At 40.4% G+C, this 58,197-nt stretch overlaps 3 protein-coding genes across 3 annotated transcripts in view; 1 reads left to right on the forward strand and 2 right to left on the reverse strand.

Annotated features, from left to right (window-relative positions):
- Nucleotides 1-4,163: 4,163 nt before the first annotated feature.
- On the reverse strand, nucleotides 4,164-12,457 carry LOC104163055 (cytochrome P450 2C3-like; the record flags this gene model as incomplete). The annotated part of the gene is given in 8 exon segments (XM_009701933.1): nucleotides 4,164-4,295; nucleotides 5,422-5,563; nucleotides 6,226-6,402; nucleotides 8,303-8,463; nucleotides 9,558-9,623; nucleotides 9,626-9,697; nucleotides 10,852-11,020; nucleotides 12,290-12,457. Coding segments are annotated over 8 exon segments (1,087 nt in total), but the record flags the coding sequence as incomplete, so codon positions are not given.
- Nucleotides 12,458-28,314: 15,857 nt separating this feature from the next.
- On the reverse strand, nucleotides 28,315-42,667 carry LOC104163051 (cytochrome P450 2J6-like). The gene is made up of 9 exons (XM_009701930.1): nucleotides 42,497-42,667; nucleotides 41,099-41,261; nucleotides 39,836-39,985; nucleotides 37,830-37,990; nucleotides 35,206-35,382; nucleotides 32,137-32,278; nucleotides 30,000-30,187; nucleotides 29,162-29,303; nucleotides 28,315-28,493 (listed from the first exon to the last, which is right to left on the reverse strand). Exons 1-9 carry the CDS (start codon nucleotides 42,665-42,667, stop codon nucleotides 28,315-28,317), a joined length of 1,473 nt encoding a protein of 490 aa, XP_009700232.1.
- A 9,629-nt stretch (nucleotides 42,668-52,296) lies between these two features.
- The window catches only part of LOC104163052 (cytochrome P450 2J2-like), a 9,511-nt gene continuing 3,610 nt past the window's right edge, over nucleotides 52,297-58,197 (forward strand). Inside the window, exons 1-6 of the mRNA XM_009701931.1 lie at nucleotides 52,297-52,491; nucleotides 53,539-53,701; nucleotides 54,235-54,384; nucleotides 55,821-55,981; nucleotides 57,461-57,634; nucleotides 57,867-58,008. Coding sequence (XP_009700233.1) covers nucleotides 52,321-52,491; nucleotides 53,539-53,701; nucleotides 54,235-54,384; nucleotides 55,821-55,981; nucleotides 57,461-57,634; nucleotides 57,867-58,008 — 961 coding nt within the window. The 5' untranslated portion in view covers nucleotides 52,297-52,320. The remainder of the gene's footprint in view (nucleotides 52,492-53,538; nucleotides 53,702-54,234; nucleotides 54,385-55,820; nucleotides 55,982-57,460; nucleotides 57,635-57,866; nucleotides 58,009-58,197) is intronic.

Below are 58,197 nucleotides of genomic sequence, written 5' to 3' on the forward strand. Positions count from 1 at the left end.
TATACAATTGCTTTCTGAACAGAAATAAATGTTTAGTACAAGTCCTGTGATGAGGCATAGCTTACCAACATGGCACGTGCAGTGCAAACCCCTCTGGTACTTTTGAGCGATCTCCCTTTTTGTTGCATTTGACACCTGCCAGCCCTTCCATTGGAGAGACAGTGAACGTTTCCTTACATTTCCTTTTCTGTTGCCTCCTGTCTTTCAGGGTTTTTTAGACCTCCTCAAAAGTACAGAAATAGTTTCCTCAAAAGTGCTATGCTGGTACAATGGACAATATTTTTTCAAAATTTAATCCCATAAACATCAGGTTCCCCCACTACACGGCATTGATTCTCTGTTTCATACACTGGAGCATCGACAGGGACAATTTAGCCCAAACCTTTGACACAAACCAGTTTCCCAAACAACTTGTTTGAACAGAAGGGGAAAAACGTCAACTCTTGCTTTTAACCTTTGGATGGATGCAAAATGCACCAAACTTTTGCACAAGGCTCTCTTTGTCTCTAGTTTCTGCTTTTTCCTTTTGCCATGGTAAATAGTTTCCCTGGAGTTTGGCACATGGCTTGCCATATGGTTGTGGCATTAATATTGCTACCCAGGAAAGCCCTACCATGAAACAGAAAGAAAAGCACAAGAGAAAAATTAGCAGAGGATTCTGGTATCAGACAACTTGACAATATTGTCCTTAACTGTAACCTTAGCAGAGTTGAACAGCATATAATGCTAGGCAGCGCTCTCCTCTCACATCCATCAACATTAAACATTTGAGGCTTTCTGGATTCACACGCTTCTGCTATCCCACAAATATGAAACAAAGCAGCCACCTCTGCAGTTCTGTGATGTGAACTCACTTTCCCCTGAAGGAATTGCAATGCTTTAAAAAGTAATACATCCAGTTCTGTATCTTTCCCTGGAATAAACACCTGCAACCTGGTTTCAAACCCTTCCAAACCATATTATTAAGGATGACAGTTCACCACAACTCAGAGACCTGAGGCTGTCGTTGATAGTGGTTATAAAAAAAAGAAAAAAAAAAAGATGGGGTGGAGGGTTAGTCACTCCACTTTAATGTTACATCACCCCGGTCATTAGCACCAGGGTGTACACCTTTTAATCTGGCAGCTCTGTGATGGCGTAATGCAGACACGTGCCTGGGGGCTACAACCAGTGGGCGGCTGAGTGATGACAAGATGATGGTCAGGAGAGAAAGCAGCACTTGGCGGGGCAGGAGGGGAACGGGAAGGGCTGTGGGCAAGGGACTAGGGAAGTCAGTTGAGCCAGCCAGAGGTGACTGTGCTGTCATCCCTCACCAGCACTTGGCCTGGGATCACTTCAGCTCTTTCCCCATAACCTGCAAAGGCTGCCAGAGGTCAGCCAGTCCAGGAGCTGGAAGTCTGTAACCCTGGACAAGTACTGGGAGAACCATCTCTGGGAAGGGAAACAGAGTTGTTCCCCATCCCAGAAGCACTCCCAAGCTTCCCAAGGGACCGGAGGAGGAGCAAAGTTAATTTTATCAGATTTCCTGAGTTTCTTTTGCCTTCCACCAGCAACTCTCTTCAAATCTGTATGGGAATACATAGGTGTAAATTGGTGCTATAGGTTTCCAGACCTAAGGCACTAACCCAGAAAACAGGCTCTGGCTGCTTGACCCGCAGGGACTAATCCATACAGGAGGCTACACACACCACATTGGCTCCACTGCTCGGGAACAGCAAAACTGCTACAGAATCACAGAATCACTGAATATTGTGCAAGACTGTCTGGAAACTCAGTCTCCCGAAGAGAGAGCAGGGCTCTTCAGCCAAGTTTTTAGTAGACTCTTTGAAATCAAATGTGCTTCTTTGTATTGCCTGGTAGGGGTCTGAAGGACAGGGTCCCTGAGGGGCTGAAATGGGCAGTAAATTACTAGTTCTTTCCACCTTGTGCCGCTCCTGAGTCCTGCCCAGTCACGGGGAAGCTATCTACCAACAGTTCTGAGTACAGCTGCAGTCTGAATGGACATAATGTCCCAGCCCTTGAGCACAACCAGTTTTACACACATCTTATCACTAAGTTTCTTCAGTGAGTGGCAAGATGACAAGAGGAGCGGGCAAAGGCAGTGAGAGGCATCATCTCCAGCAGGGTTAGCGGAGAGGAGCAGGTGTGGGAGGGTGGTGTGGAGGACAAGCACAGATAAAGCTGGAAAGGAGGCTGAGCAGAAATGTGTAGACCCTGGAACAGTATTTGATATGCTGTGTAGTGTGACAGGCTGGATTATTTATGACAGCTATTGCTTTTGTAAACCCCCTTACTGTCCTGATTTCCCTTCCAGCCCAGCAAGCCTGCATATACCGTGTTGTGCTGGAGCAGACCACTGCTAGAGCTACAAGGCATGCCAGGATTTGGTCCAGCTCAGCCTGATTCTCAGTAGTTCTCACTTCTTTTTAGTAACATTCTCCTCCATTTTAAATTCAGGAAGTTCAGATGTACCGCAATGATTTAATTACAAACAGTTTATATTCCAACATAAAAGCACTTTTAGTCCTCATACAAATTCAACCCTAAGTTTACGGCAGTGTTTACAGACAGCTCTACTCAATTCCAACATCTGAATCCTTTCCAAAAGTGATTTGCATTCAAGAATACTACAGCACTTTGCTTTAACAAAGCTACAGCTGAACTTGGCTGTCGCCTCCAGCTGTATGCTTAAACTGTCTCAGTCTTGAGTTGAATTGGTGCCAGTGAACAGCTACATTAAGTAATAGATATTTTAGAATTCCTGCATCACGGCATCATTTATGTCTTTTCTTACACTGCTACCTCCAGTGAACCCTCCATAGTTACTGTGTTACTCTTTTCATGGTCTGGAGCCTGGAAGAACAAATAAATCTGATTTTCTAAGCTCCCTCCTGAAAACTCTCTGGTCATTGGTTTCAGCTCAGCACTGATTCCTCTACTAATACTTGTGCAGAAAAGAGTAGAAGGAGACAGAAGCTTGATATGATGAAAGGATTTAAGTGGTGGGAAACCAAAAGGAAAGGTAAATCCTGAAACAGAATTTAAATGGATAAAGGGTAGGTGGGAGTAGGAACTGAAACTGGGGAAAGGGGATTGGAAAGAGATTGAATGGAGACCAGGAAGTATGGTATGGGTTGTAAAGAAAGAAAAAAGGGGCCCAGAGAAAATGGGGAACATCAGAGTGTTCAAATAGCCCCTTGACACTGCCTTCCAAAGTCTCTACATTCCTCTGCTGCAAAGTTAGCAGTGAAACCCACAGGCAAAGTGAGCATCTCATCCAACATTTATGTCTCATCCAAGCAGGATTGATAATGGGCATGATTCTACATCATAGGAACCTAATTTAAAAAAAAAAACAAAAAACAAAACAACAACACGAAAAACAACTAACCAACAAACCCCTTGGCAATACATTAAAACAATGATCAGGCTGCCAAGCCACACATTCACATCGCTGGTAAACACCAAATTTAAGTTTCCTTCTTCAACTTTAGATTGACTCTCTGTCTTCTACATAGGATATACCTACATCAAATTCAGACATTAATGCACCCACATTCTAATATGTTCGCTGGCTTTGGGGGGTTTTTTGGTGGGTTTTTGTGGTTTTGGGGTTTTTTTTGGCAACCTGTCAACAAATTAAAATGTCTAATTTCAGGTCAGTAAAAACAAAGTAGGGCTTTAAGACTGCATTTTCGTGAGCCAAATTACTTGAGGTCATCAAACCACTCATAGAAATGACACCTACTTGGCTCTTGCTGAGATCCTCTGTTGAATTTTACTGAGGTTTCCTCAGGAAGGAGCATCATGATGATTCTGCTTGGCTAGGACAAGGAGGCAGAGCATGTTGGCTTCAGCCAGGAACCATAGCATCTTGCTTCAAGTGCTCTCCAAGAGGAGAAAATGGTTAAGATCCTTGCAAGAATATCTAGGACTTTCACAAAGACCATATCAGAAGTACTAGTAGTCTGGATCTTGGCTTGCATCCGCTTTCTGAATAGCCCTGGGATACACTAATATCAATATCCTGGCTAGTAGAAGAAGTTTTATACATTTGAGAGGAAACTCACAGAGGTAAAGGTGACTGTCTCATGCTGGTCTGTGATGTGCTGCAGCCTAGCGTGGAATGGCACAAACCCTGTACGGGTGGGGCTGCAGCGTACCCCCCAAAACAGGCTCTGTGTTGACCTTTGTCACCCCCTTAGGGAGCCGGAAGGTGAACACCCGCAGCAGGTTGGCAAAGAAAATAAAGAGCTCGGTCCTCGCTAGGTGCTGCCCCAAACACACACGGTGCCCTGCAGAAGGAAGAGGGAAGGACAGTGAGTATCTAGGAATTTTTCAGTTTCGTAATCATTTTGCTCATTCTTACTATAAGCAGAGGAGTTTTTGTTGTTGTTGTTCAAGGCCAGGATCGTGAAAGCCACAGAATTAAAACTTTGTGAATTCTTTCTCAGAAAGATCCCATCCAATGTCATAGGTTAGGAGACACCAAATTAAAATCTCAGTGAAAACCCCTGAGGTACCACTGTCATTTCTTTCTTGACCTTGCTTGACCAGGCAGAAGATTATTTTCCTTTAACAGGAGATGTTGAGCTTCAGGGCCATACATAAAGAATCCACCAGCTGTTTGCACATACTTTCTTAGTGAGGTAAAGTCAGTGGGTCAAAATTACTTAGCAGTGGCATTTGCAGTTGAACAAAGGCTTGGTCACTCTACAGGCACAGCAAGAGGCCTGCTGTTGATTTCCAGGTGTTCCTCATTGGAACCAATGACATGAGCAGAACAGGTGAATAATACATTCACATTTCCAGATCAGCAGAGAAATAAAAGGAAAGAAAAAGCCATTTGCATTAGGAAACCATACCTGGATGGACATGTAAGTGACTAGTGTGCTATATCAACAAAGAAACTAAACCAAAAAACAACAGTAGGAACTTTACTGCTAAGTATGATCTCTTAACTGTGCACGGTTATCTTATTTCCTTCTTTTGCAACTGGATTTTCAGTTCTGTAAGCAAGAACTTAATCTTTTGTTTACTAGGATGCATTCTGCTTTTCTTTCAGCTTGTTCCTTTAACAGGAATTGCAAGTAGCTCCAGTACACACAAGACATGTTGCTTCTCAGGAAAAAAAAGTACATATAAAGAACACTACAGACAAAACCTGTGGATGACTGCAGCATGCAAGAAGCCTAGGAGGTTCAGGAGTTTGACTGGGATTCCCACTGCAGTGTCCTGAGAACAGTTTGGGGTCTGACAGCACAGAAGCATCTCCCTTGGCAGAAACAAGCCAGTACTGTTCTTTAAAAGCAGCGAACAGCAGACATAGAAGATGGTGTTATCTTAAGAAATACCATAGTCTCACACTTGTGTATTCTTCATCTAATCTGTTGGATTGGTTCAAACTGCCAGTGCATTTACCTGCTGGGAATGGTAAAATGGCTTCTCGAGGTATAAAGTTTCCTTCTTTATCCAGAAAATGGCCAGGGTTGAACTGTCGAGGTATCTCCCATTGCTCAGGGTCATACAGAACAGATGCTATATTTGGTATAATGATAATGCCCTGCCAGGAAGAAATTGTTGATTCAGTTCCAACTACTAGCCTCCCACCCATCAGTTTCTCCTCCTTGTTGCCATTTCTTTGTCATGAGCAGGTATAATGTGGTTAGAAGACCATTTTCCTAGAAAATTGGAGTTTGTGATCCTTTTCTGAGTTGGAAATTATTGGTTCTCAGCCCTGCAGCCTTGTCAGTGGGTGTTAACAGCATTAGTGATGTTGGTACAACTGCGTTGTGACCGCTTTTACTACTAAATAACACTTCTAGTAGGACTCTTTTGTTGATATTTGGGTCCCAGCATTGGAAACCTCCTTTCAGGCTTGAGAGACACAAATGCATCCCAGAAGCAGAAACTCTGGTGCTCTTAGCAGAGCCTCTCTGGCTCATGAGTCGCTTCCTGCTATAGAAAATAATAGCCTAGGCAGAGAAGAAGGTTAACAGCTTATTATGGCATTGTTTACTTTGTAGTAATTCATTCATATAATCAAAACATAAAACTGGATGCCTTTCTGGGAGACATGAGTTAATAAGTCCCAAGCTACTGTATTCACATTAAGAAGCCTATGAAACATAAGAAACTATGATAGAAGGGGTCAGACTAGATGATTTAATGGTCTGATTGGCCTTATACTCCATAAATGTGTGATCAGGCACAACAAACACACACTTTCTCTATCTCAGCCAGGTAAAAGTCAATGAAATCCTGCGGTTCGTCTGGTATCCCTCTCTCTACGTGTCTTCTGATCTCCTTCCTTGCAAAAGAGCTCAGGACATCATAGCAAGGTAATACTTTCTTATGAGGACCCAGGAGATGGCACATCAACCAGGGGATGATTTTGTGCAGCTGCGGGAGTGACATACAAGAGGTAGTGTGAATTACCTGTCAGTAACAAAGCTGCTTTTAGAAACACCAAAAGGCTGAATTGTCCTGTCTGGAAATGTTGACAGTGGAATAAACAAATTAGCATTGCTTTGAGTAGATGTTTACCATCATGTGGGAAAAATTTATGAGTAATTTTGACACAGTTCTGGGGGTCAAGGCAGTACTGAGGACACTCTGCTCATGCCAGTAAGTTTACTTAACTAATGCAGATCACTAGAAGACCTTACTCTTGCAGAGTTGGAGACCCTAGCTCCCACACGCTCAAAATGTAAGGACATCCTTTCTGGATACTGTGTGGCTACTAAGATTAACAAGTCTGCAGCCTCAAGTAACTGGTGGAATTTGTGGAGCTCACAGGAGGAAAACGTAGACTGGGTATCACTCCAAGAGCTAATTTATTTTTCCCTGTCAGAGTCCTCATGACTGCTACAGGACCAATAATTGTTCTGATGGTTAGAAATATTACATCTTCAGTCTGCTGAGTGTATTTATACACATATTTGTCAGCTCAAAGTACTGTCATCTAGCTTGGATAATTCTCTCTTTGCAGCATCTGCCATTCCACTGTGCCAAGCAAACAGCATTTCTGTTTCCTCTCTTTGTTCTTTTGGATGTAACAAGAGAAGTTTCACTCCAGACTCATAACATAAGGTGTCCAAGGTCCTAAAATAGGTCACACAGATTATTACACACCAGAATCTACTTTAACACTTCTCTGGATCTAAAGGGAAAATAGTGCTGTAAACACTCTAAGATTCTGTTTGCCTTTTTCATTCTGTTATCTGCTAGTTTACACCAGTTCCCTTCCTCTTAACCTTTGCACTGAAATGTTCTAAGCTCATAGCAGATATGAATCTCATTAATTCCTAATATGTTTCATAATTTAATTTTGTACTGTTACAGTTTGTTCCATTCTTATAACTCAAATCCAGAGTGCTTAAGAGCTCTTGCAGCAGGATATCCTGAACTTCCTCTGTATTGTTAAGGTCTCCTGGCTTTGATCATCCACAAATTTCATCTATTTTTCTATTTTTTACTATGGGAAAATTGTATAGTGCTACCCTCAGATGATAGATTTGTTGAAAAGGTTTACTACCACATCAGCATTTTAGTTTTCTTTTTCCTATAAAAGTCAAATGTCAATGGAATTTGCTATGCCATCTACAGTCCTCATTACACCCAGCTTGTCCGTTTTTAAGGGTCTGAACCACAAAGTCTAATTCATGGGGAAAACTTCAAGTGCACTTCAAGACACTTCAAGTGCAAAGTTGGCCTTTATGGTATGTTGTGGGGGGTAGCTACCAAACAATCTCTGACAGAACTTGAATTGTGAGACTGTCAGAGACTGTATGTATTGTTTTTGTAATGTACGAATTGGGAGCTATAATGAAGTAATAGAAAGATTCATAATGAATAGTTTATTATTTGTGAGGGAGAAAAAAAATAGAAAGTTATCAGCATACAATTTGCAGAGTAGTAAAAAGCAGAACAGTGAATTCAATGATACTCATTTTTGGAGGAGAGACTTAAATAGAGGTGGGAGGAGCAGCCCTGCAGAGTTCAAATTTATTACAAACTCCAGTCTCAAATTAAGATTAAAGGTTTCTGTTTACAGTCTCAGAAATGCTGAAAGACTTAAAACCCGGAGTCAACAGAGACATGTTCCCTAAACTTGCAAAGAAACAAGAGTTCTTAAACATGGCCTCAAAAACAAGGAGGCAGTAATAAGGTCCCCAAGGACACTTCTTAGCGTCCGGTTTGCATTTGCCAGTTGCTCTGTATTTAATGAAGACCCATTTTCGTATCCATGCTTTCATTTTCTATCTATCTCAGAAAAAAAAATAGTATATTATTTACTCACCCGCTGAACAAAGCTGCCTGCAAAGCTGAATAAATTCTCCGTGGCACTGATCAGTTCCCGGAAGGTTTTGTCCCCATCAGAGAAGTGATATCCAAAAACCAGAGTACAAATTACATTTGAAACAGAATGGAAAAGAGGGAAAGAAGGATCCACAGGTCTTCCTGCAAACACAGTAACTGGTATTCACTCTCAATGTTTTCTTCAGGTGTTCCTTATACAAATAGGACAAGATGTTATTAGAGATTACATAAAATGTTCTCCATATCCAGCTGGGGCATGAATGGGGATAGATGTGGCATTAATATGTATTCATGAAAATAAAACATAGTCTTAGAGCAAAGTACACTGTTAAACTGTTTCCTCATAGCTCTAAAATGATCTCATAGCCCTTCCTGTGAAACATCGTTGTACAACTAAGATCCATTAGAGGATATTGTATCAAATCTGCTGTCCTCAGTTGTATGGAAGAAAACAAGTCAGAATATGAGAAGGAAGAAGGTCGCTGGAGATGAACTAAGAGAAGACAGTGACAGATTTGTTCAAAAATGTAAAAAACTACTTAGGAGGAAGGACTGAAGGAACTTGGGAAGGTTTAAGAGGCAGAATAGATGGATAGGAACTGCAAAGTATATATAATAAAATTATTACAGTCTCAGCTGTGAACAGCAGATCATCATACCCCTGTCTGATGATTTTTTTTAAATTATGAGGCAGACATCCATCAAAAATGATTTGGATAGAAATGATCCTGGCTTGGACTCTAGGATGAACCTGATAATCCACTGAAGTTCACTCCCACCTCCTGCTTTCTTTGGTTCTCTTGCCAGTAGTTACTTAGCCAGACAGATGCTAAAATATCCAGTTTACCTCCTGGCACCTAATGTCATTGAAATTTCGAGGTTTAGAGAAATGACTAAGCTCTGCAATACTCTTTAGTTACCTATTGTAGGCTGTGTGAGAATCACTTGGCTGTGCAGGTCAGTGAGGTTGTATCATTGTACAATCATATCATAGACAAATAATAAGCCCATGGAGATGGAATTTCAGAAGTTCCCAGTGTCATTAGGTTAATGAACAGCTTTTTAAGAAAGAAATTCCCACTTGTGATACTATGCTTTATCTGCTTTTTGGGCTTTGGTAAGTTTGGTTACACCACCCTGGACCTACCCTGACCCTAGAAAGGGGTAGGTAAGTTTGTACACTGAAGATATGGATCCAGGACTGAAAAGTGTCTGATTTCTTAGTGGGCAGATACCTTTTAGGTTCATAAACAACTCCACCAGGTGAGAGGCCTTCTCTTGCACTCGAAACTTCTTTCCCTCATTCCCAGACTGTGTAGAGTCATTATACCAAAGCATCTCTGCTGTTCCCAGGCGCGACCACTTGTCAGTATACCTGCGGGTATTCCCTGGCATATTAATATTTGCCATAGACATGAACGGTTCATTTAAAAATATATTATAAAATATGTGTAGTAAATCAGGGAATACACCGTGATACAAGTATCTTTAGGCAAAATTATCAGTAACCAGAAATCATAACCAAATATACCCAAACTATAACTAGACCACATGTTCTTAATATTGGCTGTAGTTAATCTTTGAAAAGAGCAATCTAAGGATTTGCTGACTGCTCTATTTCTTGATGTCTTAAACAAACTTTAAGATGCCTTTTTAGAAGATCTGTTTTAGCCATACTCAAGTGATCATGCTCAAGACAAGAATAAGTGGATGAATTTCTACAGAGTGGTGTACAGGGACATAGTATGTTTATGGAGATACAGATCAATTAATGTGATGCTTGTAGGTTGAGGTGATGAAGGTGAAGGATAAGTGACATTCAGGCCCTGTTTCTCCTCTGGAAGGGAGGTCACTCCACTGATGATTGCTAAATCGTACTAGTGGTTACCTGAAGAGCTTGAACTGCTGCTGTGATGGTGATGCTTTACCTAGCTTTAAACATTCTGTGTTTGCTTTGGTAGGCAAATGCAGGGGAGGAAAAAGAAAAGACTGCAAACTGCTGAAATACACTAGAGAGAAGTGGGTTTTCCTGTGTCGGAGGTGCTTTCACAATCAGGGTATTCACCAAACGTTTAAGAGTGGCTGCAAACACAGCAATGAGACTTCTGAAGGAGGGTGTTATAGGTCTCTTGCTCATGATGGAAGGTGTTTGGCAACCATAATATATAGCATTACCAAACACATAAACAAGCTTTGCATTCATGTAATGTACAGCAAAATCACGTGCAGCAAGTTAGATTATTCTGTGAGGAGGGCAAGATTGCCAAGTTCTGAGCTGGGATTACACACATCTTGAACACAGCAAAAAGGTCACCTAGAAACAACCCAATCTGGAGTATTTCCCAGGTTTGGGAAAGCTCAGTACAAAAGGCACCACAGTAAATAATAAGTTATCCTCAAGAGCTAAAGGAGGACTTGGACAGTATCTGATGGAAGAGCATTCTGGGCAGGAGGGTAGAGGGTCTAACAAGGCAAAGCACGTTGCCAAGTCAACGTTCCTGTGTGCTATTTATGGCAGGAAAATCTCACCTTTTCCTTTGGCCATTGCTCTGAAGAAAGGTGCCACCATCCGCCCAGAAACATCTTCAGGGTGCGTAGTCATGCCATCCTTCACTGCTTGAAATCCATTCAGTATGATCACTGGGGCCCAGCTGAAGCACAAAGTATATACGTTACCGTAAGTTTTTGCGAGTTGTAAGTGGAAAAGGTGCCAGAAAACAACAGATGAAATCCCATATATCTCAAACAGACACTGCACCTGCTGTTCAGCAGCCCAATGGCCAGTTTTATGCTGAGAACGTTATCCCCATGAATATAACTATAGCTAGAAGCAGAAAGAGACTGTTGTTTTAATGAGAACAAAGCTTTCAGCAGCCAATTTTATTTACCTAGGAAGTGGTTTTCTTTTCAAAGCATGGGTTGCAGCAACACTGCAGCAAAAGAAAGAAAACTTTGTATTTTACATTACACCACATCCAACCTCAACATTTGTACCTTGTTAATTGAACAGCCACACTCTGCACCTCTCTGGGGCTCTATGCCTCCAGCTAGCCCTTCCTTTGCAAAACAAAACAAACTGATTAAACCTGCTCCATCTGTGTGCTCCGGGAGACAAGGTGGAGCCAGAAACTTCTCAGAGCAGAGCTATTCCAGCAGGGACATGTGTATGACAGAGAATATTCATTTAATTGTGGAAAAAACTTTGTCCAAGAATGGGACCCTGCTCCAACACACCCACGATGATACAAAAGAGGTGGCAGTGTCTAAGGTGCCACCAGAATTACATCCAATTGATCACATTAGTCACTCGCTTCTCCTTATAATCTTTAAGATACTGGCTTTCCTCTCCCTGTTACAGCATCACTGCCTGTCTGAGTCTGCACTGACTCAATGATCTGTGCATACGGTCTCAAGCACAGATCTGAACCAGAGGTCATCTGCAAACCATTGGAAGAACTGCTGCCAGGGTACAGGGAGGGACTGAGATGGCCTGGGGAGGAGCAGCTGCCTCTAAAAACAAGTGGCAAACAAATAGTTTTAAGGAGGCGTTGGAAGACGGGGAGTGTAGGCCCTTTCCGTATTACAACCATACATACACATGCACCATATTGCCCAATTCATGATCAAATTTGACAATACCAGTGTGTCAGAATTTTAAAAAGTAACACATATGGACTTATAAGCAATGAAGCATCTTTTGGATTATTGGTATTCTCCGGCTTCAATAACAAGTCAGAAACCCTGTCTGCAAGTTTGATTCTTAAGAACATTAAGTTTTTCATGAAGATGACATATTCCATATAAGAATGTGACCTGAAGGTAGGAATCAAGTGGATCTTTATATGTCCATACCTTGTCTGTAACTTTCTAAGACTTAAAAACTTCACTTTGCTATTAACATGTCAGTTTTGTTTAAGCTGGGACTAAAATGAACCAATTAAGAGCATCTTAAAAGAAATACCTCCATCAGAAGGTCCCGATGAGACTGAAAGTTCAGATGCAGCAAGTTTCCAAGCAGTGAGAGAGGAGTTGGTCCAGGAGGGAATTGCTTGCCTGCCTTTTGCAGTTTGAAAAACTCAACAGTTGTTAACAAAAAAATGGTCAGGACTACAAAAGCTTGACTTACTGTCAGCATTTCAGAGCTGAATTATCAGCTTGTCTCTATAAAAAAGAAAGATACTGGAGCTTGGAAAAGGTGGTCTTCCTTCTTGTTCCATCAGTTGTCTCTGCAGATAGAATTCTGTAAAGTCTCGGTTCCTTTCCCTCCCTCTGTCCCTCCCTCTTTACCACTGCATGCCCCTTTCCAGCACCCCATACATTTCCCATACTGGGATTCATCAAGCTGATCCCTGACCAAAAGCATACCTAGCTGGTTACAGCAAGCCACAGCATGAGAGTGTGGAATCCCTTGTATTCGTCCTGAAGTGTGTGTTAGGGAACTGCTGGTGTGTCTTGGGAGATCTGGACGGGAATGCCACCAGGTGAGAGCCCTTGTTGACCACTGGATATGAGATGAGTCAAACTCAGTTTCATCTGCCTTGGAAACTTTAAAAACATACATAGTCATTCATCTCAGAATCACTGAATTCAGATTACGAGTTTTGCATGTCAGTTACAATAGGTTAGATTTTCCAGGTGCTTTAGTCACAAACATTATTTAACTTACCTTTAAATGTGGTTGTAAATTCAGATTTGCCAGCCAATACACACAGTTCACACAGGCAAAAACAACAGTAGCTGCAGACTAAGCATGCAATTAAAAGACAAAATTGTTACATGTAATTTCTGAAAAATTGGCCTTGAATGCTCAAACTTTTTTTTTCCCCAGTAAATAGAAAAAATAACAGTTTCATCAAGTGAGGATTAACGACATGGAGATAATGCTTAAAAACTCACATTACAATTAAATAATAAAAAAGCCCAGGATATTAAAATTTGCTATATTTAAAAATGAATTAAATATAAAATTCCAATTGTCATTATTTTGTATTTTTTTAGCATGTAACCCAATTGAAGGCTTCATTTGCCTTGGTTTATTTTCTACATTTTTTTATCAGTTTCAGAATCCTGGCTGTTATTACTAGTTATCAATAAGTTTACAGGACACATCGAAAACCTGTCCTCTGATAATGAATGGATTCACACCCACTTTGAAACACAGAGGAGGGAAAGAATGTGTGTCAATTACCAGAGGATCCTATCTTGCACTACAAAGAGAAAGCGTCTTCACTAAAAATGAAGTACAAGTCTGAACAAGAAATTGCCCAGCCCTCCAACGTGTACATAAATGCAGTATTTTGCAAACCTGGCAACATTAAGAAAGTAATGTGACTCAGTGATGTCAATCCATCTCCTTCATCTGGCAAAACATCGCAGCTGTTGTAGATGCCTACACGCTTGCAGTCTACAGTGAAGAGAGCGTGGAAAAGTAGGGGTTTATGGCCTTACCTGTGCAAAACTAGCAAGGCATTATGGGCAGCATGTGTGGGAAGCAGGCTGAGGCAGGCTCCACGGCTTTGCTAAAACCAGTGCAAGTCAGGTAAAACTGCCCACTATGAGGCTGAAATCAGCAAAATATAAAATCAGAAAAATTTGTTTCTTCAAATCAAAATATTAAATTTAAAATTTTGGAAAAAATGGAAGAAAATTAGTTTTGTGCAGACAGCTGAAGTCAGAAGAAGTGCTGAATTACATAAATTTTTGGTTTGGTCAATATTCCATTGCTTAGTTTTAGACATTTAGTACTTGGTGTAGTATTGGGCACCAGTAAATGAATTCACCTCTTGCAGAACATGGGTCAGATTTAACTGGAATCAAATCACCAGTGCCAGAAGCAGGATGAAGCCAAATGAGCCAGCCAGCAGTTTATCCTAACAGAAGTTACCATCACCTTTCCTTTTTCAGTGCTATCAGAATTTTCCAACTGTCTGAAACCCCGCTGCGTGAAGTGCCTGTGCCTGAAGACACCAGTGCCTGATGTCACTGGACAAGCTGTACTGGAAGCAAAACCAGGCTGAGGGATCTTGTGTTGGCATGGATCTGTTCCTGTCTGATGCCTCCTCTTCTGGACACACTATCAGCAACATTTGCTGGGTTTATATTTTTGGCAGAAAATTCAGCTTTCCTAAAAGATAGTAACCCAAGTAAAGAGCAGTCCAAAGAAGTGGACTCAGAGGGCAAGAAAAGCAAGTTTTAATGAAAGCTATCAGGAAGCCTTTCCTTGTCCTTTGGCTTTTTCCTCGTCCTGTTGGCTTTTCCCTATTCCTATGTCAATAAAAATCATTTTTACCTGTGGTCAGTACAAGCTTTCAACATTTTCCCAGCCATTCACTCTTTAATTGCAACTCTCCTGGAGCTCTGCGCTGAGAGCTGCAGAAGCCTTGGCACCAAACCTGCCTCAGCCACACACAGGCCAAGGACTAAGAAGTGCCATAGCCGATCTCATTGAGTCAAGGAGAAAAAGAGGGTTTGGAGGACACATACCTTGGTGTGCCTGACCAAGAGATCATAGGAGTGTCCAGACACACCAGAGACAGACAAACTCTGAAGCAGAACAATGGGCACCCTCCAGGACAAAGAGCTTGACCTCAAAATAGCCCCAAATATGAGAGGCTGGCTCTGAGGATGGTATTCCCCTCCTGCTCAGGTCCCAGCAGTCTGAAATGACCTCGTCAATCTGTCTTTGTGTTCAGAATAGACATATTGCAGAGAGCATCATTCTCAACTGAAAGCACCAGCTCCAGGGAGTCACTTGACACAGCTGCATCTTTTCAGCACAAAAAATGACAATAATATTTGAGATAGATCTTGACTTAGGGTGGTTAGATCCAATTTGCCCATCAGGGAACGCTGCAGATGAGCATTTCACTCTTGGCATGTCCTTCACCAGGTTGACTGCAGACAGTAAGCTTGGCAGATATGTGCCCAGAACAACACAGGCAGGAAGGTGGCCCTCTGACCCAAACAACAAAGCAATACAAAACTCACAGCTTCCAGAAAAGCCATATGCAAGGGAAAGCTCGAAGGGAGCAAGCACATGGAGAAGAAACACAGTTTTAAAGGGATGTGGGTGTATGTACCAGTGGCTGCAAAATGAGAGGCAGCTTTTAAAATAGGAGAAGACTTGGAGACAAAGGAAGGCTGAGAAGACTGCAGTGATGTACAACAGTGAACAAACAAGCTGATGAATAAAGACTGCAAGACTAAAAGATTGCAAGACCAATATCACCCCCACCCTGTCTGTGTCTTTAAACAATTCATACGTTCAAAACAAGGACATCGAGGAGTTTACAATGTGTATTCTTCTAAACCAGCATTAAAAAAAATCAAACCAAAACAAAACCCTCAAGGTCTAAGCACTGACTTGTAACTCCAATGTACTTTGCACCATACTAAAAGTAGGCAATGATTTCTCTTCTTCAGTTCACTGTCAAGTATCTCAGGTCACTTTATCATTATTTAACTACATTTTAGATCTTTCGAGGCAAAGATATCTATTCCTACATACAAAGGCAAGGAATTACACAGCACTACAGGATTATTTATATTTAAAATGTGTAACAGAGCAGACTTCCTAATCAGGCAAGTATTAATACCCCTAAAATTGCATGGTAGGAATTTAAATGCAAAACATGAAAGGCAGAATCAGCACAATCAATAATGTATTCTAATTACTACACTCAACTTATAGCAATACATTATCCCAGATTAGTGTAAGTGGAGGTGTACCAACCCCATTACCTATCTTTGCCTTACACTTCCCATTGTAAATCCTTTGCAGTCAGGTATTTACAACTCCCCAAAGTCTTTAATTACGGTGTGACAAACAAATCAAGCGACAGGAGGTAGAAACCAAGGGAAGACTGAGATAGAAGCAGCCACATGGGCATTACAGCAGGTCAGGATGGTTGGTAACCGTGAGAACTCTGACCAAACCTGAAATTGTGACTGGCAGTTTAGAGTCTTCAATTACCCCATCATTCCTCACAGGCTTTTTCTCAAGCAGGGCTATTTTCTATAACATTTCAGGTTTGAGAGGTTGACTTAGCAACCTAAATAAGCCTCCAAAAATACTTTGGAGAAAGATTTAGGTGACATTTCTCTATTTGATTTTATATATCTTAAGGGGAGAGAAAAAAAAAATCAAGCAGTAATACAGAAGCTTAATAACCCTCCATCACACACACACTCCTAAATTTCCAGCACAGTGGCAGGGACAGCAACCTTTTGAAGTATTGCACTAATTGCATTAAGCTGCTAACAGAGGACATCTGTTTTGCTAAAGTAGCAATGTGACAATTAGCCATGTATAAAGTGCAGTGGCCAGAAGCCTGACTCATGCCTTTCTTCCCTGTTCAGGGAAGCTTTATCTTCTTGCTTCCAAGGAGAGCTGAATGCTGGGGACTTGCACTGCAAGATGCTAATATGAAGAGAACAGGGGGATTCAGGGTTATGCAGTGTGTGTGGCAAGAAATTCCCTTCGCAACTGATCTTTCAGCCAGGACTGTGCCCCACCAAGCGCCGTTAATCTCAGCATCTGCCTCTGTGCTGGTTCACTGATGCTTTTCTACCAGTTCCCTGAGGGAGGGAGGTACACATCTAATCCATGCCCCTCCACATTTATCCAAATCTCCTATGGAAGAAAGCCCTTGGACAATGCTGCTTATGCCTTTGCCGTTCAGCACCTGCCTTCAGGAAATAACTCCCAGCACCTATAGCAACTCTGCTGGTGTGACTTTCAAGAAAGATGACAAGCACACTCAGCATATTTCAGCATTTGACAATTACTTATGGATCAAAGGGTAAGTTGGGTGGCAGCCACTGATACTATCTAACAAATTAATATGCAAGAGATCAGCAGTTGATACTGGCAAAGAAAACGCAGTCCTTTAAACACAAGTTTCTCAAGCAATTGTACATGAAGTAACTGCAGTACATGGACACATCTCCAAACTTAAGCAAGTAAACAAATAAACAAAAAAGATTTTAAAAAATTACCTAATTTTTATTTATTTTTCCAATTATTATGTTATTGCTTGTGTATTACAGTAGCAATGTCCGGGAAGGTCCTTTTTCCCAAAAAATATTCCATGGGTCTTGAGTTAAAGGGGATTGAGAAATACCACTTGAGGTCAAAACTGTTGCTCCTCCTATAGATATTGTGCTGTAAGAAATTTTATTGCTTGCACTAATACTGCTGAGAGACTTCTCAGAGTTTCTCATATAAACCAGGAAAGCCATCTTCCACCACAGGAAACAATACGTATCATCCTAAACATCCATCACTTTTACACATCATCGCTGTCGGCTCCTCTGCAGCCTCCGGTTTTGTGCAACAGCTGGAGTGAGGATTTATGGCAGGGAGTGGGGATGTCACACATGCATGGGACAGCACAAGGCTGCAGTTCTGGACCTGGGGACAGAGGAGGAAAGTGCCCTCAAAGACTGAAGAACGATTGTACAATTGGAGAAAAGCAGGGAGCAGGAAAAGCAACTTCTTCCAGGCTGATTTGCTTCAGGAAAGATTTTTGTTCAGAACATCTTATAAACCATTTCACTAACTGGAAAATCCACTCAGCTTGCAGACGTTCTCAGAATATGTTCTTGAAAGATCAGCTACCCCTCCTCAAAACCTCTATGAAGCCTTCAAGCACATTTCTCAGATCTTCTCTTTTGTCTCAGGTATTTGCCCTCACTTTCATTTTTCTTGCTTTTCACACCACTCCCTCCTGTCAGAACAGCCACACGCACAAAGTAGCTCTCCGCTGCTGTAAGAGACTGTTAACATTTACACAGCAGTGCTGCAAACAACAAGGACAAGCACAGAAAAGGACAATTGAGTATTTCCGGGCAGTTTCTACGTTAAAGTGATCTCACCCTTTCCATTTGCTGTGACTTTCCAGAAATAGGCACAGCTCACATGGCAGCTTGTTTGGGGTGGGTAGCCAGGTGTGTCCCTTCGGCTCAGACTTCAGTTGCTGGGACCTCTCCAAAGTGAAGGTATCCTGCAGATATCTTTGAGCTGGATCAGCTCCCAGAAAACACAAGTTAGAAAAAAAAAAATATCCCTGAATAAATAGGAAGAATGGGATCTCTTCTCTGACCTATGAGCCTCACCGACTTTGTTACTAGGGAATGTGTTCTTCTCTCTCCTATTAAATATTTATAAAAACAGTAGGATAATTTCTTATGCCATTGCTCTTGATATTTCCTGTCCACCTTCACAAGGAGATCACACTGACTGCATTGTTCTTTCAGAAACCAGGAGACAAAACAGCATGAGAGTTTGCATTTGCATGTTGTAACTCCAGAAACTGTACAATTAGCAGACACAAAGCAAGGCCAGAGAATGGTGTTTGTCCACATTTCACAGCTGGTTTTCTCCACTTGTCTGTATTAAAAAAAAAATGCCTGCAGCAGTGTAAAGGCCAAATTTTTTTTTTCTACTAGTCCTTCCTACAGAGATCTAACTCTGTTAAATACATACATCACATCACTTCTTTTGCCACTCATCTTTGCGTCACTCATTTTAATAACATGTTCCAGGCTGAAGAGAGTGTCATTAATTCTGTCACAAGCAAATTGCTCCAGCACAGCAGACATTGCTCCTCAAATATGCCCTGTCTGATCTGTTTTAAGGCAAAATCTTCTAAGCAACGTGGTCACAGTTTTATGACACATTTGCAACTGCTTTTAATGAATCCATGTTTTACCCCCAGAGATCCTTGTGGTCTTCAGTTTATGGATGCAAAAGAGAGAACTGCATGACTAAACGAGAACTTGAATCACAGATTGGTAGTGCAAACACTGGATTTGAAAAAATTGCATTACATTCAGGAAAATCTCATCTACAATTAGAAACAATAATGAAACTGCTTTTTTAAATAGAATGAACTTCTAACTGTTCAAAACTATAGTCTAAAAAGTTTTAAAAGAACTTAAAAGCTTTTTATCCTGTTTTCAAAAACAGGTTTTGATTTTTGTTTTTTAACTCAAGCTTTCAAAAACTCCGTACTTAACTGGCAGTTGAACGAGAGCATGGAAAGGGTAGATCACAAGGCTTAAATAGCAAGAAATAAATATTTGTGAGCTGAGCACTGTAGCAAAGGTTTATGTCCCCCTCACTGTAGGTCCCAGTATAATTATTTGAAAGCAATCAGTACTAGTTGCGCATGTAGCCTCCCAGCATATTTTAATTTAAAGCTAACTGAATGATTCCACATGGCAATTTCAACTTCTTTTTCAAGTTCAGTGAAAGGTGGACAGCAATATCCAAGAACAAAGATTGTTTTCCCCATGGTAAAGCTCAGTTCCGACCTAGTGTGCGTAAAGTCTTTAGTTACGTGACACGTGTTACCTACAGCACTGTGCCTGGCAGCCCCTGCTCTGTGACCAAATTCAGATCACAGAAAGCTTTGTCTGTTGTCTCGAGCCTCATTTCGCTGATGCTGAATTCTGATGCTGTCATGAAAAGACAGAGAATAGCAAGAAAATCTTCTGGCCAAGCCAATAGAAAGCCGCTTTTGAGAGCTGGCTTCTCACCCTGAATGCCTGCACACTGCTGGGGAAGTCACGGTCCCTACCATTCAGATGTAGCAATTGCCAATCATCCCTTTGCTTCATTGGTGTGTGCCTTCAGACTTCAAAGCTCAGGTCTGGAGAAGCATGTTGTATTCCCAACTTGCAGCTACTGCAGTTGTGCATTGAATATAAATATTCATCTTATTTTGATACACAATGTGAGTATGTGCTAAAGCTGCTGAAAGACTCAGGCCCTGAGCTTATCCAATGAAGTACACAAGGCTGTTTGTCAATGTTGGCATAGAGGTGACAAGGACTGTTTCCCCATTAGCAAAATCAGGGTGATGGTACCTGGAGCTGTGAAGATTTAGTTGTTACCTTTTACATAGCATTCAGACAATACAATGAGGGTGTCACAGGAAATGCTATGGATACATTAGTCACGCAGTATTTGGTTCTGTGCAAATTTTGGTGATGTGGTAAGTCTGAATATACCCACCAGGTGATAAGGGCATAGAGAACTGGAGGGCAACCTTTGGCATTAGCAATGTCCATCCTGCCAGTGAGGATCCTGTAAATAATGGTGTGTGATCAAACAGCAACAAAATTTTAGCATGCCTCATAATGCAAGTCTACAAAGAGACTAACTTAAAGCCATGAACAGTCTTAAATACAGAATTTCGTAAAGCCTGAAAATGCCACTACATGCACATAACACAGCAGGTATTCATAATGTAACGTGAAATCCAACAGGTGTCAGTGGGGACTGACAGGGGTTGGTACAGACGGGAGAGAAGTTTGAACGATAACAATAGATTACACTCCTTGTGATCTGTCCTTAATGTGGAAATCATCTTTCCAACAGCTGCACTTACAGTGTAACCCACTAAAGGAATCAATGCTCAGCACACCTTTCAGAAAGGGAAGGATGGAAAAATAAGTCCTCTTTGTTCATTAAGCGCTTCGGGTTGATCTGTTGAGACATTTTCTGCTGTTCAGATTCATGGAGTACAGGGCTTTCTTTGATCAAATGACAGCGTTGTTCAAGGAGAATCATTTTGGTCAGCTGTGTGTTAAGCATTCTGTCAAATGTATTGTAAAGATAAGAGGCAAGTAATTTCCAGTCCTAACTGACTCCCCAACTGCAGAAGCTCATGTGCAAAGCTAGATAAAAAACAACAACAAGGTAAAATTGATGAACAATAGCCAGAATTATTCTGTTCAATATTTTCTGTTTCATTTTAAAAATTGTGTGTTGTGGGGGGGTGGGGTGGTTAGGTGTTTGGTGGTGGGTTGTTTGAGTGTTTGGTTGGGTTTTTTTAGTTATAGCAAAGTTTTCTCTTTTCTCTTGGTAGTATCTAACAGCAAGGAAAGGAGAAAGGCAGGGTAAATGGAACAAATATTCTGCTTTTAAGCTTTGTGGATGCGATTCTCATGTTTCAAATTGTACAATTACTTTGGTTTTCCAACACCTGGGCCTGGTCTAATGCCACTATCTCACCTAGAGAAAATGAGAGTTAATGTGAGACACACAGTAATTTATTTGGGAGCTTCCCCAGTGTACTGCATTCCCTTATGTGGGAGAGACTATAACTTCAGAGAAGATTATGGACCTCTTATCTTGATCAGAGGGTAGAAAAGCATGGTGATAGTGAATAATAGCCATGTACCTAGTAATGAAGAAAACCCACAAATACCATGTTTTACCAAAATGTCCAAGAAATCTCTTAAGGACATTGTATTGTAGCATTTGAATCTCATCCTCAGCCAGCCTCATACTGATGCCAAGTGAACATGCAATGAACTCCAGTGTACACTGATGAAACTGGTTCGTTTAAAGGCAGACACGAAGGGACCTTCACCGCCCTTCACCTGATTCCTCGGAGGATACACTGCTGAAATATTAAAATCGGATAATGTCACACTGCAGAATTCACACTTAGAATCATAGAATCATTATTGTTGGAAGAGACCTCAAAGATCATCAAGTCCAACTGTATACCTGATGCCACCATGTTTACTAAACCATGTCTTCTATGCTGAATGAACCAGCACTCTCCCTAGCAGCTGTTGATCTCCTTGAGCAGGCTGAAGGCTGTGCAGAGACAGCTTCCCTGAACTATAGCGTCAGATCAGATACATGCATTGGGACTAACATCTAAACAGTGAACTCCTGCAAAGGTGGGTCCTTTTCTGCCATGACTCAGGCCAGCGCCTGAGTGGCAAGCCTGAAATCCCGTGCATCTCTGTCAGCAGGAGCCCCAAAAGCAGTCTTAAAACTTGTGATGTCATTTAAAAGTGCAGTAATAGTCTGGATTTCTGTATGATGTTCGTTACCGTCCGTGAGTGCTGAAGCTACTGATACCCTCAGTATTAGTGGAGGGTGGTGACTGTGGTATTTGTCCCTGCCTAAAACTACTCAAAAGTAGGCTAAAGGAAGCTGCCTGCCTTATATGACAAACTAGAGTCACCTATAGCTTACAGTTGTCAATCCAAGATGAATTTACAAAGGCAGAGCCTATGCTCATGTGATTGCATCTTCAGAATAAACAATTTTATAGTATTCAAAAAAGTTATTTCAGAGAGAATATCATACAAAACAGTCCAAAATGTTTCATTTTCTCTGTAAGGCTCCTTAAAATGCATTCCTTTTAGAATATCATCATATCACCAGCTGACCCCAGAATATACTCATATTATTAAATTGTCCCCTGTCTCATATGCTGTAACTATTCAGAGAAAGGGCTGCAATTTTATTACTGTTATTCCTTTAACACCAGAATCTCACAATGCAGGACAGCAAATAAATAGTTCTTGGAGTGTTGGCTAAAAATACCACAGGCTGAGATTTCTTCGCAGATACTAGGACAAGTTCATAAGCTTTTCACTAAGAAAAAAGATATGCCAAACTTAGCTGAAATATTATTTCAAATTAATTGAGTTCGTTGGGTTTTTTTAGGCCGATGATCTCAATGGATAAATACAGTTTCAAATAACCCCTCCAGAAATTTCTTAATGAAAACTTTCTATTTTTCCCACTAAATCTTTTATTCAAGAAAATCTAAAGAAAGTGTTTTCGCTCAGGACTTCAAACTTGAGTTTGAACACTCTAGCATTTTGAGTCACTGCAAAAGTAAAATGTATTTTTCTACTGCAACTTACTGCTCTGTGGGAACCATAATGATGAAGAAATAAATCCCAGAGAAACTCCCCAGAGAAAACTGTCACTCCAGGAAGAAAAGGAGGGAAGGACGAGAGGTACTGGAATAGGGTCATCCTCACCTCTCCAGCTATCTAACGTTAAAACTTATAAGGAGAATTATCGATGTTATGACAGCCTCCATGCTTTCCTAAAGGCAATAAATCCAAATAAATTGATCCTGCCTCTAAGTTTCTGTGAATCATGACAAGTTTGGGAATATCTGTTTTCCAGCTTGCTGCAGGCATCAGTTTGGGATCTGATAGCATCAAGAAACTAGACCTTAGCCAGGCTTGGTGTTTATACCATCAAGGTCCTTGATTAAATATTGAATAGTAGTAGATGCAGGATAGAATCCCATCCAGTGTATCTTTCCAGTTTGACATGGTACTACTCATACGTATTTCCTGAGTTTTCCATGAAGCTTTGCAAAGCTTCAGATACCCCAGAGTATTTCCCTAGAGTTTCTGAGATTGTGTCAAACCACATTAAAGCACAATAAATTACATTAATGGCTTCTTTCCTGAAAACAGATCTCTAGCTATGTCATCAAACAAAATTAAGTAACTTTGACGTTATTTGGTGAGTACTGACTCTGTTTTCTTCCCAGTGTTTACAATTTGATTATTTTTCCAGGATATTCTGAGAAGTGCAATCAGGCTGACTGATTTATAACACTGCAACTTCTCTTACCTTCTGAAGACAAGCAAATGTTTGACCTTTTCCCATCCTCCACAGGTTCTCATAGATAATTGCTAATAGCTCAGAGGTTGATGCTGTTCCCTAAGTGCCCTAGGATGAATCAGCCCAGCCAGTTTGAAAACATCACATTTATCTACTTATTTTCTAACTTCTTCCTAATCTAGATGGAAATCTTCCATGAACATCAGTGGTGTTACATGCATTGGCCTCTGGATCACCACTGCCATTTTCATGGACAACCAAAGCCAAGAAAGGCATTAAATTGTCCATCTACTGGAAAGCCATCCTCATGTACTGCAGTTTTAAGAAACCAGCATGTTCCTTGGTCTTCATTATACTACTGAAATACAGAATTTTTATTCTTTATTACTTATATTTGCTTTGGCTATAGCCTTTAAGGATACACGGAGCAAATCTGCCAGGTAATGCATCTAGAAGTTCTAGATGTTGACATTTTCATCTCAATAGTCACTGGTAAACTCTTCAAGGAATGAGACACTGCAGAAGTGTTCACTTCAGTTTGTGCTTCTGACATGTGCAGACACTGGAATATGTTAAGGCTCCAAAAACAAGGGCAAGAATTGTGTCCTTACTAATGTGGGAATTTGTATTAAATAACTCCACTTTACTCCTCGCCCTTGCCGTTCTCTTAGCCTTTTGTAGGAGCCACATTTCTCTCGCTGTTAAAGGGGAATACTTCTCACAGGTCGGAAAGGTCCACTTTTTTCATGCAGATGCAGCACAGTGAACAATAGAAACATGTACACTGGCTTTGCAAGAGTTAACTTCAACATCAGAAAGAAGCTCCCTGCAGAAAGGAAAAATCCTGCCTGGGCTAATTGCTCCACCAGGGCAAGCTCCCTGCAGGGCTGGGTTGGCCTGCTTCTGCTCCCTGAGCAAGGTCATTTACAGCCAGTTCAAAAGTCTTGGTGCTCAATAGTGACCTGGACAGGCTGGAGAGTTAGGCAGAGAGGAACCTGATGAAGTCCAGCAAGGGCAAGTGTAGGGTCCTGCACCTCGTGAGGAATAACCCCATGCACCAGTACAGACTGGGGTCCAACCTGCTGGAGAGCAGACCAGTGGAGAGGGACCCTCGAGTCCTGGTGCACAAGTTGCCCATGAGCCAGCCATGTGCCCTCATGGCCAAGAAGGCCGGTGACATCTTGGGGTACAATAGGAAGAGTGTGACCAGCAGGTCGAGGGAGGTTCTTCTCCTCCTCTGCTCCGCCCTGGTGAGGTCACACCCGGAGTGCTGTGTCCACTTCTGGGCTCCCCAGTTCAAAAAAGACAAAGAACTACTGGAGAGAGACCAGTGGAGGAAACGAGAGAGTCCAGTGCAGGGCAACAAAGATGATGAGAGGACTGGAGCATCTCCCTTATGAGGAAAGGCTGAGAGAGCTGGGTCTGTTCAGCCTGGAGAAGACTGAGAGGGAATCTTATCAATGCTTATAAATATCTTAAGGGTGGGTGTCAAGAGGATGGGGCCAGACTGTTTTCAGTGATGCCCAGTGACAGGTTAAGAGGCAACGGGCACAAACTGAAACTCCGAAGTTCCATCTGAATAGTTGGAAGAACTTCTGTACTTTGAGGGTGGCAGAGCACTGGCACAGGCTGCTCATAGAGATTGTGGAGTCTCCTTCTCTGGAGATATTCAAAACATGCCTGGACGTGTTCCTGTGCAGCTTGCTGTAGGTGAACCTTTATAGCCAGATCTTCCACTGTATGGTTGAACAGTTGCATGGTGCTGCTCTGGGGAGTCACAGGCGAAGAGCTCAGCAACGAGGGGAGGAGATGCTGATGAAGGACAAAGCAAAGAGTTCCATATCTGATAAAACCACTATGCTAAAGCCTGATCATCTTCCCATGTTGGTAAACAAAACTGAAATTCCAGTTTGGTTCCAGGAAAATACAGTGTGGCCTAACCGAGTCAGTCAGTCCCCCTTCCTTGGCCCCCACCCAGGCCACCTCCCAATCATTCCTCAATGTTCTATCTACAAGGATTCAAACTTTGAAGTGTGATCTAAAAGGTGCAAGATGGAGACTGACCTACACACTGATGTAATAATCCAGGAGAACAGCAGTCCTTTGAATGGGGCCTAATACCAAGAAATCGGGCACAAAAGGACGATCAGCTTTACAGGCTAAAAGCAACTAACCTCAGCCATCACAGAGAAAGGTGATGATGTGGGAGCAACAAACCGAGCTGTGCACTGACACTAGCAGGCTGGTTAGCATCCGTGATACAGAGGACAGAAAGGTTGTCAATCTGTCTTGTCTGTCCTGAAAATGAAGCCCAAGCAATCCATGAGAAACAATGTAGAAGCAGTAAAGAAGAGAGAGGAATGAAGGATACAGTGGTGGTCTCCAGGACACCCCTTAAGCCCAGCAGCCCTGGAGCAACACGGCTCAGAAGCCTGATGGAGGGGGCACCACGCAGCCAAAGCCGAGAGGGTTGGCGTGGTACATGGAGCAGCACCTGGGCTCCTCTCAAAGCTGCTCTCAGCTTTGTTGGCCTTCTGTGGCAACATCAGCCAGGTTTTAAAAGGCTTTTAAAAGCTCAAAAAGACCAGGCTGTATTAGAGCGTGAGCTAAAGTGAATCACTTTAAAATAGGTCAGGCAAGAACAGAAATGCAAAGGCTTTGAGAAGGATACCTCTCCCCTCTCCCTGTGTGAGCTTCCCGCTGGCATCCTGCTGCCACACCTCACGTGCTGGGCTCTCCTCTCACCGGTATCTGTGCACAAAGGAATTAAAAATCACCAACCAGCAGTTCCTGTCACAGACGAACGTTAGCACAACCACATGCAAATAACCTACCCACATATGACACAGTTTTCCTCTGAAGCGCCCTGCGTGTCTCCTCTTGAGTACCCGGACAAGGGGTAGTTCGGTCCATTGTTTTGGGTTGGGTCATTCCCAGGGGTTCAGGCAACTCAACCAGCTCCGACTGCAGATGGGCCTTCCTGGGCAAGCTTCCCTCTCTGGCCTATTTATGAGTTTCATTTTTGGAAGGATATCTGGGGAAGCAGGTGGCCATCAGGAGTGACAGCATCACATAGCAATGAATTAATGCTTGTGATGATACTGATGTTTCCAGCTTCATTCTTAAGAAGCAATGACAGCTCCAACATCCTCAAATCACAGCTTTTTCTGCTTTGCCTTATCTATCCGTGCACACATGCAAATCCACAGAGACTTTGACATCAGTTTTTAACAGGGCACACCATTTTCTGTCAAATAAAATGTCAGAACATGATCTTCCATATTTCACTAGTGCTATTCTGCCATTTAATTTAATAACAGCTAAATATCAAGTGGTTACTATTTTGATGCTGTGTTCCATCAGCTATTGAATTAGAAATAATGAGACAGGTCTAAATTTGTGATTAATGGTAAACTACCTAAATTAATCTCAATCAACAGCAGAAGACATCTAGTGATAACTGATTTAACAGATGATCATCCATTTAGCTGTCCTATCCTCTCTCACAGAAACAGGAATATTAATGAAGGACAAGTTTACTTATACTTTACAGGCCTTTTCCAGACAATATAAATAAATTTATATTCACCACAGGAACCATTTTTTTCCTTTTCTGCTATTATAGACTCTTGCATTGAATTTGACCAGTATTTTGTGTATATGACAAGTTTTTGTAGCTTCAGCTATACTGCTGAACTTCTGAGGTGACCAAAAAGTATGTCTAGTGTTTTCCATGTATATTTTTCAATTTACTATGGGCCCTAATTTCAGCAGGCTCCTCACCCAAACTGGCCCTTGGAGGAGCACCTTGCACCTGCTGTAGCAGCCACTCAGTGCTGATCCTGACAAGAGTCAACCCACAGGAGTAAACAGTTGCCGTGTTAGAAAGGACCTTCCAAAAATGATCTTGGCATAATTTTTAAAATATTGAAAGTATCTGCCTTAAAAGAAATCCTCTCTCTGTGTCTTCACTCTTCACCAAGTTAGAGCCTGCACCTTTTCTCTGCTGGACTCAAACCAATTGTCCTCTGATTTAAAGATGCCTTATACATATTTTGCTGCATCAAATCTAGAGATGAACTGTAAGGTATTCATAAATAAAACCAGTTGCTAATTTTTCCTTTATATCTTTTATTAGTGACCATCAACAAAAAGCTGACCGAAATCTTATGAGGGATGACAGTAATATAAAGAGGCAGAATCTTACAGGTATGTTTTTCCAAACTGCATAGCTTTTGAAAACAGGATGACTTGGAGATAATGAATTAATTTTTGAAGTCTGCCAGTCAATTTTGTCATTTGCTCACCAGCGTACCAGATTTAAATCTGCCAGGTGAGACAGCAACTGCATGATGCCTTTATGGCTGAGAATGATGGCGTGTTCCACATTAAAAGAACTTTTACCAAAAAAACCCAACCCAACACCTTCAAGAGCAGGTAACAGGATATGAACCAAATCAGAAAAGGTGCAGACAAAAAGGTGGCTTTTGGAGCAGACAAAAAAACATTATATGGTCTCAAGACATATATTGATAAAAGTAAATAAGATTGCTTAATAGATGGTCTGTGACATACTGCACCTGTCCACCCTAGCGTGGAATGGCACAAACCCTGTATGGATGGGGCTGTAGCGTACCCCCCAAAATGGGCTCTATGTTGACCTTTGTCACCCCCTCAGGGAGCTGGAAGGTGAACGCCCGCAGCAGATTAGCAAAGAAAATAAAGAGTTCGGTCCTTGCTAGATGCTCCCCCAAACACACACGGTGGCCTGGAGAAGGAAGAGGGAAGGACAATGAGTAAATTACCCCGACCTCAAAAGCAGTCATAAAGCAAAGGTATTTTTGCTGAGTCCAGAATTTTTTTAGGACTTAATGCAATCAATGACAAAACTTCAGGAAATTCGTCCTTTAAAGAACCCTATCTGCAGCTATAGATAACCATGCACCCCTTCTGCTCTGAGTTTCACTTCAATTACCTCAAAAACCTCATCTTTGACTGACAACTTTAAAGGAATTCGTTCAATCACGCAAATGAGGAATCAGGATTTGCTCTTCCTGGGAGATGTCATGCTCCAGTTTTGTATGCATAAAGAATCAGCACAGCTGCTTGCAAGTACTTTCTAAATGTATGTCTGATGCTGAAATGTATGCCTCAAATCAATAACCATAATCATTAGCAGAGAATTTCCTTCCAAAAAATAGGGCAAGTTAGATGTATACATTTGTCAGGACATCTCTGATCTTCCATGTTATTATTTGTTCAATAGAACAAATGTTTATAGTTGGATTGGGAAACATTACTGAAAATAATCACATTGATTTTATCACTGTTTTCCACAAAAAGGTTTAAAATAAACAACCAATAGGTTTTTAATAGACATCTTAATTCTGCAGACCCAACCCAAACCATTACTGTTTATGCTGTCAGTCCATTTACCTAGTGAGAAGGGTAAAAAGGCTTCTCGGCTCACAAAGTTTCCATCCTTATCCAAGAAGTGACCAGGGTTGAACTGTCGAGGTGTTTCCCACTGCTCTGGGTCATACAAAGACGAAGCGATATTTGGAAGAACAATGGTGCCCTGAAAGGAGAAAAACATTAATTCAGTTCAGGCTGTCAATCCTCCCCCAGCAGTCAGAAAGAGCTAGGTGAGACTGGTGTTACTTTGCTTTCAGAGTTCAGTGTTGTACGCTGGTAGGTTCATTTCCACAGCAGGAACTACAAGGAACGTGAAGTCTTTTTGTTTTGGAATGTCAGTCCAAGCCTGACAGCAGAAGTGGCCATGTCAATAGAAACTAACCACTTGATTTGTACTAAACCCATTTTCTCTTCTGATATTAGAAGCTTCTGTGATTTAGTCTCTTTGACGAAAGCTAGTTGCAAACCTTCATGCTTTTCCCTGGAATCTTTTACAGGCTTTCTGGGGCAAAAATTCAGTCAGAAATCTTTCCAATGCCTTATCAGCACAGATCAATCACAGTATCCTTTAGTATCAATCTCTAAGGTTTTATCTTCATTGGTTTGTAGAAACATTTGCTAAAACCCCCTCTTCCATCCAGGGACATCTTTCACTACTGGTAACCTTCTCCCAAGAGCTGCACCACTCAACTCAGCCTAGCAGATGGTTTCTTGTCCTTGTTCCCATTCAGGCTATGACCCGGAGGTATCCAACCCCACTGCTGTTGAGGAGAAGACCATGGCACAAAGAGATTTTTATCTACACCTTGCTCTACTGATGCAGGAAAGGTCTGTAGCAACTGAGGAACAGTGCCTGTACCTTTCTGAGGGGAAAGCCGAGCAACGTAGTGTCCCTTACACACACTCTGGGCATGCCAACTGAGACAATACTGCTGAAGCGCTGAACCTCATGAATCACAGCATTTGTGTAGGGCAGTTCTTTCCGATCCTCATAGCAGATTACCCGGGAAGGACCCAGAACAGCATCCAGCTCCTTCTGCACTTTCTCTGTGGAGAAATATTCACCGTGTCAGGCGGAAAAATATATCAAGTATTTTCACTAATTCCATTTTCAAAGACATTTACCATTTAGAGCTATGAGGACAGCAACAAAATTAATGTAAGCAACTTTTCTAAAGAAAATAAAAGTAGCAGAGTGTTCCAACAGCTTAAACATGAGACCTCTACTTCTGGGTCTGAAGTTATTTGATTGTAGATTAAGACAAGACATTTGTTGCTCAAAAATTTAAAACTCTTTAAGAGTTGCCTTACCAACACTTAAATGCAAGAGATAACGCTTGCATAAATGTTCAAATAAATATTCGGTGACTGTCAGCAGTCCTTCACAAAACTATGTTAGGTAGACTCTGACAACAGAGATTTAAGTACCTTATGGAATTCAAAATTTATGTTCAGAAAGATTTTTAAATAAAGTAAATTTCTTTCTATGAAGAACTTGCTTGCAAAATCAAGCATGACTGCTTCAGGATCCAGTATAGTTTGAAGTGATCAGTCACTGCAGAAGTATAAATATGCATCTCTGTTCCAGTAGTTCAGAGAAGGAGAGTCCAATTTAGTGATTAGGCAAAAGGTCCAACTTTTCCATATGGTACATAGTGGAACTGCATAACACTGTCATCAGGGGTCAACATCGGCAAAAGTATGAACAGGTTCAAAAAGAAGTTGCCAATTAAATGAGGACAGATATACTCCTGTCAGTTCATTCTGAGAGTCTAGGTGCAATGTATGACTCAAGAAGCCCAGCAAGGATCACTCTGCACACACTCTGCTTTCCCAAGTATGTGCAAGGAATTATATTTAGATAAATAAAATTGTTTAGGTGAGTCAGCACTTTCATAACCTTTATTACATTAGGTGGTGATAAACACGCAATAACATGAGATTAAGTAGACCTTCTTGTCTGACAGCTACAAGTTGAGCAATTTTTTTCTTATCTTCATCTCTTTCGTCCATTTAAAAACTTATTCTCTGGGTATTTGCACATATTCTGCTATCTAACAATGAGATTTCTGTTACCCAGCATAAGAGATTATTCTTCCTTTTGTTTTCCTTTAGTACTCTATGAAAGTGATTCATGGTTATTTGAAAGCTAGACTTAATGAGCTTCTTAAATATACATAGACATAACAGATGAGCCATCAAATTCCCCTCCTGACTGGAATAATTTTTGTTGCAAGAAACTTAAATACATCACAGAGTTAATTTAATCACCAATTAAATAGACACACTGATACCTTGGGATCATAAATGGACTGATGGACAAAAATAAAGTCAAAGTTGCCAGTTATCTTTAGGTGATTATCTTTACTACTTCTGTGACCTACAGAGCACAAAGAAGGGCAGGATTCCCTGTAGCCCTCATCACTGATACTCAGCCAACACAAATCAGAACTGAAGTCAGTTTCCAACGACTGACATCCCTACTATCACACATCAGTTTCTGGTTAATTATTTTCAGCCATCAGCCATGTTTATGACTAAGACAGAACCCAACTCAGGTTCTTAAAGTACCATCAACACCTCACCAATGGCTGCAGCAGTAGCCACTGTTCCTTCAAGGATTATGCATGCAAACCCTCTGACTTCCCAAACAGTGACTCCAGTCCTTTTGCTCCAATGACCACCCTACTACAACCTTCATTTCCCCGAAGACCTCAACCCCTACATCTCAGTCAGCCACAACCCTCTATATATACACATACTTCCCAAACTGTTAACTCTTTCTGGGAACTGCCTTATGCCTGTGACTGCTGTAAGAGTTTGTCTACAGATACTCTGATCTACCGATGCCGCCTAGTGCAGATCTACCAGTACAAAAAGGTCCATGTGCCACTAGCCATATACCAGTATCTAGGAATAATCTCTGATCCCTGAAAATGTTATGACTTGGCCATTCCATTGCATCAGAGGTATTTGTGACATGCTTATCTACTCACCTTGGATGTCTGGATTTGCCACCATATAAAGCAGGCCCCAGTTCAAAGTAGTGGTTGTCGTCTCTGATCCACCCAAGAAAAGATCATTTATAGAATAAATCATGTTTTCTTCATTGTATGTAGACCTGGGTTCATCTTTAGACTGCAAATGATAAGAAAAAGTAGAGGTTTATACATGAAAGTTAGAAAAACCAGAATAGGGTTACATATGATTTTATCACTGGTTCCAAGCTGCAATGTGCTCCACCTATAGTACACTACAGAGAGACTGATAAAGAATATTAGACACCAAAGATGATTGTCAATACAAAAAGCTAACATTTCACAAATGGACAAGCCATGTTCACTCCACTCTTAATAATGAAGCTAAATCGCATGTTCTCCACAGAAAAGGATTGCTGGCTTAATTGTGCAAATAGTGGTACATTTAGAATGTTTTTGTAAGTAAATGTTCCTCTGAAGATGTGTACCAGCGTGTCATTCTTCATGCCTCAAGTCATATATTTAAGAGCGACAAAGCTGGTGAAGGGCCTGGAGAAAAAGCCTTACGAGGAGCGGCTGAGGCAGCTGGGGGTGTTTAGTCTGGAGAAGAGGAGGCTGAGGAGAGACCTGATCGCCCTCTACAAGGACCTGAAAGGAGGTTGTAGCGAGGCGGGGGGTTGGTCTCTTCTCCACGGTAACTAGCGATAGGACAAGAGGAAACAGTCTCAAGTTGTGCCAGGGGAGGTTCAGGCTGGACATTAGAAAGAATTTCTTCAGTGTTAGAGTCATTAGGCATTGGAACAGGCTCCCCAGGGAGGTGGTGGAGTCACCATCCCTGGAGGTGTTCAAATAACGTTTAGATGGGGCACTTCAAGACATGGTTTAGTGGGTTTAGCAGGCATGGTGGCATCAGGTATACGGTTGGACTTGATGATCTTTGAGGTCTCTTCCAACCATAATGATTCTATGATTCTATGATATTCCATCATTTAGTTTTTTAGCAAGCAATACAGTGCCCAGGGAATGAACACTGGGCTGTCAGAAGTTCTTATCCTGTGGTATTCAGGTTTCTTCTCCACTACAAGGACACAATGAGTCAGGTACAGCTGCTCTGGGGTTTTACAGTTTCCGGTTAGAAGTGTGAGGACATGAACATATATGCTGAAACTATGAAAGAATATTGTTATGATTTGGGGGAATTCATTGTCTAATTTTAGGTAGGTTATGCTCTAACCTTTCTTTTGCCTGTGGGGCAACTGGAAAGTGGGAAGGCCATTTTTCCCTGTTGTAATATCATCTAATCTTTTTATATTGCTCCTGCATATCTATTACAGACAGTTCAATTTTTTTAATAAACAAACTTGGATGATTTCCACTCAGCAGTCCCAGAAGTGCTCGCTGAAACAATTTCTGGTCCACTAATGTTCAAGTCTCATAAACCTTAGAACAGTAGTGAAAGGCTTTAGAAGCAGTAACACACTTTGGAAGACCAGCCGTGTTAATATTGTGCCAGTATAAAAAAATTTAAAGCAAGAGGATCCAAGGAACTAGAAGCATGTTAGGCTGACATCCACCCTAGACAAAAAAATATAACAGCTGATATGGGAATGAATTAATAAAGAATTATCAGCCAGAAATACAAATTAATGCTATGTATTATGAAATGGAAAAACTGATCTCGGCAAGGAGATCTGATCTGATTCTTTGATAGAATTACCAGCTTGGATGATAATGACAATTTCACACTTGCAATATACTTGGAGTTTCACAAGATAGTTGCTTTTGTTCCCCAAAAGAATAAAAAAGCCAAGCACTACGAAGTATTCAGAAGACACATGCTAAAAGACTAAAGAGCTGACTGACAGAAACAGCTAATAGACATTCTTCCCTGGATGCATGTTTCCATAGTGTGATTGAGCAGAGCAGCAGAACCAACTCGGGGAACACACAAGGCAGGCGGCGGTCCAGAACGGCAGACCCGTTTGGGCTGTGCCAGGAGATGCAGGATGGGTGCCCACAGCCTGAGAAGGTTGCAGTGCACTCCATTGCTGCAACCAGCACATGACCACGGTGGAAGGGGCACCGCCTGTCCCTGCAGGGAAGCACTGCCACCCAGGAGCAGCAGTCACTACTCACTTCGCCAGAGGCTGCAAGAACAGATACCGTCCACCCTGGATATCTTGTTTGGCTCTCAGAGCCCCTCTTGCCTTATCACCCCCCCAGTAACACCAGTCTCATCTTGTCACTTCCTTCCCTTTCTCCTTTTTCTTCCTATTGCCAAGCAGAACAGGAGGAGGAATATGGCGTACTGCAGCGGAGAAGAGGAGGAAGGAAGAGTGATTAAGTGGAGGTAGAAGGAGTCATAGAGGGGAAGGGCAGCTGCTAGTGCCAGTGATTAGGGAGGGGATCCAGTTCCCAAGAGATTCAGACAAAATAAAAGTGATCCTGGTAAGGTCTAGAAGAGGGAGAGATATGTGTCCCCATTCACAGCCTATACAAGCCTCCTACAGCCTTTCAAAACCTTGCAGATTCCCACCTACCCCTACTATGCCTGCCTGCCCAAAATGTCCTTATTCGTCCCAGTTCCCTTTGTCTGCTTGAAACTTCACTGACCCTGGCACTCTCCTCTTCTCCAGTCTTGTCTGAAAGTCCACTGACTCCTAGGTTATTTCCCCACAAAATGCTCTCACAAATCCAAATGTCCTCTTGCAGCAACCTCTCTTGACAAACTCTTACCAGCCAAATATCCTATCCAGAACACCCCACTCTTGTCTCCCAAGACCTTCCTAGTTCTCTTGTGAGCCACTCAGAAATGCAGTATTCTCTTCTGGAAGCCTTAAATCATTTTGTAACTTGTGCCAATGAGAAAAAATGCAGTGTATTAACCTGCCCTTTAACGAAAGGATTGCAAGATGCTGTGGCATATCACTAATTAGAAAGGATTTAGCAAGTCCCTGGTTACTGGATTCACATTAGGATGTCTATGCAAAGTAAGAGATTGTAATAGGAGGGCTCAGACTGGATAATTTAATGGTCCATTTCACCTTATTCCCCATGGACGTATGATCAGGCAGAACAAATACTTACTTTTTCAATGTGAGCCAGGTAAAAATCAATGAAATCCTGCAGTTCGTCTGGTATTCCACGCTCCGTGTGCATTCTGATCTCTCTCCTTGTAAAAGAGGTGAGGACATCATAGCAAGACAACGCCTTCTTATGAGGACCAGGAAGATGGCGTATCAGCCAGGGGAAGATTTCATACAGCTGTGGGAGCGACACACAAGAGGTACTACAGTCTCTATCACTAGGAAATGCATTTTAGGCCTACTAAAAAGAGAAGGTAATATTCATGTTAGCATGTAGTTTTGGCATCATTAGTAAAATATTCTGACAAAGGCTATGCTTAAGTTTTCAAGTTGTGAAACAGTACAATATATAATTTCTAGCTGTGTTGATGGTAAGATTCAGAGTTCCACAGGCTTTCAGCTCAACCACAAGCCTAATTAGAATGAACTGTATTCATTTATTCCATTTTTCAGTTCATGTATTCAATGACAATGAACCATATTCAAACATTTAAAAAGTGAGATCCTGCCCTCCAGTGGAGAATACCAGGGAGGAAGAAGCAAAGTCATTGCAAACTGTCCTTGCCAGGATGTGCAAAAGCAGGTGATACAACCCAAAGCAAGGGCCGGCTACCAGCAGCTGGCAGACAAACTCAGTAATCCCCCAAAGCACTCTCTACTAATCGAGCTCTCAAGGGTCCTCAATAAGACTTGAAATATCTGAAACCAAGCAAAGCTGAGAAACAGCTACCTGACAATTTTGAGTGCTCCCCTCTGGGAAAGAAGAAGGGGTTAGCTGACACAACCAGGTTGATTTTATCCTTGCCGTTACTGTTTGGCAAATTCTGGCCTAAGATTAGCTGCTAACTATTCTGATAGCTAGAAAGTTCGTTCTGATTTTCAGCCTATATTTATGCCTGGGTAATTTGTATACATTGTGCTTGTATTTTCTCTTAATAGTTCTTTTCCTGCTCGAAACATAATCCCGTGATTTATTTATCAGAAGTTCTACCCTTTCTCAGAATTAATTTTGCTGAGCTCTTCTTGTACTTTCCTAATTATACCGCAGAAAGCACGTCATTAGGTGTTCACTGGAGTCTGGCTGAATTAGGCAGACTATGCTTCCGTCTTTCTGGAAAATCATTTCTTATTTTCAGACATCCAATTATCAATTAATCATTGCCTTATCACAGAAAGGTGGCAGTACAGCCCTTGGTAAATTCACATAGAACTTCATATCCTTTTTGTTTAGTTCCATTTCTGGCATTTTTTTTTCTTTCAAAATCTGTTCAGAAGCCTTACATACAACTGTGGTCTGACTAATCATATATAGTTGCCCTTCTTACAGGCACTCCTACTCTCAAATGCATGCATTTTCCAGCTACTATGGCACCCTAACTATAAGTGGAATTTAGCCGTCAAGGTTCAAGACAGGAACTGAGCCCATCCACCTTCCTGGCTACCAGTCCTGCCAAAACTCCTTCTCCATTTCTGGAGGGGCCCGACCCACAGCATTCTCCCGTTCAGCACCTGACAGCATGGAATCCAGTTAAGAAACAGGGGTGTGGACACATCATACACTTTTTACGTAATACTGAGTAACCTTCTCATCCAGGAAGTGGGAAGATTGCAGCCCTCCCTCTGGAAAAGTTTGAAGCCCTGTTTTATTTCCTAGAACAGTATCTTATTCATTGGACTAAAGCAAAGCTAAGATAGGAAGGAGAGAAGAAAAGGAGGTATATTCTCTGTCCCAAAAGCAGGTCTTGTCTGCCACCGCTACACACAACTTACAGGACCAAAGCTAGGGTAAGCAAAAGGGAACCTGATCATAACTCAGTGAGAAGAATGTTCCATGGGATGTGGGGGGAAATGTCTTTATTACAGGGATTGCTTATGTGTTTTACATTAAGAAGCTACTGCATAAGATGTATGGGACAACTTTAGAAGTGGAACCAGAACCAGAACTCCTGGGCAACTTGGAACACACTTCTGTGCAAAGCAGGGCTCTCTAGTGTCAGATAGGTCCTCGATCCTCAGAAGAGAGCTGATTGTTTTGATTGCCAAGCTGACAGGTGTATTTGCTGGCTTAGCATTGCCTGTCTTCTGCTGCCTGTATCCAGAGCTGCTCCTCACTCAGGGTGAAGAAGTGGAATTTCTCTGGGAAGTCTCCAAGTCTCCACTTCTTATAAAGGAAATGGAGATAAGTAGCCACAGACAAAACATTTAGGTATTTGAATCATTCTTCTCCCTGTTGACTATATATGAACTTGGCCTGTGAATCACACTTTTAGACCTGACATTTAGTATTTAACAATCTTGATGCCCAAGGCAGGAATCTCTTGTGCATAGGGGTTAAGAAACCAACTAACAAACATGACCCAGGAGCAGTCCATCAGCTTGTGCCTTGCTGCAAAGATGGAGGAGCAAACTACCTTATCACAGTACTCAAACATAGGACAATGAACACAAATGACCATGGCTGGTATGTAGAGCTTTACCATGAGACTTTGAGACAGTGCGCTGCCCAGTAAAACTGCATGGGACATCACTCACCCATTTGAAAACTTTTGCCCAAGAGCTACCTCTTGAATCTACATTTCTCACTTTCTGTCTTAGTCAGAAAAAGAGAACAGATCATTTACTTACACGATGAATAAAGCTGCCTCCAAATTTGAATAGCTGCTCTGTGGCTCTAATCAGTTCATGGAAGGTTTCATCGTCTCTGGAGAAGCGATGTCCAAAAACGACAGCACAAATTACATTTGAGACAGAATGAAAAAGAGGGAAAGAAGGATCCAGGGGTTTCTCTGCAACCATAATAATAAATGCCACTGTTAATGTCTCCTGTTTGCTTTAACGAAATGAAAGAATATTATAGGTTCCTCAGATAACTTTCAAGAGAGCATTGCCGTCCACAGAGAAGCAGCAATCTTCTTGCAAAACTGTAGTATCAAACTGATTCTTCACAGCCATGGTGCAATCTCATAATCCCAGGAATGAGTGGCACCCTAAAGAAATGCCAGAGGTGTAAAATATTTCATAATATGATAGAGCAAATTTAGAGGTAAGAGAAAAAAAAAATCTATGCAAGTGTGCTCTCTGGCAAATTTAAAATAGATCTCAAGCATGGGAATTCAAAGGGAATGTGGTCTAAGGGAATCTGAGGGGAGAACTGTAAGAAGAGAGGCAGCCTTATTCAGCAAGGACATAAATACGTGCAAAGCTACTGTATTTTGTCTGACTTTGCTAGAGATGTACAACCTCCAGTAAGATAAAAGGTTGTAAATTCCTTTCAACCAATTGTGTCAACAATAAAACAACTAATTTTAAAACAATTACTTGAAAACCTAATCCCAAAAAAACTACTTTGTGACTCCAGAACAAATTATTATAAACAACTGTATTTATGTATGTATCGATGCAACTGTCCAACACCCAATGCACAATTCTGATTAGCAACTTACAGTTCTGGGCTTTTTTTTCCCGGCACACATAGTCACATCTCAGTCTCTCCCAGTTCTTAAACCATGGGATTGGGCTATATTTAGTTACTTTTAATTGATAAAATGCTAGCCACAGCATGTCCTGATTTACTGTGCCTTTGCATAAAGATCAGTACTGGGAAATCCAACTCACATGCTCCTAACTAGGTTGATCAGGGTAAAAAGTTCTAATGGAGATAAGATTCTAGACACTGCTTTGCAAAGTGCATGCAAATGGTGTTACAAGACTTAATTCATCAGGATTGATAGTGTGTCTGTATCTTTATGCACCAGCACCACATATGAGCCAGTAATGTGCCCGTGAAGCAAAGGCGACCAACATCATCCTGGGTTGCATTAAGAAAGGCATTGCCGGCCGGCCAAGGGAGGTGATCCTTCCCCTCTGGTCAGCACTGGTGAGACCCATCTGGAGTGCTGGGTCCAGTTCTGGACTCCCCAGTACAAGAGAGACATCGACATACTGGAACAAGTTGAACAAAGGGCCACAAGGACAATTAAGGGATTGGAGCATCTGACGTTAAAAGAGGCTGAAAGAGCTGGGACTGTTTAGTCTGCAGAAGAGAAGGCTCAGGGAAATGTATTAAATACGTATAAATACCCGGTGCAGGGGAATAAAAAACATGGAGCTAGACTTTTCTCAGTAGTATCAAGTGAGTCAGTGGGCAAAAAATGAAATACGTTAAATTCTGCCTAAACATAAGAAACTTTTTTACTGTAGCTCTGATTGAACACCAGAACAAGTTACACAGAGAGGTGGTGAAGTCTCCATTCTAGCAGACGTTTAAAACACAACTGGACTCAGCCCTAATAAACCTGCTCTAGTTAACCCTTCTTTGAAGAAGGGGTTAGACTAGACCATCTTCAGAGATCCCTTTCTGCTTTAAGCATTCTATGATATAAACAATAAGCTCCAATTTTGCTTCCCAATTTTAGCAGTTTTGTAAATAACTTTGAACAGGAACAGTCTCCTTGAAAACACAGGACTGGGGTCTTTGCACTTTCACTCCATTTCACATAGACACTGTAAGACACTGCACACTCTCTTGTGGAACAAAAGCTGCTCTTAATTTCAGGGCAGGACAGAGAAGTTCAGGCACTAAAGACATCAGACTAATAACAAAAATGAATCAGTATTTATTGTCAAGATACCTCTCATACTTGCAAAGAAGGCTACCAGGTAGTGGGCCTCTTCTTGAACTCGATGCTCCAGACCTCTTTTCCCCAGACCAAGGTTGCGTAATGTCCTCAGTGCAAACCTTCTCTGCTGCTTCCAGGTGTGACCAGTTGCCAGCATAATCCCTGCATCCAATCAAGGAAGAGCTCTTTATCATGCTAATATTTATTATAGACAAAGACTACATTAAAAGATATACTAAACCACAGAATATAATGAAACTACTGCATTGCCTATGAACACAAAACACAGAGGAACAGCTGAGGCATGTAAGCATGTGGGCAGGGCTAAAATGGACAAACTCAACTGGGTAATAAGACAATTTGCAGGATTAAGCTTGATCCAAGACAACCTGTTATCTCAGAAAGTTTGACAGCTGCTTCTCTATACGTTCTCTAAAGTGTTTGCCTCTCACTCTCTTCTATGCTTGGAGCTCACCTGACCAGGGTAATGATTCTCATAAAGGGAAAAGAGTTCTGGCTGTCCACAGTCAGGGAGAAAAGTTCCTGTCCACAGGGCAGAAAAGTTCAGTACTTAGGCTTTGTGACCAGTATCTCCAGGAGAAATAAACATCCTATACTAACAGGATCTTTAATGCAGTATAAGAATCACCAATGACTGAAACAAATTCATATTAGAAATATTTAAGGAATTAGGTTTCCTTAAAAAAAGTCAAGGTCCCAGATAAGATAAAGGTTGTTTCATAATGCATGTGTTCATGAAAATCAGGAGTTTGGGAATTTCCAGTATTGTTGGGGAGTATGAAACAGCAAGGTTAAAACAGAAGTGCACAGAACCTCTAGATGCAACTGTAAGAGTAAGAAAATATTCACAAAAGGAAGGGAATGGGAAGAAGATCCCACCATCAAGCTCACTCTTCAATTTCAAATGTAATGGTGGGAGGCAGCAAGTCCAGGACAAAGTAGTATGCTGTTTCCTGCTCTTCCTCTGCTTCTCTGTGGCACAACCTAGCACTGCATTATCTCATCACCTCTGAATCTGCTCCAGTGAATATTTCACACAAGGCATTATGAATCTTTTTTCTTTTGCTGGTCTTTTCCTCCTACTACTATCCAAAGGCTATGTCACCCCTCCCTACTTTGCAGTTCACCTGGCAGCCATTCCTGGTAGACAAACCTCGCTACTGGGATACCTTTGGAAGTGGTTACAAGCTACAGAAGAACTGCAATTTGTCAAGATGATGTTTCTGTGCAATATTTACGGCAAGAAATTCTCACCTTTTCCTTTGGCCATTGCTTTAAAGAAAGGCGACACTAGCCTTCCAGAAACATCTTCAGGGTGCATGGTCATACCATCCTTAACTGCTTGAAATCCATTCAGTACAATCACTGGGGTCCATCCAAACCATAAGGTGAATATGTTGCCATGAATTTTTGCCAGCTATAGATGGGAGAGAAGCCAGGAAAGCACAGATGAAATACCACACGCTGCAAACAAACAGAGGATGAACCTGTTTTTACACCGATTACAGGATCAGCCCTAAGGTGGAATGATGTTCTCCATCTTTCCCACAAGATTACAATTACCTGTGAGAAAGCATGAATGTCTTTTCCAGCATTCAGTGTTGGAAACAACTGAGTATTCCAGCTTTTCAGAGCCACAGATCTATGCCAAGAAACATCAGGCAGCTTTTATTACTGTATACAAGCCAAGGCTCAGTTCACAATGATTCATGTGATAAAGGGTATTTTTTTATGCATGAATGTATTTCAAGAGGGTTTCTATCATTTGTACTGGTGAAGTGGTGCAGAGGGAACACAGAAATGTCAGAGGAGTAACTGGCTTGCAGAGATTGGACGAGCTACTTTCTTCTTTCCCCTCGATGTTTGCATATTTAGGTACTGGAACTCGAGTAAGACCATTCTGTCTTACCATGTCCTTACTTCCATTTGGTCAGAATAACTGGCGTACCTTGTCCAAATCACAGTGACAGAAGCCACTGGAGTTGTCTATTGAGAATCCTGAAAGCTCTGCGAGAACCAATAGATCGAAATAGAGGTGGCTTTGTACACAGAAACACTCCTCAAAAAACAACTAACAAAAGGTTCATGGGGTTTTTTAGATTCTATCAATACAAACAAGCAAGATGCACTATGTGTGTACATAAGTATTTACTGCTGTAGCTAGAGAGTGCCAGCTCTCAGAAAGCTAAAAATCCATGCTAAGTAATTTTTTTTAAATAGTATTTCTTTTCCCTCACTGTAAATCTGATATATTATCCCTAAAGGTATTTAATCCTAAATGATATAAATTTTCACATGAATTTGTAAAATTTAGGCTTAAGGGGTGATGAAAGGATATCAAGTTTGACATGAATTTGTTAAATTCAGTGTTAAAAGGTGATGGGTTTAACCATCAGAATGATCTTCACACATTCAGAACTTCCAATACCAGTTTTCTTAGCTTGGCAAACTATCCTACTTTTAACTTTTTCTTATTTTACCAAACAGACCAGCAGTTACAAACCAAACTGAGTGCAATATCATAGTGGCTAGTTAACAATTACAGTACGTTACCAATGTAGTTTTGGGAGAGGACGTTTTCACATAGCAAACAACATGAGAAACGGGAAATTACAGACCTTTAAACGATTAGGAGTATCCGAAAATAAATACCTTCATGAGGAGATCACGATTAAACTGAAAGTTCAGCTGCATCAAGGTCCCAAAAACTGGGAGAGGGATTGGTCCAGGAGGGAGCCGTCTCCGTACTCGTTGCAACTTAAAAAACTGCACAGTTAGAAGAAATACAGCCACAGCTATAAGAACTTGACTTATTGTCAACATTTTAACGGCTGCTTTTACCAGCTTGTCTTTATTGAAAATAGTCTACTGAAGTTATTAAGGCTGGTTGCTCAACCAGTTTTTTTCATAACAGTTTAGATTTCATATAATAACTATTCCCCGCCCCTAACCCTCCCTCTTCATTATCAACCACTCCCTTTTTGTCCCACTTACTACATTCTCATGCTCAAGTATATTTAATAGATGCATCTCCCTCTCCTCATTCAGATTTTATTTATCAAATATGGATCACAGGATTTGTAGATGTTGTGTATTTTTATTTTTATTGTAAACAATTTTTATTGTAAATAATTATTTATTCAGTGGTGTCTTAAAAGACTAGGGCCAAGATTTTCAAGGCAATGTAGATACACATATCCACATGTAAATCTTCCATCTAATTTTCTGAAACAATTGTGGATGGTATGTGCTCCTACAAATACTTCGTGAACGCTTTCAGAAAAGCAATAGCCATATATACAAATTAAGCATGAAAATGTAAGTGGATATTAAATCTTGGAGTTTTTAAAATGTTTTGTATATATTCCATGTACACATATATCCAGTAATGGCAAGGCTGATAAAAGTTAAAAGCCCACATTTATCTTAAGATACATATACAAGTATCTAATGCTTAGTACAAAAAGCACAATTTTTTAGGGTTTAAAATGTAATTGAAAACATAACTGGTTTAATATATAACTTCATTTTTTTTCATAACCTATTTGCAACAGCTAACTTCACTGAGGGTTCTGCCTGAAAGGGGAAATTCAGAAGCAATCTTGACATAAACATGGATACCCTAAAAGATATTTTGAGCAATTATCAGGAAAGGTTGCCAGATAAATAAAGCATATGCATATAGAAAGTACATCTAGTGTGAAACACACAGATTAAAAAAAAAAAATGGGAAAAACCTGTTAGAATCTTGAGCTACAACCAGAAGTAAGGGCCCCAGCAAGAACTAGTCATGACATGCGTGTGCCATACTTGGCAACTTGAGAATCAAGACAGTCAGTAGCCAAGGCTCTTTGCCAAGCCTCCACACACGCAGGAAGTATAAAGCTAGCATCAGGGGAGTTTACACGCCTGCGATCAGACCATAAAAACCACGTGAGAGGGATTCTGGGCAGCACATAACAATGACAGCTATAGCCCTGTGTTACAGATCTAGATTGAAAAGACAGAAAAGGCAATCAGCTGAAGGATTTCTAGCACACCTCCCTTTCTGACCTGCTTGGGTTTTTGTTTGTTTGCTTGTTTTCTGCAGACTTTGTCATATGATGATTTAGAACTGAAAGGCTGCTTGTTTTTAATCTATATTTACAGCAGGTGGCAAGACATTATAGAAATGATCACCAGGGCTGCACAGTTTACATTTACAGTCTTCCTAGCACTATGCATTTTGCTGCTACTATTTTGATAACTGGATCTCTCCTCCAAGAGAAACTTTTCCATGTGTCCTTCCTTCTCTCTTCCAACCTTTTCCACATACGGTTGGACTTGCCTTTTCCTGGAATTCTTTAAAACAGTGGAATGTGTTCACATACCTATTTGTGTGCACCTGTCTGTGCCTTCCCAGTTGTGCTGGAGAATGAACAGATCTTGAGTTCTTATCACAAGGAGTAAATAAATCCCCGTTCAGTGCACATACCTATTGAAAATGGTTAGAACACTTCTCCGTTTACAAAGTTTCTGTCTTTATCCGGAAAGTGGTCTGGGTTGAACTGATCAGGTGTCTTCCATTTTCCAGGATCAGACAGAACAGTTGATATTTGATAAAATTATGGTGTTCTGAAAAAAGGAGCAACGGCTTCAGTTCTGTCTTATTGTTCATATTCATCAGATAAGCAAATAATGACAAATGAGCAGAGAATTTAAAGTCCTAATTCAAAGTCTCATTTTTTAAAAAAATGAGATCAGACTTTAAAACATTTCAAAAGAAGTTTAAACTTTTGAGAATGTTGTGACTTCCTTTCCTTTATTACTCGCTGTCAATAAGTTCAATAAAATAAATGGTTAGGATTTTATAACATTCATATTGTTAAAATGTGTTGATTTTATTTTTTGTATTGTTACTGTTTTTATTACTTATTCAGCTTTTGAGTTACAGAATATCATGAGTATCAGTTTAATTTTTCCTTTTGTTACTCAATAATTTCTGCAACATTACAGTTGCTTTGAGCAGATCCAGAAAAAAGGAATGAAAATGAAACTACATGAACAGAAGTGATGGGAGAATATTTAGAAACAAGTCCTAACGTACCTTTCAGTTACAAAGCTTGAAAATACTTTAGTATCATTATAACATTTGCAAGATACTGCATTTAAAAGCTGTGATATGAAAATTATTTCAAATTTGCAAGTTTTTTAGAAAACCTTTTTTCCACTTCTGAGTGGCCTCTGTTTACCAGCTGATAAGCCATTTTGACAAGGGACAGACTTAAGATTGCTGGAAATTAGTATGTTCATTTCCAGTCACCATTTGCAAGTTTTCTGTTGACAGAAATAACAATCTAAGAACCTACTAGTAGTTAGGACAGAGTGCATGTTTCCTTGCAAAAGGCCAGCCTTAGAGACAGTCTTAGCTTAGGGGCACTGCTAGAACCGACAGGACACAAGAGTTCATGTCCCCGGTCAGGAAAACTCTCAAAAGCCTTTCTAAATGCATCTAATGTACCAAAGACCTACTGACAGCAGTTCTCAATCACAGTTGCTTTTCAACTAAATGAGCAATTAAATAATAAGAAACTAAAAAAGGACAGTGTTTTGGGAATCACTAGCTGAGGTGGCTTCAGTCGTTAAAAAGTTACATTAAATCAGTTTTAAAGACTGTTACAAGTGCACCAGACATCAGACATTCAAATATGCAGCATATTTGTACCTTTGGAACAGGAAATCCCAGCAGCTCTGTGTCCTTCACGCTCTGTCTGGGAAGTACAATTAGGATTATAGTACTGTGCAGCATTTGTATAGGGTAACTTTTTTCTGTCCCTGTAGCAAATTAAATGGGAACAACCCAGAACAGCATCCAACTCCTTCTGGACCTTCTCTAAGGAGGAATATTCAGCTTTAAATATACAACAAACAATCTATAAGCTCTGTACTCATAATTTTTCCTATTGCTTTTTACAGGAAGAATAACATCCAACAAGATGAAAAAAATATTTTGTAAAATAAGAATGCCTTCAAATTCCCATACAGATGACCTGAATAAAATTTGACACCAATGTTGTTTATAGGTTGTATAGGCAAGTAATACTTTTAAAATAATGGTAGCAGATGAAGTCGTTCTATAAGAATATTTAGGTTCCTGTTATGTTTACTGCTCTGAGGTAATTTATAAAAAGACTTTTATTAATGTTTATTTTTACAGGCAGAGAATCAACTGAGAAATGAAATACTCATCGTGTATTAGGAGACCAGTTCACTAACTGATCAAGGACTGTTTTTCACTCAGAACCACATAGATTTTGCTTGTCATCTACAGATGGCCTAATTGCTATTCTGTAATTACCTGCCTTGGGAAGCACTTACACAAATGAATTTTTCTCAAGGACTTTTTTTTTTTTTACTTACAATCTGAGTTGAAATGGTAATTTCTGATTAACTTCTGAGATGAAATGATCTGATTAATACTACAGCCTTTATCATTGCAATTAGATTGACCCCGTGCATCAGGAAACTTAAGATTGTTTTAATACATCCTGGGTGGATGGTGAAAGATCATGTTGTGAAAATTCAATGTGTGCAATCCAGTCTCAAATTTGAGGTCTTTTGAAGAGCTGGTAGGTAACATCAATGGGAGATCCTTTCTCATTACCACTTCCACCATTTTCTTCTTGCCAGCCTCCTGCTGTGCCTGGTACCCAGCTTAAACTCTGAAATATAAGGCCTTTGAAGTTATTTGTATACCTTTTAATCCTTTCTAGCCTGTACACTCTGACTCGTCCTTTTCACTTATTTTACTGTATCAACCTATATATTTCTTCTGTGAATATCATTATTAAAAGCATATAGTTTCAAGTTACTCACCCCCATTTTTTTTTAATATCTATTTATATGTAGATATCTATGTTTGAACTTTCAAGCTTCATGGAATAACCACACATATTAGCAATATCCCTCCGTATTGAAATTATTTCTGCTGCAAAGAAGCCAGCAGCATATCAAAGAGTAGCAGTCATGGGTTGAAAAGGGTGACTTGAAGACTCTACCTTGTTCTCAGTGGAAGCCTAATCATTATCGTCAGTGGAGGGGTGATGGTACAATTTATCTCATCTAAGACTATTCTCCTCTATCTCATCAGATGAATTGCACCCTGCATTCTGTATAGATCTCTTAAAAACAAAACCTAAAATGACGCACCTGTGTGTTAAAAAGGATACAGCAAGAAACAGATACATGCAGTTCACCTGATTCATACCCTAATAATTAGTTCCTCTACTATTCTTTGAACAAGCTCTGCTACTATTTGAAAGATATATAATTTCTAAAAAGTTGCAGAACTGTTTGAGCGTGCTTACCTTGAATATGAGGATAAACCACCATATAGAGCAATGCCCAATGTAAAGTGGTGGCTGTAGTTTCTGTACCTGCCAGAAAGACATCAAAAATAGTCTGGACCAAGTTTTCTTTATCATAAGTAGCACCAGCATCTCCTTTAGTCTGCAGCTATGAATTGAAAAAATCAAGTTATGGCACACAAAAAAAAACAAGTAAGGCACCTTGCATAACAGGAATATTTACTGATAATATCCAAAAGAAAAAAAAAAGCTAGAAAGTAAAACTTTCTGAATAAAATGAAGACATTTTCTAATATTCTCCAGTACATTTGTCAATTTATCCTATCCACATACACATTTTGTTCTTCAGCCATTACAAAGTTACTGATTGTACATGCTTTCTACTCCTGCTGCAAATCCCATAGTAACTGTAATTTCCAGTTGTACCTTAACCGTATACAGATCTGTTATTATTGCAGTCACAGATAATCTACCTGTAAATCTACTAACATTATTAATTCATCCTCCTCCTGCCATCCCTCAGTGTCAGCTTTTTTAATTCATCTACCTATAAGTTTTTCTATAGAGAAATTATATACACTTCTAAATTTATAGTAGACATCATTGTAATCAAAGGAGCACTTAAAATCCTTTGTTGTTAGTGGAGTGTAAGAACAGTTCAGAGATACTCACTTCGTCTATCTCATCCAAATAGTAATCAATAAAATCTTGATTTCATCTGGTTTTCCTTTTTCTTTGTGGCTTTCAGGTTCCTTTCCTAATAGAGTGTTCACAAAATTTATGCTGGACATAGTCTGTTTAAATTGTGCTAGGAAATTACTTCTAAACCAGGGAAACATTTCATATACCTATAAAAGAGGTATTTTAGATATGTGCTATTACTGACATTAGCAAACTAAATTTGAATTCTCATATAGGCTTTTGGGTAGTGGAAAAAGCAAATGAAAGACACTGATGACTGCATCTTCACCATTACATTGAATTGATAGTACCTATCCCATGATTCATTAAAGTCTGTCTTAATCTCATTTTTCTCTGAAGCAGAACTTCTTAGTTTTATGCTATAATTTTTCCGTTGTGTACAAAGAATAAATTAAATTCCTCTGAACCCCAATTTTTTGCTAGGCTGAACTTCAGCAGCAAGGACCTTATATAAAACACGCCCATGTTCTCAGTTTATCCAACAAACATATAATTTCTACCTCATCACTAAAAACACAGATCCAGGCTGACTTCCTTGACACATCTGCTAACTGAAACCAGAAATATCCAAACCCAGGTTTACTTTCTTACTGTAGGGTACTGAATGCATTGGGGTTTTACTCAGATATGCCTTCTCATAGATAAGAAGGAAGCATATCACATCTGTGTGATATGCAAAACAACTTGATGAAGTAGAAATACTGAGCCATGGGGATTCCCTCCTGTTTATTCATTGTTCTAAACCTATTCACATTCTTGCCCTTATACCATTATAAAACCACATCTCAGCAAGAAAGAAACAAAACACTTTTTACATTCATTTCATTCCTTTACTTCATTTCCCTTTCTTTTTTCCCCTTCTATAGATTGCACATTTACAGAATTACTGCAGCTGAAATTATGCATTACGTCATAAGTCTTGGGCTCACCTATTTAAGCAGCAGCTGCATTACAAAGGTTTATCTTCCCACAAACCTATTCAGATTCCTGGCTTGTATTTCTTCTTTGTCTTACTGCACAATTTTGCTTAAAACTACCTGTCCACTTACCAGGAAAACAGATCAGTACAGACCATCATTAAAGGGTTGTACATCGCTGTGAAAACACTGTGAAGAGCAAGACAGAATGAAATATTGGACTAGAGTGGTTTTGTTAGTTGTGGACGCACTGTTAAAAGTTTTTATGAACAGCTTATACAATACCTACTGAGAGCAGTTTGGAAATAGCTGATCCTGTGTTTACCCTGATTAGAAGACAGCTTAGGAATCATTCTACCTGCATCTTCTGGGAGAAAAAGTCATAAATAGTTTTCGGGGGGTTTTGGTTTTTTTACTAAAAGTATCAAATTAGTCCTCAAATTCTCTAAGACGTTGATTACAGCAGTTTGCAGTTAGTAGGAGACAGAGGAAATCATGCAAGATATAAAGCCGGATGAGTTCCAGCAAGTTCTGCAGAAGCAGGCTGCCTTGTACATTGGTAAACTGACTTCTTGACTGTATACGGTATTGTGGTTCCCATTCATAAATGGTTAATGATAAAACTGCCCTTGTTTGAGGCAATCTGTTCCACTGTTTTTGCAGCTGCAGTCACAGCTTCACACAGAAGCAAGATAGCAATTTTTTTCTGTCCAGTGGACCAGATGTGAAGTTAGGAGCTGGTGTCTTGAATGGAGACAAATATCATCCAGCAGCTAATGAAGAGTGGCTTCCAGCGTGTATTACTGAATTCTTATAAGGACATGCAGAAGTGGTACAAGTGTTGCTGTCAAAGACTAGAGGAAAAAGCTACCATTAAACACTTTCATGATACGTTAGCTTTGGGCAAAACAGTTGCTCTACTTAAGTTTCTATGAAATTAACTAACAGTAAGGAAGGAAGTAGTAAAAACCCATATTACTCTTAACATTTGTTGACAGTCATATCACAGAATCATAGAATGGTTTGGTTGGAAGGGACCTTAAAGGCCATCTAGATCCAACCCCCCTGCCATGGGCAGGGACATCTTCCACCAGACCATGTTGCTCAAAGCCCCATCCAACCTGGCCTTGAACACTTGCAGGGATGGGGCATGCACAGCTTTGCTGGGCAACCTGTGCCAGGGCCTCACCACTCTCACAGTGTAGAATTTCTTCCTGATATCTGATCTAAATCTTCCCTCTTCCAGTTTAAAGCTGTTACTCCTTGTCCTATCACTACATGCCCTTCTTAGAATTCCCTCCCCAGCTTTCTTGTAGGCCCCTTCTAGGTACTGGAAGGCTGCTCTAAGGTCTCCCCGGAGCCTTCTCTTCTCCAGGTTGAACAGCCCCAACTGTCTCAGCCTGTCTTCACAGGAGAGGTGCTCCAGCCCTCTGATCATCTTCATGGCCTTCTCTGGACTCGCTCCAACAGGTCCATGTCTTTCTTGTGCTGAGGACCCCAGAGCTGAAGGCAGTGCTGCAGGGGGGGGGTCTCACCAGAGCAGAGCAGAGGAGGAGAATCCCCTCCCTTGACCTGCTGGTCACGCTGCTTGGGATGCAGCCCAGGATACAGTTGGCTTCCTGGGCTGCAAGTACACATTGTTGGGTCACACTGAGCTTCTCATCAACCAACACCCCCAAGTCCTTCTTTTCAGGGGTGCTCTCAATCCATTCTCTGCCCAGCCTGTATTTGTGGTTGGGATTGCCCTGACCCAGATGCAGGACCTTGCCCTTGGCCTTGTTGAACTTGGCCTCATGAATGAGGTTCATAGAGGCCTACCTCTCAAGCCTGTCAAGGTCCCTCTGGATGGCATCCCTTCCCTCCAGCATGTTGACCGTACCACACAGCTTGGTGTCATCGGCAAAATTGCTGAGAGTGCACTCAATCCCACTGTCCACATCACCAACAAACATCACGATAAACAGCACCAGTCCCAACACCAATCCCTGAGGAGCACCACTTGTCTCTGGTCTCCATTTGGACACTGAGCCATTGACCACAACTCTCTGAGTGCAACCATCCAGCCAATTCCTTATCCCCCAGTGGTCCATCTGTCAAATCCATGTCTCTCCAATTTAGAGACAAGGATGTCATGTGGGACAGTGTCAAATCCTTTGCACACATCCAGGTAGATGACATCAGTTGCTCTTCCCTTATACACCAACACGGTAACACTGTTGTAGGTGGCCACCAACTTTGTCAGGCATGATTTGCCCTTAGTGAAGCTGTGTTGGCTGTCACCGATCACCTCCTTATTTTCCATGTGCCTTAGCATAGTTCCCAGGAGGGTCTGCTCCATGATCTTGCCAGGCACAGAGGGGAGACTGAGTGGCCTGTAGCTCCCCAGATCTTCCTTTTTTCTCTTTTTAAAAATGGAGGTTATGTTTCCCCTTTTCCAGTCAGCAGGACCTTCACTACAACTTCTCAGATACGATGGATAGTGGCTTAGCCACTTCATCTGCCAGCTTTGTCAGGACCCACAGATGCATCTCATCAGGTCCCATGGACTTGTGCACTTTCAGGTTCCTTAGATGGTATTGAACCTGGTCTACAGTGGGCAGCTCTTAATTCTCCAGTTGCTGCCTTTGCTTTCTGTGACTTGAGCAGTGTTAGCTGGAACATTTGCTGGTGAAGACTGAAGCAAAAACATTGTTGAGTAGCCTTCTCAGTATACTGGGTAACCAGGCCTCCGGTTTCCTTCCAGAAAGGGCCCACATATTCCCTAGTCTGTCTTTTATCACCACATACCTATCGAAGCTTTTCTTGTTGCCCTTGACGTCCTTGGCCAGATTTAATTCTGTCAGGGCTTTAGATAGAAGTTAACCTAGATAACTTAACCTAGAATATGATAAAAGGGGAAAACAGATATTCTCCTAATACTTAAATTATACCTTTTTTAAAAAATACTTAAATTTAGCTTTATGCTGCATTAATTAAATTTTTCATCTCAGAGATCATATCCTAACAGACAGGTATTGTGTAGACGTTTCTTCTTCTGTAAAAGAAACCACATAATAATTGTGGTATTTCAGAAAGGTAATAAGTAATGCATCCTTGGTATTTTAACATTTAACTACAGGAAACTGCATGAGGTGTTACCACTATGCAAGACACTTGGTATCCTTGGATAACTGTTCAATAATTAGCATTTAGACCCAGTATCAATACTAAGAAGGAAATAAAATTCTGAGTGAAAAGAGAGACAGATCACAATTACAGATCATAAAAGAGAGTAGGTGTGGCTTGGCTAACTTCAAGGGATCACATATTTCAGTTTTCTAGGGACTTCAGTGTGGGAAAACTGTAGGTTGTCAGAGACAGAGAGAGTCGGCTAAAGCAGACACATATTCTTTAGAAAGAGTTTGCTTCAAATTCATCTACATAACTCCAAATTTTCAGAGGAAGTCATATGCAAAAAACCCACCAACCAACCAACAAAAAAACCACAGTTAAAAGTTAAAATTTTGATAAGATGGTGGGGATTGCTGAGTTTTTTATAGCTCTAGTAGTATGTCTCCTGATTTTGCAGTTCCTAAAGCTGCAATGGACGCGTACCCAGCTTCCTCCAGGACCAGTTCCCCTCCCCATCATTGGAAATTTGTGGCTGCTGGACTTCAAGCTTCGTCGAGAAACTCTCACTAAGGTATTTATTCATATCTGTGGTTGAAAATCAATCTGAATCTGTTTTAAACTTAAATTGTACATTGCATAGGAACAGTCTAAACTTGGAAATTTTTTTTTTAAACGTCAAGCTTGATTATCAGCCAGTTTCAAAGAATCCAAGGACCCTGTATTATTAAAAATATTTCCGAGTAATGAACAACGTAATTGCTTTACTCCTTGTTACTTTCTTTCTCTTTTGGATACAGTAACATCCATGCATAACATTATCACAAGCACGGTCAATAGCATGATATTCCATTGACAGTTTCTTTCTCTATTTCTGTGTTGATATCTGGCCCTGTAAATCACCTCTAGTAGAACTTCCTTTGCCTGACACCAATATGTCACTGGACCATCTCCAGGCCACGAGTGGTCCGATCGCCATTAGAAGACCAAACTGGCTTTTTTTTTTCTTGTTTGTACAGCAAAAAAGATTTATTGTCTGCAGTAAACAGATTATTACTAAAACAAAGGAGAAAAATTTGATTGCTGTTATGTTCATAGCATGATTCCTTTATAAACCAATTAAAACTATTAAAAAAAAAGAACTTGCTTCAAACTATTTTAAGGAAAAATACAAGCATGATCTGAGGAAAGACAACAGAGGAAAACTAAGGAAAATAACATGCAAGCTATAGGAAAGAATGCAAAAACACTTCTTTGCTTTCTTCAGAAGTGAGGCAAGAAAATACCATAATTTTGCCTCATTAATAGAATAAACAGAGAAGTTCTGGGATTTTGCCTGTATTCATTTGTTCTTTGATTCTGAGCTGACAGAGGAGACCTCTGTTTCTCTTTCTGTGAAATTTTCAGAAGTGGTCTTTCAAGAGATCTCCTTAGCATCGTTCCAGAAAGTACAATTATCTTCTGTTACCAAAACACATTACAACAGAATTTCAGAAAAATTTAGCCTTCTGTTGTAATATGCAATCAAATAGTTACAACTACAGAAAACTCTTAAAATCGGTATTTAAGTCTATGCACTCCCTGGTTTATATTTACTAATTTACTGTTATTAACTCTTCAGTTAACCAACATCTATGGAAATATCTACACACTGTGGATGGGCCAGACACCTATGGTTGTACTAAACGGATACAAAGCAGTAAAAGATGGCATTGTCACCCATTCAGAGGAAGTTTCTGGAAGACCTCTCACCCCATTCTACAGGGATATGATGGGCGAGAAAGGTACAAGATGTTACACAATACTGAAATATGAACAAGACGTAAAGATAGATGCTTTCCTATATATATACACATGAGTTACTGCTATACAAGTACGTAACTGGGCTTACATGGCAAAAGGTTCCATGCAGAGCTAGCATACTAAGAAAAAGAAAAAACCCAAAATTTCTCCTCTTATAAAGCACACTACTGTGTGCTTTTTTTCTTCCCAATAGATTCAAAGGCATATTTGCCTAGAGGAGTTGCCCTTCAGTTTTATTGCTTCTAAACGGGAAGACTGCTCATGTAGAAGACACCTAGACAAAGCTGTTCTGTTCTTACCAAAACCCACTACCACTCAGTTTCCAGGATCACATATATAAGCAGCTGTATAGCTGGAAATCATAAAAACCTCAGTTAGAGACCAAAAGTCATTATCTGAGATCACGGTATCTTCTTTGTTAGTGAAGTATAACCTAATCTAAAACAAATTTTGCCACCTGCAGTGAAAGGATTTCCCTTCCCAGCAATTAAATAAATGTTTCTGTGTTCTTCAGGTATTTTTATGACAAGTGGGCACACCTGGAAGCAACAGAGACGCTTTGGCATGACAATTATAAGAAGCCTGGCACTCGGTAAGAACAATTTGGAGCATCAAATTCAAACAGAGGCCTGTCATCTTGTGGACATCTTTGCAAGCACAAAAGGTAAATTCACTAGAACAGTTTTTTCTGATATATAGTAGATTAGGGGAGTAAAAGTTTCACAATACATTTTTACAAGTAATATACATATTTTTCATATTAGTGGGGTTTTTACTGGCTTCTTAATTGCATTCTTTGCAAAAAAATGTTTTGTCTGCACAGTGGGCAATATAAAATTGTTTTTTGAAATAAGGATAGCAAAAAAATGTTTATTATCAACACAGTCTTGGGGACAGCTGGTCAATTCTTACATTCAAGGAGTGTAGAAAAACCCTATGTTCTTCTCCATAAAATACACAATCTGTGACCTGCTGCGAGTCATTCTAGGACAGCAGGCCTTTAGGATTTGGCAGAGAAAGAACCCTAACACAAGGAACATATCATTCAGTTGTCCAACAAAACTTCTTTTTAAGGTTTGGGTGAAATAGAAGCCAATAGAATTTTATCAAGATGCCAAAACAAAGCAATGAAATATAAATAGTCTGAACAGCCAAATCCCTTACCCAGATTGTGTTCCATACTGATGTGAAAACACAGAGAAGTTGCCTAAGGTCTCTCTCCAACTCTCTTTGCACTAGACACAGCAAAATGACCCATCTCTCTTCTAAGAGCAATATATTCACAGATCTTTAAAATATGAGAGGAACAAACCATCAACTCTGAGTCCCTGTACAGCCCAAATCTTTACCTTCTATGCAATCCTTTCTCAATTTTAAACTCAATACTTGTATTTACTCATTCCAAGAAGGACTACAAGCATTGGACTGAAGTCAGAGATGCATAATCCACCATTTTCCATAGTAGTGTAATTCAAAGCTTGTCCTTGCCATTGGAATGTGTACTTAATTTAATTTTTTCTGGATTTAACCCTTTTTAATGGGAGCTGTTTTCCATTGCACTATACAAGTTTTGCGCTTTCAAGTCTGTGGGGGAAAAAATATATATAGTTGAATTATTAACCTGTACTTGAAAATCAAAAGGAGACAAGTCATTTCAACATGATTAAGAAATTAAAACTTTAAAATAGTTTTTTTCTGTTTTTTGGGCGTAGATTGCTTGTTTTGGTTTTTAATTGCCAAACTTAAGTATCTGCCTCCAGATTTGAAGGCATATGTTCTAATTAATTGCTTGTGTTTTCACACAAGCCAGACCACAAGTCAAAGAGGGAAAAAGAGACCTAATGTTTGTCTTCTCAAAACCAATAATCACTGTATTTTACAAGAGTAAAAAGCAGATTGAAAACAAAGAGTCCCTGCACTTACAATCCATACAGTTACTTTCTATTAAACTAGAGTTTACTTGTGTGAAATTTATCTAAAAGTAGTCTGATCTACTATTATTTTTACCATTAAAAAAGGGGAAAAAAGAGGTCATCTTCTTCCTCATTTTTCTCACTGTAGTCTATTCAGAAATATTCATGGTACCTCCTATGTTCACAGGCAAACCTTTCGACCCCCACACTTTCATTGTCCATGCTATTACAAATATAATTTGTGCTGTTGTTTTTGGTCATCGCTTCTCCAGTGAGGATGAATCTTTCAGCAAACTTATCAAAGCTGTTTATTTTGTGATCTACTTTCAAGCTACTATCTGGGGCAGGGTAAGAATCTAATTTTCTTGTTCTTATTCTTTAAAATGCATTTGCACTTCACAAGTCAAAAGAAGCAAATTAAAAGTCAGTGATGATTATTCCCAAGCATTTCCATACCATTGTTCTATGAGCCATTGTGCAGTAATAAATTCATACCTTGTATGTGTTGTTACTGCCTTATATTCCTTCTTTATGTCAGTAAATCACATGTGCTAAAATTTAAATTCTAGATCATTGGTTTTCACAGATTTCCAAAATACATACTGTATTTCAAATGAGTAATTATTTGCAGAGTACTGTGTATGTAAGATTCTTAAACCTTAAAATGAAAGCAACTTTAAAATTTAATTTTCATTTAGTCTTGAGAATACAGAAGTGCTGTTAATAAGAACTAAGCGTTCAAAGTCCTATTCTTTTCAGAGGAAATCTTGCTTCTCATGTAATTCATATCACCACCAAGAGCTGAGTTATTCTGAGCTTCCTGTAAAATACAGGTGACAATTTCATCACATCAAGAAGAACATTTTAAGTTCTTGAAAGCCTAGCTATTGTTTGTCGCACAGATTTTCTTTCATATAGAGATGCCTTGAAAAAAATCAGAGTGAAAATCAAGGTTGAGAAAAGCTGCTTGTGAGCCAGGTTGAGCCCTCAATTACTCAGAAGCCCCTGTTGCGTTATTAGGTAGGCATCCAAAAACTAAAATATAATTATTCTCCTGCTCTCCTGTGACCTGATATCCACTATTACATGATGTTGACATTTTGGTCAGCTGATGGGGATAGAGATATCTGCACTGGCCAATAGATTCCTAATCATAAGCCATAAATAAAGCAAAGGCTCTGCCAGTGGTCCCGGAGACTGAAGGCCATTCACAAAACATACACAATACAAAGAAATGAAAATAATTCTTTCTCCCCTCAACAAATACGAATGCCAGTTTCTCCTGGAGGAAGAAACTTCTAAGACTGAGAGGTCAAGTCAGCTTCTATACTTTTTCAGTCTTCAACCTATCTATTAAGTATAGAAAGTATGGTTACTGAATATTGACAACTTGATCATAACAATTTAGATGCTGCATATTACTAATAGCTCATTAACAAATATCAGACAAGTTTTCCTCAATGCCAATTCACTTAGAGGGCAATTTAAAAGTTTCATAATCCCTCCTAGAAACGTAGAATAAATTACATTGGAAGGGACCTCTGCATGTCAGCTAATCCAGCTCTGTGCTCAAAGCAGGTCTAATTAGATCAGCTTGTTTAGAGACTTGTCTGGTCAAGAGTTGGAGTCTCCAAGGATGGAGATTTTACACAGACTCCCTGGGAAACCTGTTCCCAGTATTTAATCTGTCTCTAACTTGTGTCTATTGCCTCTCATGCTAATTAGGAGCCCATGTGTTGCAGTGACTTCACAGAGTAATCAGGAAACCAGAATTCCGTTCTCAATTTAAGAGAGCTCATGTTTCTTCCTTTTTGTCTAAAATCACAGATGTATGATGCCTTCCCATGGCTAATGCACTGTCTCCCAGGACCTCATCAGCAAGTGTTTGCATACAATGACTTCATGCACAATTTAGTTATGAAGGAGGTCCAGACTCATGAGAGACAGAACACAGGTGATCCACGGGATCTCATTGACTTCTACCTAGCTCAAATAACAAAAGTAAGTATCTGTTTATCACACTATCCTCTCCTTGGCCTCAATGCCTACTACAAATACTTGCTGTTAAGTAACTGCTACAGGATTTTTAAATGCATACTTTATTTGTCCAGCACTAAAGATTTTTGTTTTGGTGGGCTGCTCACTGTTTTCATCAAACAATGACAATTTCTATGTGACCAATGAAATGTCTGAAATTATCCACTTCATAGTCTTCTTGTAATATACCCTACAGACCAAAGATGACCCTACTTCTACGTTTAATAAAGACAATATGGTTCAGACTGTGGTTGATCTTTTGCTGGGAGGGACAGAAACAACAAGTACCACCCTTCTCTGGGCACTGCTCTATATGGTACAATACCCAGAAATACAAGGTGAGCAAAAGCATTGTCAGAGAACTGCATTCAACATTACATCATAATGAACATCATTAAAGTGTAAGTATTAGCTCAATCACTTGCAATACATTAAAATAACCCTTAACAATGAATATGAATGGTGGTACAACAACTGAAATGTAGAAAATGAAAGTTTAATAAATGAAACAAACATGTGCTTTCCCT

Source organism: Cariama cristata, unplaced genomic scaffold (assembly GCF_000690535.1).
Source record: "Cariama cristata isolate BGI_N322 unplaced genomic scaffold, ASM69053v1 scaffold3616, whole genome shotgun sequence".
NCBI lineage: Eukaryota > Metazoa > Chordata > Aves > Cariamiformes > Cariamidae > Cariama > Cariama cristata.

Bases quoted from the DNA above. Each gene is read 5' to 3' on its own strand.
- LOC104163051 (XM_009701930.1), bottom strand. From the start codon at position 42,667: ATGTTGACAATAAGTCAAGTTCTTATAGCTGTGGCTGTATTTCTTCTA. The intron at 39,986-41,098 runs GTGAGAATTTCT...GATTGGATGCAG, and splicing joins AGCAATGGCCAAAGGAAAAG to GGATTATGCTGGCAACTGGT. The intron at 32,279-35,205 runs GTAAGTATTTGT...TATCATTTGCAG, and splicing joins ACCTGGCTCACATTGAAAAA to TCTAAAGATGAACCCAGGTC.